Here is a 72,089-nt window from a genome sequence, read left to right on the forward strand (position 1 = left end):
ATCACTCAGCGTTTGCTTGTCTGTAAAGTATTTTATTTCTCCTTCACTTATGAAGCTTAGTTTGGCTGGATAGGAAATTCTGGGTTGAAAATTCTTTTCTTTAAGAATGTTGAATATCGGCCCCCACTCTCTTCTGGCTTGTAGAGTTTCTGCTGAGAGATCAGCTGTTAGTCTGATGGGCTTCCCTTTGTGGGTAACCCGACCTTTCTCTCTGGCTGCCCTTAACATTTTTTCCTTCATTTCAACTTTGGTGATTCTGACAATTATGTGTCTTGGAGTTGCTCTTCTCGAGGAGTATCTTTGTGGCGTTGTCTGTATTTCCTGAATCTGAATGTTGGCCTGCCTTGCTAGATTGGGGAAGTTCTCCTGGATAATATCTTGCAGAGTGTTTTCCAACTTGGTTCCATTCTCCCCGTCATTTTCAGGTACACCAATCAGACGTAGGTTTGGTCGTTTCACGTAGTCCCAAATTTCTTGGAGGCTTTGTTCATTTCTTTTTATTCTTTTTTCTCTAGACTTCCCTTCTCACTTCATTTCATTCATTTCATCTTCCATCTGCGATACCCTTTCTTCCAGTTGATCGCATCTGCTACTGAGGCTTCTGCAATCTTCACGTAGTTCTCGAAACTTGGCTTTCAGCTCCTCCATCTCTTTTAAGCCCTTCTCTCCATTGGTTATTCTAGTTATCCATTCTTCTAATTTTTTTTCAAAGTTTTTAACTTCTTTGCTATTGTTTTGAATTTCCTCCCGTAGCTCAGAGTAGTTTGATCGTCTGAAGCCTTCTTCTCTCAACTCGTCAAAGTCATCCTCCATCCAGCTTTGTTCCATTGCTGGTGAGGAACTGCGTTCCTTTGGAGGAGGAGAGGTGCTCTGCTTTTTAGAGTTTCCAGTTTTTCTGCTCTGTTTTTTCCCCATCTTTGCGGTTTTATCTACTTTTGGGCTTTGATGATGGTGATGTACAGATGGGTTTTTGGTGTGGATGTCCTTTCTGTTTGTTAGTTTTCCTTCTACCAGACAGGACCCTCAGCTGCAGGTCTGTTGGAGTTTACTAGAGGTCCACTCCAGACCCTGTTTGGCTGAGTGTCAGCAGCGGTGGCTGCAGAACAGCGGATTTTCGTGAGACCACCAATTCAGCTGTCTGATAGTTCCTCTGGAAGTTTTGTCTCAGAGGAGTACCTGGCCCAGTGAGGTGTCAGTCTTTCCCTTCTGGGGGGGTGCCTCCCAGTTAGGCTGCTCAGGGGTGAGGGACCCACTTTAGGAGGCAGTCTGTCCGTTCTCAGATCTCCAGCTGCATGCTGGGAGAACCACTACTCTCTTCAATGCTGTCAGTCAGACAGGGATGTTTAAGTCTCTGGAGATTCCTGCTGACTTTTTGTTTGTCTGTGCCCTGCCCCCAGAGGTGGAGCCTACAGAGGCAGACAGGCCTCCTTGAGCTGTGGTGGGCTCCACCCAGTTCGAGGTTCCTGGCTGCTTTGTTTACCTAAGCAAGCCTGGGTAATGGTGGGCGCCCCTCCCCCAGCCTTGCTGCCGCCTTGCAACTTGATCTCAGACTGCTGTGCTAGCAATCAGCGAGACTCCGTGGGCATAGGACCCTCCGAGCCAGGTGCGGGATACAATCTCCTAGTGTGCCGTTTTCCAGGCCCGTTGGGAAAGCGCAGTATGAGGGTGGGACTGACCCGATTTTCCAGGTGCCGTCTGTTACCCCTTTCTCTGACTAGGAAAGGGAACTCCCTGACCCCTTGCGCTTCCCGAGTGAGGCAGTGCCTCGCCCTGCTTCGGTTCGCGCACAGTGCTCTTCACCGACTGTCCTGCACCCACTGTTTGGCACTCCCTAGTGAGATGAAACCGGTACCTCAAGCAGAAATGCAGAAATCACCAGTCTTCTGTGTCGCTGGGGCTGGGAGCTGGAGACCGGAGCTGTTCCTATTCGGCCATCTTGGCTCCCCCCCCGAATTTTCTCCAGAGTGATAAATAATTCTTAAAAAGGACAAATATTCAAGTAAATAATGTAAATCATTTGAAATAAGAAACTGGGCTGAAAATTGGAATTATATATTATATTTTATATATAAATATTAAATATAAATATATGATTTGTGGAAGATTGCATTTAAATGGAATTTAGAATGTAATAGATTTTCAACCTAAAATCACATCATTATAGCATACAATGCAAAAACTGTCAAATCCACCAACAAGTATCAAGGTATTGAAGACCTTCTAGATATGTGCTATTTAATATGGTAACCACTAGCTGTGTGTGGTCATTTAAGTTTAAATTAATTAAAATGAAATTTGAAAAGTTAGTCTCTTACTCACACTAGCCACATCTCTCTTGCTCAGTAGTATGCATGACTCGTGGTTATCATATTGTACAGTACAGATGTAGAATATTGGTGTTATCATAGAAAATTCTATCAGACCACATTTATCTATATTATTGTGAAAGGGATTTGCTAGTTAAAATAGTAGAAAAGGCTATATTTTGTTTTGAAGTTATTCTTGTTAATGTCTTTTCAATGATTATAAGCATTTAGAGAATAGAACTTTTGTCTGACCAGAACCTCATACATGCTAGATGCTTAATACATACAAATACACTTTTTTTAATACCCCAATGCCAATAATGAAGACAACCACAGCAGAAATGGCAGCAATACCATCATATATTTTCATATACTTTACATTTTATAAAGTGCTTTCATGTAAATTTTCTCATTTGAGTTTAAAAGCAGTTTCAGAAAGTTGTCAGTCATTCTTCCATTTTGCAGTTGAGAAGTCTGAAATTCAGGGCGGTGAAAGGACTTTTCTAAAGGTTAACATGTGTCTACTTGGTAACGTGGTCCTAATTCTACTATCTTGAAGAAAAGAAAATTTAACAACTAGTACACATGTCAAATAATACAACAGAATATATTATACTGAATGCAGTTAACCTTGAGATACTGTGTACAGATGCCATCTTGATGGGACAAACCGAAGCTACTGATCAAAGGAACAAAAGACATGTACCACTATAGGGTCAGCCTTGCATTTGTTTGCAGCTGAAAACAATTATGAGTTTCTGCTATAATCGAGCAAACTCTGACAATATGCTGTCAGCCAAAGATATAGAAAATGCACAACTAAGCCAGTCTCAATTTGGCATCAATAAGGAATAAAGCTCCAACTGAAAACAGATGCCTATATAATCATGGGTAAGAACCTCCAGGTGTTTACATCATTTTAGGCCCAACATTTTGGAGACTGGATAATTTATGGGACTCCAACTTTGTGAGAAACGTGAGTGAGTTTTCTGATTCTCAGAGCTTAGGCAGAAATAGTGCTACCCAGATGGAGGGCTGATGCACAATTTGAAGTATTGTCACGTTTGGGTCAATGGCTAAAAGAGTTTCTGCAAGCAGTCAGAACATGTTGTTGCACATCAATCAGATAAAAAGTTGCTGAGTTTTAGCAAAATCCTGTTGGCCATGAAGGTGAAAACCATACTGTAAAAATTTTTGTCATCTACAGTACAAATGCTAAGCTTCTGTAGCACACTGTGTGTGTGTGTGATGTATATTGGTATAAGGAAAAAATCACAGAAGATAATGAGTCTGTGGGTATGTATGTATATTGTCTGGATTTATTCGGTTGCAAATGTCAGAAATTCAGTTCAAATCAGCTTAAACAAAGAAACACAAATTGGAATCAATTGGCTTATATAACTGGGATTTTTCAAGGGGTCAAGCTATTTTTAGAAATGGTTGGATTGTGAGGTTAGATTGATGTCATTAAGAATGTTTTTGTTTGTGTTGTGTTCTCCGTCTCTCAGAGCTGCACTCCTCTGTTGGACTCATTCTCAGCAAGATTCTTTTCTTTTCTTTTCTTTTCTTTTTTTTTTTTTGAGACGGAGTCTCACTCTGTCGCCCAAGCTGGAGTGCAGTGGCGCGATCTTGGCTCACTGCAAGCTCCGCCTCCTGGGTTCACGCCATTCTCCTGCCTCAGCCTCCCGAGTAGCTGGGACTACAGGCGCCCGCCAACACGCCCGGCTAATTTTTTTTTGTATTTTTAGTAGAGATGGGGTTTCACCGTGTTAGCCAGGATGGTCTCCATCTCCTGACCTCGTGAACCGCCCGCCTCGGCCTCCCAAAGTGCTGGGATTACAGGCATGAGCCACCGTGCCCGGCCAGAAAGGTTCTTTTCATAGGGCCACAAAGCTGTTCTTAACCGCATCCTCTTAGTGGGTCCTTAGCCTCTATAATCATAGAAGAGAAGCAATTTTTTTCCCCAGTAGTCACGGAAAAACTTCCAAGGAGGGCTCTGATTAGTATGACTTTGGTCACCTGGCCATTTGCGACCAGAAGGATGGACAATGATTGACCAGGCCCTGTCATGTGTCTTTCTCTGGAAGGAAAAGTAGAGGTCACCTCACTCAAACCAAGTAGTTTAAGAATAGGGGAGAAGTGGTTCCTGAAATGAAAAATGAGTTTCTGATGGCAACCAGAGAAACAGATGGTCACTACTCGAGTGTGTGTATGTATGTATGCGTGTGTGTGTTGTGTTAAGACCAAACCCTAGCCAATGTCCATCAGTGACATTAGCAAGACCCAATTCGAGTACTATTTATAACTCTGTTATAAGTCTTATGTTACTCTAGAAACTTTATGCTCAACCACAGCGTCCAGTGTAAAAAGTAAGTGACTGATCTTGGATTGATGCTGAGAAGTGCTAGATATGAAATTCAAATATCTTCATGAATTCACATGTAGCAAACATCAAAGTAAATTATCTTTAAGTTTTATATGCTAATGACTTATAATAAATAATTGAATTTGGTAAGATAAGGACTGGGTGGTCTAATAGATTTCAATAAATATTTGTTGACTTACAAATGAATATGTAAGCAAAATCCTAATTAATTTTTCCCTATTATTGTTTTAATACTCTTAATTTATTTTTCTTAATCTTCCAGATGTTTGCCAGCATAAAATAGAATTAAACCAATGAGTACTTGATAATAAATTTGACATTTTATGTGACTCTTATGGACTTTCAGTTATTGAACTCATGACAAGAAAGACTTTTTTTTTCCAAATGAGAATGGAGTTCTTGGCGGATAGAATTAGGAATTCACTTTAATAATAAAATCTGAGCAACTATAACTGCTAGTTATCTAAATGCCTAATTTTCTTTGATTCTGCAAAATAAGGATTATTTTGCAGACTTCTTCAAGCTAAATCCATAAAATGTAATGCTAATTATACTTGAGATGTGAAATTTGATGTGATTGTAGGAGCCACTACAGCTTTATTCTGTATCATACTTCTTTCAAATAGCAATCATAAAACCTTGGAAGATTTTCAATATCGAATACTATTTTAGAAATCAATAGCACCTGGAACCATGGGTCACTGGAGAAGAAAATTCATATCACATAATGATTTAGGCTACTAAGTTAAAAGGCAATAATGCTCACTCTTTAAAATACATAGTTTGTCATTAAAGAAAACAGCTAGTTTCAGGGCACACAGCCATAGAATTCTATGTTGTTTAAAAAGTCTTTGTAACTATTATCTCTCTTATTCCTATTAAAAGAACATACCACGATGACTTTTCATCACACTTCTTTCAGTTGTTTTAAATATTGTTCACTCAAAATTATCCTATGATCTGTAGTGAGACAAAGTTGTTAGTGTGAATTTTGTTATCCCAAGGGGTAGGTGAGCTTATAAGGCAGGGTGTCTTCTAGAATGTGGGACCATATTGTTTTCTTCAGGCAGCATTCCACAGAAGTACTACATGGCTGTTATTCAGGGACTCCTGAAAGCTGACAGCCACATCTCTTCCACTTGACTCTGAGCTATCATCACACATCTGTGTAGAAAATCTCTAACAAAGCTCAGGGCCCCACAGTTCCTTCTTACATGAGGAATGTTCTGGTATGTCTTCCTGGTTCCTGTCTCTTCTTTCTAACTGCTCTTTTTATGGGCTGACCTGGCCACTAACTTTCCACTTGTTTTTTACTTTCAGCCCTTAGGTCTGATTACACAGCTACCTCTGTGCTTCTATTCTTTTTACTCTTTTCAATGCCCCATGGCTTGTCACTAGAACTGTCCTTCTTGGTAGATATCAGCTTTTGTAATTCGTTAACAGCCTTTGAGTATTAACTATTTTCAGCTTAAAGCTATTCCAAGGCTAGTCAAAGGAAGAGCCAAGGATAGAATTTAGGGACACTAAAAGTTCAAGAAGAGAGCTGCTAAGAAATAAAAGGGCAATGGAAGGAAAGAAAGTTTTCCTCACTGAGTTTTATAATCAGAGAAGTCTATATTCTCTGCAGAGGCATGGACGGAATCTGAAAGGATAGTTCGATTAGGAAGCTATGTTGAAAACCAATGTCAAAGACTAGTCTTAAGAGAACAAATGTGGTAGAGATTCCATTGGAGTGGTGCTACAGGTCATTGGAGCAGGGATTGACTTGCTCAGAGAGTCAGCCAGGATAGTGCCAGAACTGGAATTTTCATCTCAGCTGTTTCTAAAATCCGAATTGCATCTATATGTGCTACCAACCTTTCCGCCCTCACTTCTCAAGAGGGTTCATAAGTCTTCATTGACGGTACAATAATTCAACCAGAAACGAATACATGTAGTTATACTGGGAACCAACTGATACTCCTCTGTGCTGTTCTCACAGATATCATGAGCGATAAAACATCGAATGCTGGCTAAACTCTACACAGACTATACCTTACATTCTCCTAATTTAGCCAATCTACTAACTGGTCAGGACAAACTGACCTGTTGTCCTAGTGAACTGGTGTTGGCCCCTAGTGATCTCTGTATTTTTATAGGTGACCACAATGATTGGTTTCATATTGTGGCGCTCTTCCTTAAATATTGGGATTACATTTTTTCCGTGTTCTATGTCCTGGCATCCTTTTCAGTTTTGTGACTCATCAAATATTAGTGACATTAGCTGGTTCTCTAATTTTGTATCCATCAATATGGTGTGCTTGGGCTATAAGACTTAGGGTGATATAATGTAGCTGATGTTTTCTTAGTATTTCTTGATTCGTTTTGATTTTATTCCTGTTAATTGGACAATGAAGGCAAATGGAACTCAGGAGCTAAGGAGTTCTGATTTTTTAAAATGTCGTCCAGCATGGTTATACCGTTGACCACAAGTAGTGAGTATATTACTTCATTTTTGTACTAAGAAAAAGCTGAGGAGAGAACCATATCTTTTGTCAAACTTGTCTATTTTTTTTCGGGTATCAGATCATTTGATGTTTAGTCTTCTAGGAATTAGTCTTGCTTATCTGAGCTGCTGCCTTAAAAATAAGTAACACTGTAAGTGGTGACTGAAAGTGACCAATATCTTAATTTCAAAGAGATTTTGCTGAACTCACATATAAGCCTCATTTCTGAAAAAAAGTGTGGTAAGCAACATAAAATGTCTACTAAATTTAAAAAATAAATAAACGAATAAATCATTACCTTTTGCTCTTTTGAATAATACAGGCTCACTATCCTCATCTCTTTCCATTATAAAGAACTAAGGTCCTATAAAATCAGAACCCTTGGCCATATCCCAAGCTATATTAATTTTTTTGTAGAGGCCCTAAGACCATGGTGAGTATTTCAAATATATTATTTATAATTTTTATTTCTTTTTTTTTCGTTTTTGAGACAGAGTCTTGCTCTGTCGCCCGGGCTGGAGTGCAATGATGCGATCTCAGCTCACTGCAACCTCTGCCTCCCAGGTTCCAACAATTCGTCTGCCTCAGTCTCCTGAGTAGCTGTGATTACAGGCGCCTACCACCATGCCTGGCTGATTTTTGTATTTTTTTAGTAGAGATGGGGGTTTCACCATGTTGGTCAGGCTGGTCTTGAACTCCTGACCTCAGGTGATCCATCCGCCACAGGCTCCCAAAGTGCTGGGATTACATGTGTGAGCCACCACGTCCATCCTGTGATTTTAATTTCTTAACCACAACTAGTTACTTGCCAAAAGTCAATCAAGACTACCTAATTTTTTCAGAAAACCTTCAACTAATTTGGATATCCCATTATGTCTACATGATGGGTTTAAAAATATTTTGGGAAAACATCTCTTTACAAAGTAGGTGATTGGGGTGGAAGTGCTAAAAGGGTTATCTTAAACAATTCTATATAAATTTAAAACAAATACTTAGCTGGCTCGAAAGTGCAGAGTCAGAACACTCTAGAAAATATAAAAACAAAACCCCTCATATTACTACGGACACTAAGGTCTATTTTCTATTAATAGGGTAAAATATTAGACAGAAAACAATATTACATGAAAAAGAAGGTTTATTTCCTGTTCATAGAGTACCAAATACCCAGATCATTCCAGAACACATTCCCCCAGCTGCCAGGAATGTTATGTGCTGATGGCTGGCAGGTGTTCCTCTCCAGCAGCTGCCTCAGTCAAATGGGGCCTTCTCTCCCAAGGTTATCCCTCCACAGTGGTAGCCCATTTCTAATAAAGGGTCAAGGTGGAGTTACGAGGATTGCCCCTTGCCTTAATTTCAGACAATGCTAAAGGGCCATTCTTTCTCCAGGGTTCCCTGTGGGATCAGCAAGGCCTCTGTTCTAACTGCATCACATATCATAGATCAACTTTGCCCTCTGCCCAATTCTCACAGTTGTCATTCATGAAATCACCCTCCAAGGGGTGATTCATGCAAATCTCTACTCTAGAGTATGTTTCCAGGGAGCCAAACCTATGACAGTTGGTACCAGAAATGGTTTTAGGGAGCCGAATCTATAGTGCAGTTTTGGAGCAGGAAAACCTCATCACCAACAGTAGGTAGAGTACATGGCCCCTGGCATGCTGTAATTCTGCAATTGCTAAAATTTTCATTGGGATTGTATAATATTGGAAAGGAACGCCTTGGTTGCTGCAATATCGCAGGCACTTGAGAGTTGTGTGGGAAACAAATTATGAGAATTATGGAATGGATCATGCTTCATAATACTGATGCATTGGATAAGACAATGAAAGGCTAAAGGTTAATCACCAGATGAAGATAAAATAAGTAAATCAGAGGGCCTCCTTAGCGGTGTATATAGAGATGTACCTCTTTTAGCTGAAAGAGCAGAAAAATCTGAGGCCCCAATCTTAAGAGTAGCTGAGTTCTTGAGAAATTCGAACTCTCTATTCCAACAAATCTTCTATGCCAAATTCAGAAGGACATGATTGGAAAGGTGTGGGACTCTGAGATATGGAATGAGCTATCTGTATCATTTTACTCCATAAATTTGAAACCTCAGATCCTATTGAACCCTCTGGGCCTACAGAAGTGACTAGCTCCTCCCTGTTAAATGCTGATGATCCCTCTGGCTTAATGACAATGTGGAGGTCTCTACCTTGAAGGTCAATACATGTCCCCATAAGGAGACATGTATTGTTTGCTTGCTCTGTAGATATCTTTCACTGGTGTCTTTTTGTCAATTTCTCAATATAATTCCGAGATATTTTCCTTTAAATATATTTTGAGGCAACATTATTTGGCACATGAAGTTTAATTATAGATACATCGTTTTCTCCTTATATCAGCAGCTTGGAGAGGTTGTGCCTGACCAGCATAGCTCTTCTTTATTTAGATAAGCAATAAAATCAGCTTTGTGCTTTTTTTATTTCACATATTAAGTCTTGACCTCATCCTTTCAAAATACTTACTTCATTAGGTTGTTTTGAAGGTTAAAGTCAAAGAACTAAACAAATAATAGCTGTTTTTGTTTTCCATCCTATTTTGTTTAGTACATAAATGTTCAACATGGCCTTTTAGCTTTTATCAATATAAAATGCTGTATTTTCCCCTTCAGGGCTTGAATTTTATTTTATTTCTTTTAATTTTTAAAGATTGTTTATTTGTTTATTTATTTTAGAGACAGGGTATTGCTCTGTTGTCCAGGCTGGCGCGGTGGTCTGATCATAGCTCACTCAAACTGCTGGGCTTATGTGATCCTCTTGCCCCAGCCTTTTGAGTAGCTGGGACTACAGGCTCATGCCACCACTTCTGGCTGTTTTTTTTAAACATTATTTTTTAAGAGATAAGGTCTCACTATGTTCACCAGGCTGGTTGCAAACAGTTTTGTTTTATATTAGCATTACAACTCTTCCCTTCCTGAAATTTCTTGAGAAATGTTTTGAGTTTTGCCAATTTGTTGGCCTTTAATTCCTTTGTGTTTATCATTTCTTGTCAGAGGACTCCTCAAGGCAGAGATTCCATTTCATCAGTAGTATCTTAAAAATATTTGTCATTACTAGAAATAATTATTTATTGTGTTCATGGCTAATTTCGGGTACTGCTAGGGTATTAATTCAGTTCACATCATTATTAAAAATCTTTTAAATCTCCAAAGCCCAGGACTTCAATATTTTAACTTAGATACTTACATAGGGAACAAAAATAGTGGGGTGAGAAGTTGGCATGTAGTGGCTGCAGTAGGAAGCAGTAAAGGGCTGGCGTAGACTCTATGTCTCTGAACTATGAGATTCTATAGACCTGGGACCTCACTGACCAGAGTTTTGGGTGTACCTACATGTGGCTTAAGACCAAACAGGACTACTTTGTATCTGAAAGCCAAAAAGACCATCTGCCCTATGATTTTTGCTACTCAGTAAGTGGGCCTTTTTCTCCTTGAAATAATCTGCATATGCAAGCAACAGAGGTTTGAGAATTACTTGGTAAGTATACAGACTCAGAAATGGGTTAGATGTGCATGTCAAGGCATGTCTAAACCTATAATCATGGTCCAGTTGGATATGAACCTTTTATTCAAACTGATACTGGTGATAAACTCCCAAAATATCCCCCTCGCCATTTTCAGTATTTAAAGATAACAAGTTAACCACTCTCTGCTTTTTTTTTTGTTTTCTGAGTCACACCAAACTACTTCCTAGTTCCTTAAGTGAGTTTGTATTTTATTTTGGACAGAAAGGATGATTTTTATTTTGTCTTACATATTCTGTAGTCCTTTTTATTAATAAGAAGATAGGCTAGAGTAGGGTTTCTCAACCTGGGCATTACTGACATTTTGGACCAGATAATTCTTTGTTATTGAAATTGTGGCTCCAACACGTTTATGGCAGGTGCGATGTTGCTTCTTTCTGGCACTTCCCCCAGTTTAGAAGAAAAGATAGCAGGCAGTAATTGTGTCATACCATAAAGTGCTAGAGAAGGTAGGAGGCTTCCCACTGTTTTGAGCCCTCAGGAAAAGTACAGGGGTCAAAAAGACAGTTACTAACCATTGGTTTTAACTCCAATTTCACTGTAGGACCTTGGATGAGTGCTGAGTCTCCTGGTATTTTCAGTTTGGTCATTTGTCATATGTTTGATCTCTAAAGTTACTTCTAGTAATGTGAATTATTCACCATTAAGTCCTCAGTAGCTCCCATATTGTCTGGTTTATGGGAGTCACTAGATAACATTTGTCAAATAAATGAATATTCTGGATGTTCTGTGAGTCTAAGATTGCACTTTCATTGGCATTCAAAATTATGTTTGTCTTATCCAACACTAAATCCCCAGAACCTACCACATTTAGAGGAACATTTTAAGGAGTTAGTAAACATTTATCTGATAAAAGCATGAACAAACATCACATGATTTTTTAGATTATAAGATCACTAACAACAAATACAAATTCCAAAGCTTTACCATATTACTTTTATTCAAAACTACTCTCAGTGTAGGATATAGGAATACTACAATAATGTATTCCAGCCCAAGTCATGGTATTTTAATATACATTTGTCCAAAAAGTGAGTGGTTCTTGCATTGAATTAGGACTTGTCCAGGCAAATTTTTACCTGTCATCCTCCTTTGAACAGCTGTGGTTTTTCAAAGACAGCTTTCTTGGCTTTGAGGAGCGCCTCAGTTAGAAACTGGCCAAATTTTGGTTCCCTTGAAGTCAAGATGACACAGAAAGATACAAAGAAAATAATTTCAGGCTTTGACATTAGGGGAACTTACGTTTCAGGTCCAGTTCTGCTGCCCACTTGCTATGTGTGTTTAGGGGAGTTTTATCCAGCATGAGCCTCAGTTTTTCCTTTCTTAACTAGGGATCAATAATACTTGCCTCATTTAATTGTCAAGATTAAATGAACACGCTCGATAGCTGTCAATATCCATCCCTTTAAAAATAATTTATAGTTTTACTTTGTGGTTCATAATGGATGTGTTCCCAAAATTTGTGTGTGCGCATGAACATATACACGTGCACCCACACATAAAATAGATTTTTAAAAATTATATTTAATTTGACATAAAACAGATGAATTTTCTTTATAAAGGAATCCTACTGTTGCTCTTTTTGAAATAGGAGTAGGATGTCCCTGGTTTGTTTTATTTGAAATTTTAGGGTTGGGTACAATTGGTTCTGCAGCATGAATTCTCAGTCTTCTGCATTATCAAATAATCACTTTATATTTGTATTCGCTTTAAACTGAAATAAATATAGCTTCTTGGTCTCCAGTGACTTCTGGTCCCCAGACCTTTTTGTTATACATATTAAAACAAGGCAGTGTATCATAGTGGTTAAGATTACTGGAAGCAGACTGCCTGGGCTCTTGGCTAGCTTGGTCTTTACCAACTATGTGGCTTTGGGAAACCCTTAACCTTTTTTACTTCCTTTTCTAATATGCAGAATGGGAACAATAATAGTACCTATCTTATGTTGTTTTTGTAAGAATTGAAAGACCTGATATCTGTAGGTGTCTTGCATGGGATTAGTGGTAAAGAAAATTTATTTATTTCCAAAACCTATCCTAGAGCTTATGCTTATAAGTTGTTAGAGGCAGAGCTAGTAGAGGGCATGCAGAAGCCTAGATTTTGACAGTTTCTACCCCTTTATTTTTTCAATTTACGCAGAACACTCTTCACAAAACAGTTGTTTAAAATGGGGCTTTCCTTAGTGTTTTTGAGATTCTCTAGTGTATATTTAATTCTATTGCTCTTCCTAAGTGCTTCCAATGCACTTAAATGGCTTCACAGTTGAATTTTTCTCTCATCTGTTGTGGAATTCACTAAAGATAGTGTACAGCTATAAATAAGCCTACCCATGCAACCGTAACCATGGCAACCACCAGCCTTCAAACAGGGAGAGTGGGGCTTACAAGCTGGTCTCAACTTTACAACAGCCCAATACATCCCCTTTCAAATTAGGCAGCTCAGGACTGTGCTTTGCACACAACACAGCCACTCGTTGCTTTCCACAAAGTCTCTATCATTTACTTCAATCGAATACAATTCATTTCTGACTTTCACACATTCTTTGAAAGCACTGTACTGGATTCTGTGGGGGATAATAAAAAATGACTTAAGCCAAGTCCTCCCACCAACATACAGTGGGGTCTTCCTAACATCTATGTTTCTCAGGTTACTCTTTTGCTGAAAACTCTTCAATGGCTCCCTGGTGGATATAGAATCCATCTCTTGCCTACTACATTTTCTTCTTTTGAGAGACAGGGTCTGGCTGTGTTACCCAGGCTGGAGTGCAGTAGTGCAATCATAGCTCACTCTTGCCTACTGTATTCCTCATTATCCTTCCTATGACAGCCTAAACTCTAGGCTTCCTCTGAAAAATGTATGTTCTCCAATGGTGTTCTCTGTCTCTCTCTCTCTTTCTCTCTCTCCCACTGAAGTTCTTTCCAGACTCCCTTATTTGCTTTGAAAGCTTATAATTTTTCTCCAGTCTGAACTCAAGTGCTTCACCCTGTTAACTTTTCTGTTATGGTGTGGTTTTAAGATGAGTTTAATTTGCATAGAAGCCAATCAATTTTTCCTTGTTCACATGAATTGTTCAATGGAATTAAGCACCTACCTCACTGGGTACTAGAAAATTAAAAACAAAAACAAAACAAAACAAAACAACAAGCAAAAATCCAAATCTCATTTATCAAAAAAGACTATGTAGAGACAGCAAATGGCACTTGGCTCATTATTCCTTGCATCAGTGTAAAAGATGCTCATGGTTGGATTTTTGTCTTTGAATGAAGAGGCCAGTGAGAGTTGTAAATGCAGGTATTTGGTAAAAAGTAGCTATTGATGTGGTAGACATTTATAAAGTAGAGTTTATAGAACTTGACTGATTATAAATAGGAGATAAAGGAAAGAGAGAAGCTGACTGTAAAGTCAAGATGACTGAGAGAGTAATGATGCCATCTGTTGAGACAGGAAACAGAGGGAAGTATTAATTTATCTGGAAGGTGGAGTTATGCTTGATTTTTGACACATTATATCTGATGTATCATTAGAACATACATGTCTAGTACACAGTTTGGAATTCCTGCTTAGACCTCAGAAACAACTCAGAACTAGAGAAGTCGAAGAGGAAATCATCAACATATAGATGGAAATATATAGTGATGGCATGAACAAAACTGCTCAAGGAGAGTGAGATTGAGGAGAGACATCCACATTCAATAAGGAAACTTCAGAGAAGGAGACTCAGGAGTCCGTGAGAGAGGGGCAATGGAAGTGCTACAGGCCCAGGCCAGGTGCAGAGACTGGCCTTGAGTAGGAGGATAGTCTCCCTTTGAACTGTATGAGATGGGGAGTGGGGTTACATGGGAATAGCACAGCCAGTGTCTTTTCTCCTCTCTGAACAAAGTAGGAGTCAAGGCATCTTTGGAGGTGACGGTTTGGAGGCAGGAATGCCACCTTGGTAAGAATATAGTTGGAAGTTCTGCTGTGGGAAGTGATTTAGGGAAGGGAGAACATAACTAGGACTGAGTTACAGCAGCTGAAGTTGGATAATTTATCTCAAGGTGGAGTCTATCACTGCATTTGTGTGATTTCCTTAAGTGGGATTTAATAGCTTGGAGTGGGAATAAAAATGAATAAAAAGGAAGAGATGACCTCCAATCCCATTACCTTTGCTCTTGCTTGCTCTACATTTTGCCCTCCTTCCTGTTCCTTGAATACAGCTGGAATACCAGATGTCCCACCTGCAGGAATTTTTCTGGAAAGCTAACTGCTTGATTTACTTCCTTTCTGTCATTGCTTGTATCTGACTTTCTCCATGAGGTCTACCCTGACCATCCTGTTTAATATTTTAACTTCAATTTTCTACATTTCTGATCTCCCATCTTCTCTACCCCTTCTTTTACCCATCACACTTACCTCCTAACATATTAAATAATTTACTCATTTATCATATTTACTGTTTATTCTCTATCTCTCTCCACTGGTATGGGAGCTCCATGAGGACAGGAATCTTTACTCTATGATGTGTCCTAAATGGTCAGAACAGTACCTGTCACATAATAGTAGTTCAATAAATATTTGTTGAATAAAATTAGGTTGACTGAAGAAATGTGGGTGTCAGTGAAGGCATATATTGATTATTAGTTTTGGTCAAACCAGAAACAGAAAATCCATATGAAACCTGAACTTTTTACTGTTATCTTTTTTATTTAATTTGTAACAAATTTCTTAGGTTATAAAATCTAAATTATCCCCTCTCCCTCTTCAGATACCCCCTCTCCTTCTCCCTCCGTATTCAGTTGTAGTTATAACCTACTCTGTTAGATCACTCACTCACATTTAAGAATAAAATCATCTCAATATGATTGTTTTTCATACAGGCATTTTGCCTTCTAAATTTCTCTCTCCCACTCTTTCCTTATCTATCTAGACCACTGTTAATTCCAGTGGTCTAGAAGTGTTTGGAAGTTGGAGGTATTTTGTTGTTGGTGGCAGTAGTGGGGAAGACCATGACCATGACATAGGAAGAACTTCTTCTTCTACCTTTACATGAAATGGCACTTTTTTTCTGCCACACTTCTTTATAGAGTGCTGATGTTTCCCTAGAAAAAGATTCCCGTTTTTGCCCGATGAATTCTAGATAATCAGGTAACTGCACTCAATTGCAAGATTCAATGAACTATTTTAATGTTTCATGGAGTTATTCTACACATTTACCTAAAAAGCAGTCTTGAGATTGCTAGATTTTTAATTTGTTTTTCCCTATATTTGAAGATCTGGTAAAAGTGATAAAACTAACTTTACAGCAGGTATGTTTTTCAACTTAAAAAGATTAGTGACTTTAAGTCAGATTGAGACCAGGTGGGGATGGCTCTTCTCAGAGGAACAAAGCAGGATTTCCTGCCCTCTCCCAACAGAGGAGGACTCTGCTTCTTACTCACACAGAGTCTGGGGCTTAGGAGGTCAGCTCTCATTTTCCTCTCAACCTCAAACTTAGGCAGGCCCTGCTTGTCTTTACTGTGGGGACAATTTTTTTCAAGTTTCCTCTCCTGCCCCTAATCTTTTTCACAAACATTCAATGGAAATTAGTAAAAAGATTTTGTGGATGGGTAAGAATCCCCCCTTGTCTGGGAACCCCAGTCATTCTAAACTGTTGTGCCAACCCAAACTCATCATTTAACATGTTGTTAAAGCCTCAGATGTTTTATTCTTGCCAACTTCTGTGGTGGCTACCTCCTACCTCCACTTCTTTGCTAAAGATGAAACAGCTGTGGGATTCATTTCTTCTCAGAGGGTGTTGCCATCGTTTTGGATTTTAGTGCAGTAGGTTACCTTGCAACCTCAATTCTCTGTGGAGACTAGACGTTTTTTGTAGGCTATCAGGCTTGTTCTTATTGTTAGGGTAGGAGTGACTTTCTCTGCTGACTTTTTGCATCCTAGGTGGAAGATAAAATATACTTTTAATATCTGGAAGAATTATATGGTTCTTTTCCCAATCTGTTTGGCTATTCCTAAATCTCTTGGTTTTCTGCTCACATTTTAAAGATTTTTAAACATTTCTTTAAACATGTAAGACATAGCTATTTTGTGTTCTGTGTCTAGGAATACCATTGTCTAGAATCTTTGCTGGTCCGACTTTGCTTGTTATTGTTTTGGATGCTTTCAGTGGTTGTTCTTTGGGTTCTTGTGTGTTTTGGGATTTTTGACTGTGAACTCATGTTCTTTGGAACTTTATCTATGGGAATTTTCTGAAGCCTAGATTGCAGTTACATTGTTTTAGAAATAATTTGTGTTTACTATTCCATGGAGCACAGTCAACTATTTTATATCAAATTATCTGCCTGAGGTTTTTCAGACCACACTGGTAGCACGAGTGGTAAGTTTTATCTATGAATTCTCAGGCAGGGATGGTATTTTTCTTCTCCACCCAGCACCAGGGCCAAGACAATTTGGTTTATGAATAATGTTATTTTGCAAGATGGATTTACTTCACATCTCCACCATTATATGTATGATGAAAATCTTAGATGTTCCAGCTTTATTTGGGGCCTTGTGGAGGAGGGATTTCCCTATTTTACACAGACCTGTGACTTTTTCTGTCTCCTCAGTGACCTGTACAGCCATCAAAAGAGATATAGTTCTTCACAAAAAAACTTAAGAAAAAATTACTTTTTTGCTTGGTTTCCTACCAAGATTCCTTTTACATCTTAATTTGACTTCTGTAGATTCTTTACATTTGTACCTGCTCTGTAATCAATTATTATTATTTTTAAAATTTAGTTTAATTTTAAGTTCTGGAATACATGTTCAGGACATGCAGGTTTGTTACATAGGTAAATATGTGTCATGGTGGTTTGCTGCACCTATCAACCCATCACCTAAGTATTAAGTCCCACATGCATTAGCTATTTATCCTGATGCTCTCCCTCCCCCATCCCCCCACCCAGACAGGCCCCAGTGTGTGTTGTTCCCCTTCCTATGTCCATGTGTTCTCATTGTTCAGCTCCTACTTATAAGTGAGAACATGCAGTGTTTGGTTTTCTGCTCCTGTGTTAGTTTGCTGAGGATAATGACTTAAAAAAATCAAGAAATCTCCTCCTTTAATAGACTCAAAAGAACAAAATAGATTTTCCTTTTATTTCTTAATTGATAAATAAAAATTATATATATTTATTGTGTACAACATGATGTTTTGAAATATGTTACATTGTGGAATGGATAAATTGAGCTGATTAGTGTATGCATTACTTCACATACTCATCTTTTTTTATTGTTATTAAGAACACTTAAAAACCTACTCTCTTATTGATTTTTTTGTTTGTTTGTTTGAGATGGGGGTTTCACTTCATCACCCAGGCTGGAGTGTAGTGGCGCAATGGTAACTTACTCTAACCTCAAATTCATGAGCTCAAGTGGTCCTCCTGCCTCAGCCTCCTGAATAGCTCTGATTACAGGCATGTGGCACCATGCCTGGCTAATTTTTATTTTTATTTTTTGTAGAGATAAGGTCTTACTATGTTGTCAAGGCTAGTCTTGAATTCCTGAGCTTAAGCTATCTTCCTGCCTCAGCTACCCAAAGTGTTGGGATTATAGGCGTGAGCCACCACACCTAGCCTCTTACTGATTTCTGAGAATACAATGCATTGTTATTAACTATAGTTACCATGTTGTATGTCTCTTGAACTTATTTCTCCTAACTAGTTGAAAGTTTGTATACTCTGCACGACATCTGTCTGCTACGACCCTCCTCCCCAGCCCCTGGTCACCACTATCAACTCTCTGCTCCTACAAGTCCAACTTTTTAAGATTCCACAATTAAGTGAAGCTTGGTGTTTGTCTTTCTGTGACTTCTTATTTCATTTAACGTAATGTCCTCCTGGTTCATCCATGTTGTTGCAAATGATAGGATTTCCTTCTTTTTAATCGCTGAATAGCATTCCATTGTGTATATATACCTCATTTTCTTTATCCATTTGTTGGTTGATGAACACTTAGGTGGGTTCCATAATGCAGCAATTGTGAATAGTGCTGCAGTAAACATAGTAAAAAATAGTGCTGCAAGCACTGCAGTGAGTGCGGACATTTCTTTGACAAACCGATTTCATTTCCCTTCAATATATACCCAGTAGTGGGATGGCTAAATCATATGGTAATTCTATTTTTAATTTTTTGAGGAACTTCATACTGTTTTCCATAATGGCTGTACTAGTTTAAGCTTCCACCAACAGTGTGCAGGAGTTCCCTTTTCTCCACGTCCTTGACAACGCTTATTATCTTTTGTCTTTTTGATACAGCCATTCTAACATGTGTGAGGTGATATCTCATTGTGATTTAATTTGCATTTCTCTAATGATTACCGATGTTGAAACTTTTTTTCCGTATGTCTGTTGGCCATTTGTATGTATTATGATGCGGTTTCTGAAAACTTCACAAGCATTAAAATCCTATAATATGGTGTCTTTAAAGAGGTTCATGAAAGGGTGGGAAGGGCCCTGAAAATCACTCTGGAATGTAGGTTTCTGATAACTTTAGAATCATATCATTTGGACTAGATAAGAATTCCTAGAACTTTAATAAAAAGACTGGTTTATAAAAGTGCTAACTCAAACAGAACAAAAATTAATTGAATACCAAGAAAATACTTTGCCAGATTTTCAGGCTAAGTCAGCCAATACTGAAATTGTTTAGATATACAATTTGAATGAACTCCATGGTCTAAGTGAAATTACCTATGGTAACCCATCAGTTGTCAGTGCTATGCACCTAAATTGGAGAAACAACTGGTATTCAAGAGGACGTAAGTCCAGTGTTAAGCATGGAGAACCAGGATGCCTGCCTTGCCCTTCCTGAGTCCTTAAGCCTTTTTTTTTTAAATTACAAGTTCTGCATTCATGACTCATCATGAGAAAGATAAAATGATCCAAATTAAATATTATATTGATGTGGTGACTTCTAAATTGCTAGAATAGTTTATGACCAATGTGTGGTTTTGTCAAACCCATATTCCTGAAAAGACAATCAAAACTTCAGGTACATTTCACTACCCGATGGGCCTTTTAAATATTTGTAGACAGATTTCATCCAATTGTCATTTTCCATGCATGTTTTCTGGTTGTATGAAGGCTTTCCCATGCAAGAGGGCTGATGTTATAACAGTAGCTCATTATGCCGCAGTGTATTTTCACCAGCTAAAGAAAGCTTTTCATGGTTCACTGACTGACTAAGGACAATCAATCTCTTTACAATCCAGAACCCAAAGATTAGATCTGAGAACATCAGAGAAAGAATGCTCTTGTCATCCACACTGCAGCAAAACTTCAGGACTTTGAATCTTGGGTTCATAATCTCACAACTCAGAAGGATGCCTCCACACTCTTGGAATGTATACCCATTGGAAACCTTAAGGTAAAGCTAACCAGGGAAATTTCTTCCCAGAAGAAGATAGCCTCCTTAATGGAAACAGCTTTTTCCCCCAAGATCACAGGTCAAGCTTTCTCTACTATCATGAGACTCTTTCACTTTTTTCCCCTTACTTATGCCTCTACAAACAATAGAAGTGTAAAGGGAGTCTGTTGTGTGTACTCATGGGGTATACTTTTACTTGTGAAGGATTTTGTAGCCCAACTTACACATTTGATAAACTTATGCCTTGATAGATGAAAGATGAAGGCTCAATGTAGGTGAGAAATTTTAATGGTACATACGTTGCCTCATAATCAGTCAGAAATAGAACATTGGTTCATTCCTCTTAACCCCCATCATAGGTTAAAGAGAACATTGCCAGGAGGTTTTTCCTCTTCTGGAAGGGCATCATCTGTTAGGTTCTTTTGCCATGGTTTGGAGTAAATGAGGCAATGATTAGAAATTTATCCCTCATGATAGGCTCTATAGCAGATTCTACCATAAAGGCTATGGTTACACAACAGACTTTAAATTCTCTTGTGAAAGTTATGCTAAATAATAGAATTGCTCTAGATTACTTACTGGCTAAACAGAGAAGTATCTGTGCAGCTGCTGGCACTTGTTGCCCATGGAGAAATACATCACATCAGGCATTACAGAGATTCAGTTGTAGGGGATTAATGAAGAGACTGCTTAGTTAAAGTGAGTAGACTCTTTATCTAGCTCATTTTTTTATGTATTTGATTTTAGGTGCTTTGGTTTATGGAGCCCTGGCTAAGGAGCATACTCCAAGCTCTTGGTGTTATCCTCCGGATAGTCATAATAGTAGTCTCCCTGGTGCACTGTATTCTCTCAAAAGTTTTAAAAGTTTGCATGCAGCCATCTATAGAATGTCAAGTGGTCTCTCTTCAACTGGAATGACAAGACCTGAAAGAAATGTGTGACCATGAGGGCACCATAATCTGTAAATGACGTGCTAAGACCAGAAACCCAAAACGATGGTAACTGAGAGAGGCGCTAGGGCCCTAAATTTTGGCCATACTCTCACCTAAGTGAGAACCTGACCAAAAGGGAGGAATTATTAAACAAAATTATGAGAGGCCATTGTTTTGGACTAAGCTCATGCAGTAGGCCCTAACAGACCAGACCAAACCAAAATGGAGTCACTTGTGCTAAATGTGACGTAATCAAACTAAGACTTTAAAGAAACACATAGATTCTAGAACAGACCAGGTTTTGTTTTTTCCTCCTGTAAACAGGACATTCTAGCATATAAGGAGGTACCTCGACTCTAACCCTCACAAAAAAAGTAACCTAAATTCCTTGTTCTCACCTTACAAAACCCATGTTCTGCTATTTCCCAGTGAGTTTAAACACCAAAGAAGTATATTTATGATGGTGATTGTGACATCAATGACTAAAGTTTCGGCCAATCTCTCAAAATTGAGAAGATGACCGAAAGGGGGGAATTGTTGGACCAATTTAGCCTAAATCTGCCTCCTTACATATTTTAAGTTTGGCCTAAAGGTTTCTCTGTACTTTGCGAACTATAACCTAAATAGAGTTATATACAAACTGTTGTCTACTCTTGTGTCAATCACTGAGTTTTGGCTGATCAAAGGTGGCCAACTGTTCAAACCATGTTCAAATAAGGAAAAGCCAAGCTGTAACCAATCCAGCTGTTTCTGTACATCATTTCTGTTTTCTGTATGTCACTTTCCTTTTCCATCCAAAAATCTTCTTCCACCACATGGCTGCACTGGAGTCTCTGAGCTTGGGAGACTGACTGAATTGTACTTTGCTCAATTAAACTCTTTTAAATTTAATTTGGCTAATGTTTTTCTTTTAGCACTATGTTCAGGAAATGTAGAATAATTTTAAAAAGTAAAATAGTCTTGATATATGTATTTCCCTAAATTCCAGTCTCATAATTATATGGATCTGGGATGGTTTATTTTTGAGATAAGAGTATTTTTGATATTCTTGCTCCCTCTTCTTTGAACAACCCATGATTTTTTCCATACATCTGATTTAGCACTTGGGTTCTACCAGAGAATTAAACCCACAGAAAATGATTTTAGTGACTACTTTCTCAATTTTCCCAAGGACAGTACAAGTTAGTACCATTTTAGATATATAAGGGGAGTTAATTTATTCTGTACAATGAGTACCTTAGGCTGGAATTGTAGTTAATTCTCTTATGGAGCGTCACATGAAAGCAGCTGCTAAGCACTATGCTACGTGTCATTCTTGAGGGGTCTTTTCAGCTGACTCCAGTCATAAAGGAAGCAGGAAGCCTGGCTTTTTAGAGAGATTACAGAGAAGATGAGAGAAGGCCTTCTACTGTAATTCATTGCAGTATTCCCATGCCTTCCACATCCCATTCCTAAATGGTAAGATGATTAAAAACATGCAATAGTTTGGTAAAGAAAACATGATTTATGAGATAGGCCATGGTTTTAGAAATGTCATTTGTTTTCATGGTTCAAGGAGAGTTTTCTTGATTGACAAAAAATATTTGAGTCTAATTTAAAAATGTGAGTTTTAATTCCTACTCTCACCTTTTTCTCTGTCTTCACTCCATGCAGGATGAAAACCTGACACCAAACAGAGGCTAGTGAGTCACTTTGGTTCTATTTATACCTAAATGATTATTAAATTTATTTTAAATCTCTCAAGTTCATGTACTCTTGGATAACAGCTGTGGTGTAAGAGTAGAGAATTAACTTTGAATTATATTATAAATATCAAAGAGTATGTCCACTTCCAGTAGGATGCAACAGAACAAATCACTGGTAAATGTGAATTCTTCAAATTATTTCAATATACCCTAAGTCATTTACTAAACTTTATTATACCTGTTACCCCAAAGAGCCATTTTTTTCTAAAATGTAGATCAGATTCTCTTTCACTCCCATATTTAAAAACATTTAAAAGCTCTCTGTTACACGATGAATAAAGTAAGAGGCTCTTATTGAGGAATTCAAGGCCTTTCAAAATCTGGTTTCAATTAACCTCTCTTGCCTTCTCCATCCCACAAAGCTCTTGGTTTGGATATGATGCATATCCTTTGTCCTAATATGCCATGCCTTTGCTCATGCTCCTCTTTCTACTGGAGTGCCCTTTTCTGCTTCTCCATAAGCTAAACTTTTATTAATCCCTCAAACGTCAACTCAGTATCTCTTAGCTTTTCTTTAAGAAGAGAATAATGGAGGGGTTCTCAAACTTGGTTGCACATGGGATCACTAGGTAACTTAAAAAAGAGAAATACCAATTCTGAGTCCTATACCCAGAGATTCTGATTTATTTGGTCTGAAGTAGGGCCTGAGTATCCATACATTTTTTAAGGTTCCCAGGCAAATCTAACATGCAGTCAAGTAGAACCCCTAGGAGTGTGGTTAAGAGCCCAGAATAGTCAGACTGTAGGTAAATCTTGATTTTACTACTGTGTATTTTGTTGCTTAACTTCTCTGTGACTCAGTCTTCTCATCTATAAAATTGAGAAAATACTCTACTTAATTCTTAGGGCTGTTGTAAACATTAGCTTAGATAATGCGGGTCGAGAACTTAGCCTAAAACCTCACATAATAAATGTTAGCCACTATCAATAGAAAAAATAGTTGTTACTTCTGGGTTCTGGTCTTTATAATTCCCTTTTAAACTCAAAAATTAACTCAGTTATAATCTTTACCACATTGTGTTTGTGTTTCTCCATCCCTAGCTTGTATCATACTTGAGAGCAGCAGCCTGGCCCTACTAGTTCCTGCCCTCGGCTCCCTATTCAATCAGAATTGTTTCCTTTTGACCTTTTCTCTTTAATAAAACATATTTGAAGACATCATTCTCTCTTTGGAGGAACACTGCAATAAGATCTTAACTAGTCTCCCTACCTGGGCTCTTCCCTGTTAACTGTATCATACATGAGTTTTTCACCTTCTCTGTGCTATTAAGGGCATTGTGAAAACTGTTCTATGGAACTCACAGTTCTTTATTTACAAGCTTGGCTTGATTTTCAACTATGAGCTCTTTGAGGGGCAAGGTCTGTATCTTGTGTCACTTGCACAACTGGCTTTTAGCAGTTTCTAGGAACATAGTGTGCTCGAATTGCAGGAAGGGAAAAAAAAGGAAAGAAGAATGAAAGAAAGAAATTTGGAGAGGGTTAGATAGTATTTCTGAGCCTAATTAAAAAATATAATTGAAAGAAGTCTCTAAAAATTATATTTCAATAATTGACATAGAACGGAGGGAAGATGTCAATATGAAGAAAATCTAAGGCAACATAAATTCATAAATCATTGCGTAGCGGTCACAGACTGTACTAGAAGTGTTCTAAAGATTCAACATTGATACTTTAATCATTTCTTAAGCTCTTCAATAGGAGTTTTCTAATTATCTGCCTATGCCTTCTTCTTCCCTACCCCTTCCATGTTGCTATCAATCTAAGCTACTTTTATGACATGTCTTAAGATTGGAACACCATAATTAGGTGAATTTCTTACATGCAGACTATTGGATCATAACGTCCCTTGCAAAAGAGAAAGCTGTAGAAGTAGATAAAGATGTTAAATTCCCTTTGCCAGAGTGCTGATGAAGAATGCTTCAAGAAATAGAATAATAATGCTGAAGATCATTAAAATAAATCTAAATTTAATCTGTATATTCTTTATGATTATGATTAAATGGAAAATTAAAATCAGCTTAATAGCCATGCTATTGAAATGTTTTGTGGTATGTTATCAGCATATTTCAAATTTTAGTACCAAACTCATTAGAAGATATTTCAAATGTCTACATTTTGCCTAACCAGAAGACTGTTAAAATGCACATTGTCTTTTTCCTGTGGGAATTATATGGCACATCTTATTTACTAGCCTTGGAGCATGTTTCAAAGTACTTAGTATTGCTATTTATGATCCAAAGTAGACAAAATGGAAATGAACTACAGTGTCTATTAAGTTGTAAAATGTTGTCAATATTATGTTTTTGTTTTTTTCTTCTTTTGTTTTCTTTAAAAAATAGCGTTTATCTTGTTTCTATTTACAGAGTGATTCAGTCTCATTATTTAACATTTTGAAGCAAATAAGAGTAAAATAAAGCAAAAAAACTCATAATGTCATGGCATTTTATTATTTTATGTTCTGTTTAAGCTTTTATTTCCTATGTGGAAATACATTAATTTAAAGAAACATCCTCCAGATATTGTTACATCCCTGCAATTTCAAATATTCAGAATATGTTTACAGCTTAATTTTTATGTTCATTGGTAGTTTCAATGGGATCAGGGAAAAGGGGTAAGACATTTATTATTCTAGCACATCTTATCATGAATTTTCTGCAACAGTTTTTGAATGAGTTGAGAATGAATTGAGAATGAGAAGGAACCAGAATCTAGTTGCTAAGTGAAAGCTAGGAATCTATGCCAGGGGGTCAAGTTTGCTAATCTCATCTCAGAAACAGCAGCATCAGAGCAGGAAGGAGAGAGAGACACAAAGGTGAAGCCCATAGGACAGAAGAGACAAACATGGAGAAATAGATCCCGGAAAGATGACAGAGTCTGAGGCGGGGTCTTACACCTTTTATCTTGTTGTATTTGACATTAACTGTAAAAGAGAACGCAGGAGACAAAGGGTCACTCTTCTTTTTCACTGTAAAGATTAAGGTACATGCATACAAACACAGCTCATCTATACAGTGTTTTTATTTCAGAAGGCAAATTTTCATTTTTTCTGACTCTGAAGGAAATCAGAGGATTTGGGCACTGAAGAGTGATACATACTTCAGGTCAGCATCATATACAGGTGTGTGCAACACTGGGGGGAGCTGATCATCAATGCCCTTGTAACTCTCAGGCAAACAATGGCCTATTTTGTGCTTTGTATAAATCTCTAATCTAGCAGACTAGAAAACCCATAAGAAAGCCCCATTTTACATCCAAGGAAGAGGCAGTTCATATAATTTAAATCATTTGTTCAAACCTACGTAATGAAGGAACTCAGACTTAAATTCAGGTCTATTGACTGAAGGATGGTGTATGATATAAAAAAATCTTTGAAATCATCAAGGTGAATTCCAGAATATTAAAATCATGGGAACTCTGTAAGCTTTAAGGGTATGAACTAAATACCCTTAATGGGAAGAACAACTTCACGTCAGATATGTGGAACTCATTTCCTCAAGATTTTGTGCCATGTGAGAAGATAAATCTGATCAAGAAAGATTCTCAGAAATTTGCCGTAGGGAAATTATCGGTGTGAGTGTTTTAATAGATTTTCAAATTCTATGGCTTTGTACTCTCACCATAAGCAAACTAACAAAAAACAACAAAAACCAGGCTTTGTCTTTTCATAACACAAAGTGAGGCAGCAAAGTAGTCCAGAAAAAATGTGCACTTTGGAGACAAATGTATTAAGGTCCAAAATTTCAGCAGCACCACTAATTAGGTGTAGGAATTGGGCAGACTATTTAATCTTTCTGAATCTGTTTGAATTTTGACATCTGTACAAGGGGGCAATAATTCCTTTCTCATAAACTTGCTATGCTGATTAAATGAGATTATGGATTATGAAAATCTGTCTAGAAATGTTGGCTGTTGTCAGACAACAATGATTTTTTTTTTTTTTTTTTACTATACAGTGAAAAAAACCATTCTTCCAAAAAATGCCAGATGTTTTTCTTGGTTGTGTTTCAAAGAGCACTAAATATGGTTGCATCCTCCAGGGTGGTTGCTTTGTAAGCCAGGTGCGAAAAGGAGGCTATTTCCCAGAGAGTTTCAACAGTGATATTAGCCAACTCATGTAATTCAAGACCATCTCAAGATGCCATGTGGACCTGGTATCCATCTGTTGTTTGAGTAAATAATAATTTAATTTCTATTTTCAGTTAAACAAAATAGACAAGAGCATCTACCATTGCTTGTTCATTGACAGTTTGTCTGCTCCCTGAATAATTATTGCATCTCAGTTGATTGTTTCTATATCTAAATTTGGAGTGTCCCAAAATGAATTTCTTTAACCTTGGGTAAATATTGAAGCAATCAGTAGAAAATGCGGATCCACTTTTACCTAGATAATCAATTAACCTTGAACAATGTCTGACTGACTTCCCCTTTCCTAAAAATATTCTTCACTCACAGAACAAAATCCAAATCCTTCAAATGTGTACACAAAGGTCTTCACAAGTTAATCTCTGCTTTTTCTGCCCTGTCTTCCTTCCATTCTTTCTAGTCACAAAAACCTCGAGTGGCTTCCCAGAGTCCTCCACTGCTTGCATCTTTGTCTTTCTTTGTCGTCACACCACCTGCCTCAGGTCATTCCTTCATTTTCAGACTTGGATGAACATCACTCCCTAGTGTATGATCTGCATTCCTGAGCAGCTGTCAAGGGGCCAGCTGACCCACCACTGGGAGAACCTAGATCGATGAGAAAGTTGACACTTTCTTTCTTCCTCTCCCTCGTAGACTACTTCCACATGTGGTGCTTCCAGAATTGTACTTAGCAAACAAGCTTGCAGAGTGGCAGGCTCTGTCTCTCTGCTTGTGAAGCTATAGCTGTTGTAATGCATTGTATCACCCTATATCACATCTTCCACCCCCCGACCACCCCACTCTATTTTCTGTTACTTTTGTGGTCCTGGGAATATACCTTGCAAATTAAGTGTTAGTGCCTTAAGACTTACTTCAGGTTCCGCTTTCTAGGGGACCTCGGCTAAAACACCATCATTCCTCAACTCACCAATCTTTTGCATTATTTTTAGATATTCTACTTGGAATGTGCCTCCACTCTCCATTATTAATAAAGATCCATTTGAATTGCTGATATCTCTGTGCTCTCATGGTACCTGGCACCTCTACTGTTACTAAAGCACACGACATGCTATTTTGTATATATGTAGTGGTGGGCAAATCTCCCCTGACAGGCTGTAACCTCCTTGAAGACAGGAAAATTGTCATTTATTCCTATGTTGTTAGCATGTAGAATGGTCGTGTCACTGATATACTGCTCTCTAAAATGGTTTAAGGAATGAACAGGACCAAACAGATTTATGTGCTTTCTTTGGTTTATCTTGAGCATAATGGTCTAATGCTGAGGTATTTTATCATCATTTATCACTGGAAATGTGTTATATTTTTATCTTTATGTGTGAAATAAAGGGAACTCCTTTGACCTGGAACCAAGAGGAGAAAGTCATTTGAATGACTGTAATATCAGAACTTCTGACCTGATCACTTCTTCTTACTGATATATGTATGACACATGCTTCTACAACACATATTGTAATCTGTCTTTTTTTTGGACAAATTGGCAAATGATTGGTACATCTCTAGATGGTGTTACTCTAAAATTATTTGTGATATGTACAGTTTTCTAGAATGACTTACTAATTGTGATTCCACAGCTAACTTGGGGACAACACATAGTCAAATAGGCTTATGTGATGGGTCAGAAGGATAGAAATTTAGGAAGTCCTCAAAGGGGATTGAGGTAGTGTTTTGTATTACCTAGATAAGTGTTATGAATTTGGAATTATAGCAGCTCTAGGATTAGATATTTGGCCTACCATCTTGAATTTCTCCAGTACAGTGTCCCCAAATGATACCTTTTCTTTCTTTAGCTTTCCTCAGGTTGATATGTAGGATCTATATAATCTGTGCATTTTCCTGTTGACCCACAGATGGATCAACCTGCTCTAGTAAATGACTTAATTAACAGATGCTAAAGACAAAATACCAAGAGAGAATAGAAAAATATGGGAGCAAATCTCCTAGGGCAATGGACAAAGAGTGCATTTTCTCTCTTAAATATATTACCTCTATGGTGTCTTCTTCAGTGCCTCTTTCTGCAACCTTCTGCTTGATCCTCATGTTGTCTTGGGAAGATTTAGTCGCAAAATCCATGTGTAAGTATTTTTCTTTGCATTAAGCTAGTACAGAGACATTTCTTAATGTCCACAGTGTAAGGTACAGCAGGTGCCAAAAAACGTAATATTTTGCCAGTGAAATATTGTTGACCATTTATACTGATCTTATGACACCCCTCCAAAGGGGGCATAAATGCATAAATGCGGAGAAAAGTGGATTCTGGTAGTACTTGGACCATAGTTAGAGAACGAGCTCATGACTGAGAACTGAGAGACAGATACTAACATGTATTGAATGCCTAAGCACTATTCTAAGGTGTTTTATTCATATAATTTTTCAATAACAGTAATGTGAACTAGGCATTTTATCTTCATTTTACATCTGAGGAAATTGATAACCCAGCTGGTTTAAGTAACTTGTCCAGGACTACACAACCAGGTAGAGGCTGAACAATATGGCTGTCAACAATACCATGGATATTATACCTTTCTGATGTGGCATGGTGAGGATTCTCCGAGAAGAAAACACTTTGGGTGACTTCTCACCTTTGTTACCATCTGTTTTCATGCTTGGTGAAATATTCATTATACATCACACTATTCCAGGCACCACTTCCTGCAAAGGCAGCCATTTCTCAAGTAACTCTTCTGGGCGACTAAGGCTATTTATAGTGGTAATTGAGACTGGCAGTTCAATAGTTAATGCCTGGTGGCATAAAGCATCCCACGGAATGGAACAATTGAGTGAGAATTTCAGCATATTGGACTTTGGCAGACACAGGGTGAAGCAAATGAGCCTCCTGACATAGGTAGGTATCCCATTCCATTTGACATCAATTGAAAAGCTTAAAGAATGTTCTAAACCTTCCCAATCTCTTCTCCTGCAGGGATAATATCACATGATTTCTGAGGCGAACAGAAAGTTTATTTTGTGCACTTTGAAAATTTAAGACTCAGGTATAAGTTCTTCTAATTTGAACAGTTCAACAGAATATTCAGATAAAAGGTTGTGAAAGCTTTTTCCTTCCTGCTGTCTCTTTCAGTTATAATGATTGAGAAGCCACTTTAAGTGAAAGACCTTTCTTTCCTCTTTTCAATATAAAGGCTCAAGCCCTAAGCATCTGCCAAAATAAGCTATTTCACATAACAATTTATTCGGAAAAGAAGCACATGTGAAAATTTCTTAATTGTTCACAAAGCTCTCCTACTTTCATATGTAAAGGAAGTATGAAAATGTAATAATAATAAGTTGGAGCCTAATAAATTGTGATTGTTGAGAGAAAAACAAAAACAGAGGCTTACTTAAGGTGAGTTCCATTTCTTTTTAATTACACCATTTTATTTATTATGTCTACTCTCATGTATTCATAAGAAGCTTTGTCATCTTACGTATGGCTGCCATGTCTTGCTTTCTTTTTAAATCTAAAATGACTGAAATTGAATGCATTCACCTCTTCTGAAAGCCCACTTTCACTCTTGGCCCTGTGACCCCACCAGTTTTTAAAGGCATGGTACTATCCTTACCTTCTCCAGTTCATGGGACCATTTTAAAGTCCCCTCTCTGTTGGTTGCCTCTCCAAATAGTCACCCTTCTCTTAATTGACTTCCTCTCATCTGCTCCAAACTGCATTCCTTCCCAAGCCTTGCAGTATGAGATTCAAAACTCCAATTTTTATTAGCCAATCCCACTGCCTATGGAACTTCATGATCCTTTATTTCTGGCCAGGCAGTTCTGGTCATGGTCCTTCTAAAGCATGATGACATTCCAGAAACTATTCTGCATATCATCGAATTTAGTCTTCATCATGGTGTAGTGAACATGAGTGCTGGCTGGTTGAGAATTGAACCCAGGCAGGTAATGGACTTTATTGTGGGAATTTGGCAGGTAATGTAACTACTCCATGTGTTTGTCTCCTTATTTGTAAAATGAGGATAATTCTGGCATCTACCTCATTGGGTTATTGTGAGGATTTAATACAGGCATGTATTAACAGTTTCTAACCCATAGGGTGTGCTCGGTAGATGTTGGCTGTTGGTATCAAATCATATAGAAGGAGACCCAGGCACAGACAGATTAGGCAATTGCCAAGGTGCTGTAAAGTTAGTGAAGTTGCAGTTTGAATCATGTCTGACTTCAGTATCCACTTAAATATTATGCTATGTGGCTTCTCTTCACAGCATTTATACCTGCAGTCTCTTCTCAATTTCTTTACTTCAAGTAACAGCTTAGATCTCTGGACTATTAGTACTGCACTCCCCACCTCCTACCTCTGAGATGCCATGCAAACCATACACAGGTAGCAGGTGGCCTCATTTTGTGCCTCTAGCCACAAGCCAGGAGGCTGTGATAGCCTGCTGCTGACTCCTCCTGGGCTCTGAACACCTTGAGTGAAACACCTGATTTAGGCAGGGGCAGGATACCTGGATTGAGGCCCTCAATGAGGTAAGCTGATCAGTGCATTCTTTTTACATCACAAAAGACTTCTAGAGAGGCACAACCTGTATATTAGGATGCCAGAGGTGACAGAGAGACCCAGGGTCTACCTAGGGGTCACACTCTGGTGAAAGTCAATTTTCAGTGCAGGGATCATGGCTTGAAGATTCCTGTTATACTCCTGACAACTTCCAAACAACTTCCAAACAAGTCAACTTCCAAACAAGAAAAAGCTGTTGAGATTCATGATTACTAGCACAGGACTAGGTTAAATAGTTTAGGCAGAGAAAAGTGTCTAGAATGCTGAAAGAAAGAAAAGAAAGGATAAAACTGATGTTTATTATGTGAAGATCTTTTCTGTGCCAGGCACTGTTTCAGATATTATCATATATTCATTAATTTGGTCCATAAAAATTTAATGAGCACTTTTTATGTTCCAGGATAGCCTCTGATAGGTCCTAAGGCACTGGGACTAATACAGCAGGCATTCTCTTTGCCTTTACAGAGATTAGATTCTTGCACAGGGAAAGATGTAGAGCAAACATTTATATATCCTTTTTTTCAACTTCTGAGAGGAAGGAATGTATTTCCATTTATGAATGTGGAAACTGAGTCCCAGAGAAGTGAGCTACCTTGCTTAATATCACAGGTCTGTTAAGAAGCTGGGTTTTATATCCAGTTATTTCTAGACATTAATTTTGATATTCTTCCATTTATCACAGAATCTCTTCTGCCATTAACTTTATGGTTAGCTTTGTAGCTAACATTAGATTAAACAATAAATTTGAGAGGCAAGCTAGTGAGATTTTGACATATATTGGATTGTTCTTCAAGAAACAATCCAGATGCTTTTATTCAGCTTCCTAAAAATTTTCAATATCAAGGTTCTTAATAGTGACTCCTGCTTGAGCATCAGGTATATTAGGCACAATTATTTCTGAGTAGCTCAATAACAATAATTTTTTTTTCTACCAAATCCCTTAAAAGGTATGCATTGATTCAAAATAAAATTAGTTCCAAGTTTAACTGTCTGCCTCTTAGCCCCGGGAAGTAGATTCCCACCGAATCTACTTGCCTGAAAAGATATTGTCTGCCTCTCAGCCCCAGGAAGTAGATTCCCACAGAATCTACTTGCCTGAAAAGATATTAAAAAAAAAAAGAATGTTTTTTATCTACACTAAAAAATAGAGGCTGGGCTTGGTCATTCACACCTGTAATCCCAGAACTTTGGGAGGCTGAGGTGGGCAGATCATCTGAGGTTAGGAGTTCAAGACCAGCCTGGCCAACATGGCAAAACCCCATCTCAACTAAACATACAAAAATTAGCTGGGCATGGTGGTGCACACCCATACTCCCAACTGCTCAGGAGGCTGAGCCATGAGAATCACTTGAACCGGGAGGCAGAGGTTGCAGTGAGCCAAGATTGTGCCTCTGCACTCCAGCCTGGGCAACAGAGCGAGACTCCATCAAAAAAAAAAAAAAAGCCACCCTTTTTCAGGCTGGGTGCAGTAGCTTACACCTGTAATCCCAGCACTTTGGGAGGCTGAGGTGGGTGGATCACCTGAGGTCAAGAGTTTGAGACCAGCCTGGCCAACATGGTAAAACCCCATCTCTACTAAAAATACAAAAATGAGCCAGGTGTGGTGGCATGTGCCTATAATCCTAGCTATTTGGGAGGCTAAGGCAGGAGAATCGCTTGAACTCAGGAGGTGGAGGTTGCAGTGAGCTGGGATCCTGCCACTGCACTCCAGCATGGACGACAGAGCAAGACTCCATCTCAAAAAAAAAAAAAAGAAGAAGAAAAGAAAATAGGAAAGGATGTATGTTAATCAGAATAGGCTTGAGAAGGCTTCACTAACAACCTCAAATCTTAATCTGTGCATTTGTCACACAAGGGTTTATTCCTCTCTACTCTTTTATGTCTTTGTTAGGATATCACCATTCTAGCAAAATCTTATCTGCAAAACTTTCTAGTCCTCTTCCTCTAATGCTACATTTTTTAATTCTCTGTTTTATTTTTCTTTATAGCGTTTTTAAAACAATAGATCTGATTTGCCATAAATTTATTATTCATTTATTGTTAGTTTCCCTGTTTCACACTACTAGAATGTAACTCTATGAAGGAAGAGGCTTTTTTTCTTTCATTTTTTGTTGCTATATCTTTATTGCCTAAAACAAGTTCTGGGGCATGGTACGCACTCAACCAAGATTTCCTGAGTGAATGAATTAATTTAATGATGAGGAAACTGAGGCTAGAGAGCACTATACATCTCATTCTGCCTCATTTTATATTTATCATTATGTTTTTGAGATCTTTCCATGTTGGTATACATAGATCTAGCTAATTCCTCTTAACACAATATTATATAATTTGAATATGTCAATTTTTTTTTTCTATTTCACCATAGATAAGCACTTAGGCTGTTTTCAATGTAAGACTTTGGTGTTAAGTGTGGAGTAGGATGTTTTCAGTTGGTTCAGAAATGCAGAAATCAGTTAAGGTCTAAAGCTAAGGGCAAAAATGCCTCACATTCTCTTCATTGGACCATCATCCACAGGTACCATCTGCCTCTCTTCAGGCTTGCCCTCTCCCAACTGGGTATAATAAGGGGCCTGGAAGAGAGAAGGAGATATCCTCTTGGGGAGTACTGTATTCACACAAGGAAGTTTTCTCCTTACCTACCTTGTGCTCTGTCTTTCTCTCTCTCTCTCTCTGTCTCTCTGTGTGTGTGTATCGGGGGAGGGGTGAGGGGAGAGGATAGCACATATCCCCTTCCTGAATCCTAGGAAAAGAGTCCACAAAAAATCATTTATGAAGTGCTGGGGTGCCAAGATTAACTCCCCTATACTACATTTTGAGTCAGGGAAATTCTCTCCTGCAAGTTGCTGATGTCTGAGATGTTGGAGAAAAAGGAAGAGAATAGAGGATAGATCTGAGGGAAGGAGCACCTGGAAAGCTCCCAGAATCTTCTCTACTTGGCATGGCAAGGCAATGCTCTTTTTCTGCCTTTTAGGTGAAGAGTACATTTCTTTGGCACTCTCATTTAAAGGTTTGAGTTGAAATATTGTACATCCTGTGTTGGTCTTTCATCTTTCATCATTTACTTAAAAGTTGTTTTCTTTCTTTTTACTCTAACCATGTTCTTCTAAAGGCCCAACGTTTCAAGTAAAAGGACCAATATAAACGATTTCATGTGTGGTTGTGGAATCCTTACTAGGAGGACACAATGTCTTTAAAATATGAAATGAGGGAAACGATGCTGTATTCCTCATGCCTATGGGAACTCCTGCCATTTAGGAGCTCTAGTGGGACAAAAACAATTTTTGATCATTTATAACAAAATAGTTCTACTTGAGAGCTTTAAGTTAGATAACTTTTAGATACATTAAAAACAGTTTCCAAGCTGCCTTTAAACTTTCCTGAGTATGATTTATTTTTTAATTAAAAATCACACTCAAAATATATTTAAAGTGATTAAAAGTATCAGATCATAATGCAATATGAAGACATCATTTATATATAATTAGTTAATAAGATATTTCCGATTAAATCTCATTATTTACATTGATCATGCCATTTCTGGATTGTTCATATCTTCTACCAGACTCCCTACATATAAAATGTTTTATAATTATTATGTTTTCCACAAGTGTTGGGACAGTTAATGCTTGTGAATGTTTCTTAAAAGACTTACGTAAGAGTTTTTATTGAAGTTATAGTGGATGTAAATCATGCACTTAAGTTTCGGAATATTCACCCTGTGATTTCCTCTGACTCTTTTCCAGATCGCCTTATTGCATATTGTACTTGAATGGACTCTCATTGCCAAAGTTTTGATTAAGTAAATGTCATAACTGGAAATTAAATTATAAGCACTTATCAAATTGCAGTCAAGTGATATTGATCTTTAAATGTAACCTATATATTCAATGCAACATGTAAGGTGTGGGCTTGCTATCTATGAAATGAGCTGTAGTAATAAATTGGGTACACTACATTCTTCATCATGCTTTTAGTGTCCATTAAACCAATTACTAAAAAGTAGGAGGAGGGTGGATGAAGAAAGCCCTTTTGAATGCTGGAGATTTTTAAATGTATAGTGTTACCATATGGAGAGGGCACTGCACTATTCACTTCTTTATAGTTTCTCCTTAGGAATTCTCTCTTTTTTTTTTTGAGACGGAGTCTCACACTGTTGCCTGGGTGGGAGTGCAGTGGCATGATCTCGGCTCACTGCAGCCTCCGCCTCCGCTTCAAGGTGTTCTCCTGCCTTAGCCTCCCAAGTAGCTGGGATTACAGGTGCCCACCACCAAGCCCAGCTAATTTTTTTTTGTATTTTTAGTAGAGACGGGGTTTCACTATGTTGGTCAGGCTGGTCTCAAACTCCTGACCTCATGATCTGCCCGCCTCGGCCTCCCAAAGTGCTGGGATTACAGGCGTGAGCCACCGCCAGGAATTCTTTTCTAAAGGAGTTTCTCTACTGCCCATCATCAGATTCTACTGGGTGTCTCTAACTTACCGCATCTCAAGCTGGTTCTTCTCTGGAAAAGTGCTACTGTGGGCAGAATTTCCTTTACATTATGGCTTCTTGTGAGTTTTTGTCCAATCACAAGACATTAGAGGAGCTGCTGCCAATATTTCTTCACCAGCCCCTTGCCCATCACCTTCAGTTAGGGAGAACAGGTGTCCCACCAGACAGCTGTAACTGCTGAGGGGGCATCTGCAGCTGCCAGGATAGTACCAAGGCTCCGAAAATGAATGGCCAGATTTCTGCCTGAAGGCACCAAGGTTTAGAATTTCTCGTACAGGGACAATTACCTCCAACTCAGAAGGTGAAAAAGAACTTCCATGGAGGCTACCTCCCAATGGGAACTCCTGCCAGCACACAGTGAAGCCCCGAGTTAATTGCATGTCAGCACTGACTTTCCTGTCAGGAGGACTGTGACAACTGGGTCATGCTTATTTTATTCCCAGCTGAGGAAATTGGGGGATTAAAATAATCGCCTGGATATTTCTAGGTCAAACTGGAGCAGAAACCGAAGTTCACAGATAAGGCTTCTATCCTGGCTAAATTTCATCTTATTCTCACTTTATTCTTTCTCTGTCCTCCTCCCCATCTCCTGTTCCACTCCTGCACTTCCCCCTGAAATACTGGATGGTAGTGAAAAGAGCCTTGGAGTTAAAAAGATTGGCCTCACAACCTCAATTTTCCACTTTTTTGCCAGCATCACTTTTGGCAAATAACTTTATTTGTTGAGCCTCCATTTTTTCATCTATCAAATGTATTGTTGTGAGAATTAATGAGTTAAATTATGTGAACAGTCTTGAGCTTGGTACATCCTCAGTACATCATTAAAGACTAATACTAATCTTTCTCAATATTATTTCTCCATTTTATCCATACTAGGTCTTCACAGCTCCAGTCTACAAACTTTCAAAGCTTGTCCCGATACTCTGAGACCGTAAAGGATTATTCAAACAATAAACCACATCTAGCACTGTTCAGCTACAGATAAATTTAATGCCGTAGCTATTATCTCACTCATTGGCTAACATTAATTGGTTGATGTATTCATTCATTGAAAAATTGTTTCATAAGCAACACTATTCTGGATGCTAGCTGTATCAGGAGCTGGGGAAGAGGACATCTTTTTAAGGAGATAAACAAGAGTTGAGTCTGGGATGGTAGAAAAATTTCTCCAAGGAAAACAGAAATGTGTTAACATGTATGGTACTTTATACAAGATCAACTTTTTGTACAAGACCAGACATTAAATCCTGCCCCAAATGATTTGTTTGGTGGCTTTATATTTTCATCTCTTTGGCTTTCTCAAGGCAGGTATTTCACGCTTTAGGCGGCAGAGTATAGAGATATGTACACAGATATTAGAGTCTAGTTTACAACTACACTTTCTGGTTTTATAATTTAGTTTGATATTTTAGTTACCCTCTCTGTGCTCAGTTTCCTCATTTGTAAAATGAGGCCTATAAAAGATAATCACTTGACAGAATTGTTGTGACACCTCAGAACAGTGCTGGGCACAAAGCACTAAAGTATCAATAGTTTGCCCCAGAGTATTAGTAGTTAGTACTGTAAATTAGTGTCTTTATGCTGGCATTGCATATTCTCTGGATTCTCACTAGTCCAAAAGATTTTGCCCAGATTTGCTTTCTTTAATTTGTATTATAAAACAAGAGTATAAACAATCCTTCCTTCTAAACAACACATATGACCTGAAGATTCCTATAAACTTTCTCTTTCCCTCTCTCTAGTTCTCCTCCTTTAAGGAATTGCAGAAAGAAATAAGTCAATAGAAAATAAAATGTTGAGTATTTGGTGGGCTGTGGAGGGTGGTTAGTGATATATCTAAAAGCCGAAATTATGAAATAAAAAAGGCTGAATTGTTCCTGTAAGACCTTTGCTAGCACTAATGAAATGCAGTGGTCCCTTTCCCCCTGCAGAATACATCTGGTGCAATTTTCCCTTTGGCCATAAATTTATGCATCCACAGACAGCTGAGCAATAAATTCTTTAATTTCTCATCGTTCCCTGTTGAGAAGGGGTCTCTTCATATGATTAGACTTGATATGAAAGAAAATGACAAGATTCTTATTCAGTTTTAATCATTATTTCCCTCTGTGTTATATATAATGTTTGGGTTATTTTAATATACCTAAGCAAAATGGGATAATTAAATAGAGTTCTAATTGGTTTAATTGTCCCCATCTTTATAAAATGTGTTTATTTTAGTAGTATTGACTTTGAGAAAATGAAGGCGTATATTTTATGTAATTATTTATTTTTGTGATTCATACTCATGATGTTAGGTAGCCTAGCTCCAAGATAGACTATACATATTCACTCATTGCATTTTCAGGTGCAGTGTTGCTCGGGGGAAGGATTTTTTTTTTTTACTTTTATTTTAAGTTCAGGGGTACAAGTGCAGTTTTATTACATAGGTAAACTTGTGTCATGAAGGTTTGTTATACAGATTGTTTCATCACCCAGGTAGTAAGCCTAGTACACATTATTTATTTTTCCTCATCCTCTCCCTCCTCTCACCCTCATCCCTCTGAAAGGCCCCAATGTGTGTTGTTTCCCTATGTGTGTCCATGTGTTCTCATCATTTAGATCCCACTTATAAGTGAGAACATGTGGTATTTTAACTGCTGTGTCTTAGGCTATCATGTGCTGTCGTGGAAGACAGTCTGAAGCAACAGGTTGGAACTGATGGAGGTAAGTGCTATTCTTCCAGCTTCCTGTCTTCGTTTACATGGAATTGAAAACTCCTACTATAATCATTCATCAGTTTTGTTTTGTTTTAATCACTTGGATCTACAATGTTTTAATTTTCACAATTTCCAAGTTTTATTTAGAACTTTAACAGTAAGCTCAATAGAATGCTGTGTTGGTATATGGATTTCCAAGGGGAAAATGCCTTGGTTTGTAGCACATGTCACCATGAAACCATGATGTAAATTGTATCGAAATCATGGCTGATTTCAAACTGCCAATATAACATCACTGAATGTGGAGTTGAAAATGTACATTCAGCACTCGAGAGCCAATGAAGTTGCTCTAGTATGCCACTGCCTCTGTTGTTAACAGAATATATATATAATATATATAAAATATCATTTCAATGTGTAATCAAAATCTTAAAGTTAGTAATGAAATAATACATCCTTTTTTCATATTAAGTCTGTGTGTATATATTTCTTAAACAATGTTTTATTGATGCATAATAGATGTACATAGTTTCAGGGTAAATGGGATAATTTAATACAGTCATATAAAGATGAAATCAGTGTTCCTGGGATATCTATCACCTTAAATATTTTGACTAAGAAAACTTTAGTCAGTATTTCAAAATTATTCTACACGATTTGAAAAATATTTTATGTGTGTATTATGTATATATATATTTATGTACGCACACACATATACCTACACACACGCACACAGATCTCCTTTTCTTTTTTTTTTTTTTCTTTTTTTTGAGACGGAGTCTTGCTCTGTTGCCCAGGCTGGAGTGCAGTGGCGCAGTCTCGGCTCACTGCAAGCTCCGCCTCCCGGGTTCACGCCATTCTCCTGCCTCAGCCTCTCCGAGTAGCTGGGACTACAGGCGCCCGCCACCACGCCCGGCTAATTTTTTTTTTTGTATTTTTAGTAGAGACGGGGTTTCACCCTGATCTCAATCTCCTGACCTCGTGATCCGCCCGCCTCGGCCTCCCAAAGTGCTGGGATTACAAGCGTGAGTTACTGCGCCCGGCCTCCTTTTCTTTTGTAGCTAGAATTTTAGGCATATTCATATCCTTGACAACTGAGTGTCATGTGATTGCAAGTGAAATCCAGTATAACAGCTTTACTTCTTTGGATAAAATCTAAATGAATAAAGAGATTAGGCATAAAACCTCTCCACAATTGGAGAGATGCCTTCTTCTCTTCTCAGATTGCTTTTCTAACAAGCCAGGTGTTCTTGGACTAAAAAGAAAAAAAACAGAGCATTGTTCTGTTAACCCGGTTTTTAGTACTGCATTTAAATGAATAAAAGGTCTAATTGAACAGGCATCACTTTTCACACTTCCTGAAAGCAGATTCAGATTGCTGTGAATTGTGATTTTGTAAGTTTTTTTTTTTTTTTTTTGGATCATTCAAGTACCACTCTCTAGGGAACAGCCTAAGCTTAGGTTGATTGAGGTTAGTCACAGCTAGCCACAGCTGTGGGGAAACTCGCAGTGCCTTGACAATTCTGTCTTTATTATTCTGAACAGTGCTGATGTTTGGCAAAGAAGCTGCGTATGGTGCCTGGCGATGTTCAGCTGAGTGTGGGTATGTGTCTGTCCATGTTCTCCCAGTGTACCAGTGCCCTCTGGACTTCTGAAATCTTGTAGTTTACCAGGTGCGTGCAGCCATGCACCAATGGCAGGAAGAAAAAAACTGGCTTTGCTGCGGCTGAAAACCTAGTGTTTATGGAACAATTGAGGCTGATTCTTGTTGTTAAAAGGGATTATAATGTCAACAGGACTGGCTACAGAGATTATGGGGCCTAAAGTAAAATGAAAATTTGGGGCCCCTTGTGAAAACATTATCAATGTTTTCAAGGCAGGGATGACAGAGCATTAAGCCAAGCACGGGGTCTTTGCCTTTCTTTCTTTTTCTTTTTTCTTTCTTTTTTGTTTCTTTGTTTCTTTCTTCTTCTTCTTCATTTTTTTTTTTTTTTTGAGATGGAGTCTCGCTCTGTTACCAGGCTGGATGCAGTGCAGTGCTGCAATCTTGGCTCACTGCAACATCCACCTCCCTGGTTCAAATGATTTTTCTGCCTCAGCCTCCCGAGTAGCTGGGACTACAGGCATGTGCCACCATGCCCAGCTGATTTCTGTATTTTTAGTAGAGACAGGGTTTCACCATGTTGGCCAGGATGGTCTCGATCTCTTGACCTCGTGATCTGCCCACCTTGGCCTCCCAAAGTGCTGGGGTTACAGGCGTGAGCCATTGCGCCCTGCTGGTCTTTGCCTTTCTAAGTGCAGGGCCTTGAGTGAATGCACAGGTCATACACCCATGAAGCTGAGCCTGAATGTCATCATAGGTCCTCTGCATCTCCTTGCCATGCCATGGTGTTACCATGACAATGGAGCTAGGAAGCTTCAATAGGGACAAAATGCACTGGGGAGCCCTTCACCATCACAGACAGAAAAGTGTCCAGTCCTTAAAAGGAAAAAGAGGCAGCATCTCCTTCCAGAAGATAACTTGGGCAGATAATTACAACATGCGGCAGCAGAATGATTAGTCAGAAGAATTCCAATAAAAATAAATTCACGTGCTTTCAAAGTCCGGAAGGCCAAACCTGGGGCTTCCCTGGCCAAAAGGAGTCCGAAATCTTAACTTGAAAAAGTTCAATGAGAACAATCTGTCAAGTCTGCCCTGTAAGCAAAGATGAATAAGGAAAAATAACAGAATGTATTTTCTGCCAGGATTCCTACAAAGACATCATTAAAACAAAAGACTGTAAAGTCTATGAAACCGTCTGCTCTCTGACTTGGTGGAAAATGCTTAATTAGCAACATGTAGAGGTTAAAATACAGTTTACACTCTGTTTTATAAAAATGTCAGCATCTTTCTATGACCAATGTATTACACAGACCTATTACAAATGATTATTCTTACTATAAAACGATTCTCTACAGCAGAATCATACCCAAAGTCCCGCTGTCACTTAAAAACCTAAAGAGTTGACAGCCCTTATTCTTCTATCTTTGTATGAATGACAACTGGGGGCAACACTAGAAATTGTAGAGACAGGAAATGGTAGCTGGGTGAGGGAGGGTCTGGATATCAGAAGAGAAAGGGCGGGGAAGCTTGAGTGTGGTGAAGTTTGGTGTCTGGAATTGAATAGAACGTTAAGAAACAATCAGCTCCATTGCAGGTCTTGGTCCTTGAACTGTCTTTCTCACACTACACACCACAGGCAATAGTTTTCCCATCCGTGGCTTCAGCAAGATCTTTGAGGATGAGGACTTGCAAGGCTCTGGCTCTAGGCTGTGGCTCTTTTTCTGAGTTGCAGACTCAAACTTCATCTCCCACCACACTCCTATTCATGACGAGCTACCTGCAGGACTTAGAACACGCAATGCCTTTCCCCTTGCTGGTTCCCCTGCCTAGAATCCCATCTCTAATGGTAACCACTAACACCCCCACATCACTGCCTTTCCAACTTGCTAACTCCTCCAGATTCTTTTATACTCAGTTCCAATGAAGCTCTTCCTGGAAGCTTTCCCCATGTGTCTTTCTGATTTGTATGCTTTCCTTCTGGCATCCTTTGCCACTTCCTTCTCTCCCACAATACTTATCATAGTATACTATAATTGTGCATTAACTTATTTGTCTCTTTCCCCAAAACAAGAGCTCCTTGAGGGCTGGGGCTGAATGAGGTCCTGTTCTTGTTACATTTTCAGTTCCTAGCTGAGGCATAGCATGTACTCAATAGTTACACGTTGTTATATGGTAAACACACGTGACAGCAGTAACTTAAGCATCCCTGAGAATAATCCCTTATGGCAGACACACCTGGAGCAATAACTTAAGCATAGCCTATATGGCAGACACACCTGACAGTAACGACATAAGAAGTGAGAGTTGCCACGTGGAGGTTGCTGGGAGGATGGCGACAAGTGATAGTGGTATATAAACTGCAAGGTGTTTACAAGTGGTTGTGATTCTCCTGTTTAGCCTGCTGCCACTGGACTATCCTGTAAGTTCCCCCCAAATAAACCCTACGTTTGTTCACTGGCCTTGCGTCTCTTCTTCATCCTCTTGAACCTGGTGCCCTTCCTATTGAGGTTAACACGGGTCCACCAGACAATGGGCAAGCTAGCTGGGATGTTGGAGAAAAATCCCATGAATGCCAAGAAGATGGGATTGGGGAAGGGGAAATCCATGGGGGAAATTCCAGGCTGGCCATCCACATTTATGTGGGGCCCAGTAGCCCCTGTCTTTGGTGGATGAGGCCCAACATGTGAATACAGGCATACCCTAAAACGTTGAAGGGTCTGGGAGAGCTGTTGTAGGGGGTGGATCCAACTACGTGAAAGTGCCCAGACTGTGGCAGCTGTGGTTGGCTGGTTGCTCCTGACTACACTGTGAACAGCCGAGGAAGCTGAGCTTGCAGCACAGGTGAGGGCTTATGAGTTGTAGGATGAGCTATGATTAGAAAGAGGTGCCAGGTTAGTTCAGGCTGAAATGTCGGAGACCTTGCTGTCCCACCTGTGAACACAGGGTGACAAAATGGAGACCTTGGCTTATCAGGTAGCCTGTTTGAAGGGTCACTGGCTGCCACATCAATGAGTCACGGCTATCATGACTAAATTGTCCTGGGACTCCATAGAGAGCTCTAGTGAGGAGGAGAGTGAGGACTGAGATCAGCCCATAGAGGTTCCTGTACCCTCTGCACATCCAGTGGTCACCACCAAGATAAAAGTGAGCCAACTGGGCCTGCAGGGAGTAGGCCCCCAAGAGTTGCCCCTAATTGAAAGGCAGCAGCATGCCACAATGTAGGACTATACTGCTGTGTAATTGGTGGAGCTGGGAAAGAGGTTCAGGCAGAAGGGGAGAGAGTTGATCATGGGGTGATTTCTCCATCTATGGGACATGGGGCAAAGGGTGTCGTACTCTCTGGACTCAAGATGAGTGGAATGGCACCCATTGCAAGCCACGCAGCCCTAAGGCAGCACCTCTACGGCTTCAATAGTGAACATCGGGCCATTCCTATTCTTAGCTGAGTGGTTGCAGGCTGCAAGGCAGCCTGGCCAAATGAGGGAGACATCCCTATGTCTCCTCTGCAATGATAGACTATGGAGGAATTTCAGGATATCCTTCTGGAATTAGGGACAAAGCATGCTACCTATGCTTAACATTACCGAGGTCCTGACAATGAGATTTTCACTGCTGCCATGAAAGACACCATTTTACAGTTGGCACCTATCTAATGGTATGGCATGCCAGTGTCTATCCTGAGCCCCTTGGTAGGACAACCAGTGTCTTGGGCAGCCCAAGTGGCTGCCAGCTTTGGGGAAATGGAGAAACGGTGTAGGTGTGGGGTGCACACTGATCAAGGTAACCTGCTATTGCCCTTGCCATGGAACCTGCCCACTGGGGAGCACATCATTATGTGGCCTTGGAAATGGCAAACCAGGCCCCAGTGGTTTTGTTTTTCCCCTCTATTGGGAAAGGCCTGGAGGGAGATATTGGGTCACACCGTGTTGCTCCCTACTCCCCCTCATATTTCTTTCTGGAATGGTGAGTCCTGATCTGCCCTTGCACAGGGGGGATGCTCATCTTCGCACTGTGGAATGTTGTGGTGCCCCTGATGTCTTGCACTGGCCTCATGTGCAACATGGTGGGGAGGAGGAGGGGAAATCCATTTAGTACTGCAAACTTGTCCTTTCTCGTACCCACTAAACATCTCACCTTCTGCCCATAGACAGTGTGCAGCAAACGTCTTCATTGACTAGGCACAGACAGTGGCTTCTCTCCAGAACACAACAGATGGTTGGGTCTGTGGAGAGCTGCCCTTCTCCTCCACCATGGGCCTGCTGTGGCACATCCAAGATCAACTCCCAAGCACTTAGAAAAACTTTATGATTGTTATTATATTCACTATTCTTTTTTGTTGTAGTTTGTATTCCTGCTGCTGTGTCTGGCCGCAATGCGCCTCTGCACACCTGGCCCCAGGGGAATTGTGGGAGAATGGTATGCTAAGAATGTGGGGGCCATTAAAGGGGATGCTGGGGTTGACACATCTGAAAGCAGTAACTTAACTTAGGCATTCCGGGAGGATGACCCTGCATGGCAGATGCACCTGACAGCAAGAAAGTAAGAAGTGATTACAGTGGCTCACACCTGTAATCCTAGCACTCTGGGAGCTGAGGTGGGAAGATCACTAGAGCCCAGGAGTTTGACAGTTTGAGATCAGCCTGGGCAACAAAGTGAGACCCTGTCTCTCAGAAAACAAAAAAAACAAAAAACTGGACATGGTAGTTCATGCCTGTGGTTCCAGCTACTCAGGAGGCTAAGGTGGGAGGATCACTTGAGCCCATGAGGTTGAGGCTGCAGTGAGCTATGATTGCACCACTGCACTCCAGCCTGGGTGATAGAGCAAGACCCTATCTCAAAAAAACAAAACAAAACAAAAAACCCACACCAAAAAAACAAAAAACAAAAAAATAAATTAGGGTTGCCATATAGAGGCTGATGGGGTGGAGGGTGATAAATGAAAGTGCTGTATAAACAGCATGTTTCTTACAAGTGGCCACACCCACTGCCACTGGACTACCCTGTAAGCTCCCCTAAATAAACCTATGTTTTAGTTTGCTAGTGTCAGGTGTCTTCTTCAGCATCTTGAACCTGGTGCTATACCTAATGAAGTTGATAGGAGTCCAGCATAGCAGTTGGATGGATGAATAAATCAATAATTAAGTGAATGTTAATTCTGTAGGGACGAGTGGAGAAGTTGTTGTCCACATGCCTTGTTCTCCCTCTAAGAACAATTGGAATGTGTGATGGTTAATATTAAGTATCAACTTGATTGGATTGAAGGATGCAAAGGATTGTTCCTGGGTGTGTCTGTGAGGGTGTTACCAAAGGAAATTAACATTTGAGTCTGTGGACTAGGATAGGCACACCCACCTTCAATGTGGGTGGGCACCATCTAATCAGCTGCCAGCAGGCAGGAGAAGGTGGGAGGAACAGACTTGCTGAGTCTTCCGGCCTTCATCTTTCTCCCATGCCAGATGTTTTCTGCCCTCAAATATTGGACTCCAAGTTCTTTGACTTTTGGACTCTTGGACTTACACTAGTGATTTGCCAGGGGCTCTCGGGCCTCCAGCCACAGACTGAAGGCTGCACTGTCAGCTTCCCTACTTTTGAGGTTTTGGGACTTGGACTGATCCACTACTGGCTTCCTTGCTCCTCAACTTGCATATGGCCTACTGTGGGACTTTACCTTGTGATCATGTGAGTCAATGCTCCTTAATAAACTCCCTTTCGTATATACATGTATCCATATACCCTAGAGAACCCCGACTAATACAGAGTGGTTAATGGAGGAGTAGAAAGAGCATTATTTACGTGTAGCCTATCTAGTTAGCGGCTGTTGAGAACGTGTTCAGATGGAGTACACCTGCAGCTTGTTTCCTCACTGTCACAGTAAACGGTCATGTGAAGAATTGTTTCACGTTCCTGTGTCAGCTGTGCATTGATATGGCCTTTAATCAGTGACTCTCCATTCTGGCCAAGAGTTCAGGGTACTCATACCTGGGTCTTCTCATTCATTGACTCCCTCACTCCTTCAACAGTTCTTCTTTCAGCATCACTTTTGGCTGCATTCGGGAAATTGCCCTGATGGGTTGAAGTGAGAGAATGGGCTCCCACTGTGTGTGTTCTCACTCCTCCCAGGGCTGTGTCTGGGACTCTGGGAAGCAGGGTGGCTGATGATTGGATGGCTGCTGCCTGCTCTCCTCTCCCCTTTCCTGATTGTCACTGACTTTGGCCTCACATTGCTTGGTGACAGCCAAGTCCTACGTGCTGGGTTTACTCTGCTGAAAAAGCCTCAGAAAATGGGACAGCCGCCTGCAGTTGCCCTTTCAGGTGAGACTAGGAAGCCAAGTGGTGGATAAATGAGAAAGTAATGGAGTGAGTTTATCTAAATGATCTATGAAAGGTCTCCTCCGGTGGTAACTCCTGCCTCTTGACTTCAGATCCTGCTCAGGAATCTGGACGGTGGACATACAGGCAATTGGACAGGCATGTATTTCTACTTTTCTTACGTTCTGGCGACAGTGTGTCAAGTAGAATTTACTTAAGTGGAATTTAAAATTTGTAAATCCCACAAGTTCTTGAAGAGGTAACACAAAAGTTACCTACAAGGTAGGAACTTTTAGAACTTTGTAGAACCTTGTAGAACCACTGACGATAAATACCAAGGACTGTGAGGATGGGAAGGAAATTTGAAGAAATCCAATCCTTTGATTTTTTTGATAATTATAATAATTAGCATTAATTGAGAACCCAACTATGTGCCAGCATATGTATCACCTCTCTATTATGTCATTTAATCCTTAAAATAACAGGGCTTTAGGTCTTATTATTTGTATTTTACTTATTTAATTTTTGGAGTCAAAATTTTTCTTCTTTTCTTCAAGTTACACATGGAATTCTCATTTTAGAGATAAGGAAATCAGTGATCGGAGAAGTGAAAACAACTGCTTGGTCATTTCACTAGTGGGAGGTGGAGCCAGAGTTAGAACCCACAGATCCTTTTATTTTACATCTATAATCATATCTACTATTTGTTTAGAGCCTACCAGATACTGGGACGAGTCCTTCACATGCACTGAATCATGAGACCTCTGAGGTCTGAGATATAAATATGGTTATCTCCATTTGACAGGTTGGGAAACTGAGATTCAGAAAGGTTAAAGGGCCTGCCTATTCAAGGTCAAGTGGTAGAATTGAACTAGAAATCCAGTTTTCTGGAAGGCAAGTGTTTCTTTCATGCTTTCAGGTTGTGTCAGTGTTGTAAGGTCTTAGAAGGTATTTTTGATGGTATTATTTTCAGATCCTGGAAGGAAAGTTTGGAGACAGTGAAGGTGCTGAATTGCCTGTTGGTATCTTGCACTTTTTCTGCCCACCTGAGTTCTCTCCTCAGTGTCCTAGAGGCAGGAAACCTGCGCACTTCATTTTTCAGAATTCTTTGCCAGCAGGCTCCTACTGCAGATGCCACAGATGACAGGGATTCATAGAAGATTTGGGAGAGGAAGAGAAAAAAAGTAATTGTCCACCCCTCCACTCAACTCCTACTACTCTCTGCATATTCTCACCACTCCAGCCCTCCTCTCAACCTCGTTGATGTTGAGATAACAGTAATGAGGATACTACCCCATAAGGGTTTTTGACTCAATTATCCTTCTACCTGGATTGTTTTTTTCTAGATACTCCCGTGACTGTCTCCCTCAATTCTCTAGAGTCTTTGTTCAAACGTCCCCTACTTCCTGAAATCTTCCCTGAGCACCTTACTTAAAATACAGAAACCATCTTGGCAAGTTTCCATTGCCCCATTCCCTGCTTCATTTTTCCTCATAGCATTTATCAGCATCTGATATATATTTTACTTGTTAATTTATTTATGCCAGTCTATTTCCACTAGAATATGAGCTTCACAAAGGCAATTATTTGTGTCTGTTCATTACTGATTCCCTGTTCCAAGAACAGTATCTGGCTCAAGTTGAGCACTCAATAAATATTTGTTGAATAAATGAGAATGCACACTGCCCCTGACAGGTGAGCATGGGTGGTCACTCTGTGCATGCCGCACTGGTGCACTCCTGGAAGTCAATCATAAGAGTCTCATTTGCTTTGATCCTGAGCCTGCCATTACCTTTGCTGTTCCTCCTACTCTTTCTTGCTACTCTGATCTGTGGGGGCATCTGTTGGGTAAGGATCCAATTTCCCATAAAAAGTACAGATGGAGTTATCAAGAAGGCTATGCACAGCAGAGAGTCTAGCTCTGCCAACCATTTGTAAAATCTTTGTCATAGCAGTCAGTGATGTACCAAAGGGGAGGCGGTAAAGGCTGTCTGCCCTGATGGGGAGGAGTTGCCTTGACATTGTTTAGAATTGCCAGTACATGGTGATAACAGAAATCAGACTTTAAGGTGGCTTTATTTATAATATTTAAATTTTCCCCAGAATATGCACCCACTTATTGCTCTCACACTAAATATGAGCACTCCCACTGCCCTGCCCTGGGTACACTACAGGCAGCAGCAGAGAGTTGGCTGAGGGTCTAAAGCTGACCTCTAACAGGCATGCCCACAGTGTTTGGGAGCTCATTGTAGTAATGCTTCCACCACTGAGAATAGCACTGCATCACAAGGAAGGTTAGCATGGGTACTGATGCAGAACTTAAATTTGTTCAATGTATCCACTGCATCCTGATGACCCAGCCTTATTGCCAAGTCCTGAAATTCCATGTTAGGAGAGATTTCTGGGTATATTATTTGCTTTGTAAAAAATTATTCTAAACTTGGCTTAAAACAGTATCTCAGTTTGAGTGCTAAGAATCTGGGCATCTTAACTGGGACTTTTTTTTTTAGGGTCTCTCATAGGCTGCAGTCAAGGTATAGGCTGGGGTTGTAGTCTCATCTCAAGGTTCACCTGGGGAAGCACCCACTTCCAAGCTCATTCATGTGATTGTTGGAAGGCCTCAGTTTCTCACTGGCTGCTGGTCAGAGGTTACACTTAGTTCTTTGCCACATGGGTCCCTCCACAGAGCATCTCACAACATGGCAGAGTGAGCAAGGTAGAGGGCAAGAAAGAGCACTTGCGGGAGAGAGAGGACTAGTGAAAGGGAAGTCACAGTCTTTTATAACCTAATCTAAAATATGATATGCCATCATTCTTGCTGTATTCTGTTAGAAGCAAGTCACTAGGTTCAGCACACATGCGTGTACACTGGGAAGGAATTACACAAAAGTATGAATACCAAAGGCAGAGATAACTGGGAGTCACTTGGGAAGCTGCCCCACATTAGATCTCTTCTTAATAATTACTTTAAATATGCATGCATTGAACCTTGGGATGCTCAGTAAATTTTTCAGCCAGATCTTATTTTTCCTATACCTTGTAGAAATTGCTGTACCTTGAAGCTTCTGGATGATGGATGAAGTTATTTTCTGAGTTATGCTGAGGATGAACATTTTTTTCTTGCTTTGAAGTTTCATAGGGAATTTGGGAGGGAAGAGAGTTAAATAAGTAGGATTAAATGTTATTTTTGCATGAAAATCTTCAAGTATTTTTTAAAAGGTATGGTGCATGGGCCGTACAGTTTTTGAGGTCTTGCATATGTAAATGTCTGGCTATTGTATTTTCCTATAAAAGAGTTGGTTGGATATCAAGTTACTGATACATATTCTTTTCTTTTCGAAATTTTGCTGACATTAATTCACTGCCTTCTAGCATTTTTTGTTGTGGTGGTTGTACAAACGAAGCTTTGGTTAGCTAGGTTCTTGATCATTGTACACAGATGCTTTCAGTACTCTCCCACATAACCTAAATATTCACCTTTTTAGCATGTGGCAACAGTGTCCTACTACAAGCATCTGACTTTGTACTGAGAACTTCTGTCAGCACACGGGCTGGCCTGAAGTAACAGGATTTAAGATCCCTTCATCACCTTTTAGCCAGAGTTGCATAGTAGTTCAGGATAAATATCTCAGCTTCCTCGTCCCTTAAGTGGGATAATGCTTTATATTCCTAGATTTCTCCATTACAGTTGAGCTTCAGTTGCCTACAGCTGTAACAATCTCAATAAAGGTGACTTTAATTATTACTGACTCTTCCTTATTTCATGTACCCACTCCTCTACAAGTTCCTCCTGGGATCAGAAAACTCTTGTCTCAGAATCTTCTTTGGGGGAACCCACTGGAAGACAATTCTTTAGAGGTAAGTTTATTCAGGTATCGGTAATCTTGTCCAGATGTTTACAAGATTTCAAAAAATTCATTTATGTTGATTGCTCAAAATTTTGTCAGGTTTGCCAAGAGGTTGTGTTTTATTTTTAAAATATTTTAACTTTTAGGTTTGGTGGTACATGTGCAGGTTTGTTATATAGGTCAATTCATGACTTGGGGGTTTTGTGTACAGATTATTTCATTACCTAAGTACTAAGTATAGTACCTGACAGTTTTTCATTTGTTTGTTTGTTTTTTGAGACAGAGCCTTGCTCCATTGCCCAGGCTGGAGTGCAATGGCGTGACCTCGGCTCAATGCAACCTCCACCTCTCTGGTTCAAGCAATTCTCCTGCCTCAGCCTCCTGAGTAGCTGGGATTACAGGCACGTGCCACCACACCCAGCTATTTTTTTTTTTTGTATTTTTACAAAATACAAAATACAAAATACATGAGGTTTCACCATGTTGGCCAGCCTAGTCTCGAACTCGTGACCTCAGGTGATCCATCCACCTCGGGCTCCCAAAGTGCTGGGATTACAGACGTGAGCCATTATGTCTGGCTGACAATTTTTTTTTTTTTTTCTGAACCTCTCCCTTTTCCCATCCTCCTTTCTCAATAGTCCACCAGTGTCTGTTGTTTCCAACTAGGTGTCCATGTGTTCTCATAATTTAGCTCCCACTTATAAATGAGAACATAGAGTATTTGGCTTTATGTTCCTGCCCTAGTTTGCTAGGAATAATGGCCACTAGTTCTGTCCATGTTCCTGCAAAGAACAAGATATTGTTATTTTTTATGGCTGCATAGTATCCCATGGTATGTATGTACCATATTTTCTTTATCCAGTCTACTGTTGATGGGCTTTTAGGTTGATTCCATGTTTTTGCTATTGTATTGCAGCACTATATTGAATAGTGCTGCAGTGAATGTACATGTGAATGTGTCTTTATGGTAGAATGATTTATATTCCTTTGGTTATATGCCCAGTAGTAGAATTGCTGGGTCAAATGGTAGTTCTGTTTTTAGTTCATTGAGGAATTGCCACACTTTTTTCCACAATGGTTGAACTAATTTATACTTTCACCAGCAGCGTGTAAGTGCTCCCTTTTCTCTGCACCTTGCCAGTATCTGTTATTTCTTGATTTTTTTAGTAATAGCCATTTTGACTGGTGTGAGATGATATCTCATCGTGGTTTTGATTTGCATTTATCTAATGATTAGTGATATTGAGCATTTTTTAATGCTTCTTGGCCGCATGTAAGGTATTCGAAAAAATTGAGGAGGAGGGACTCATCCCTAACTCATTCTATGATGCCAGCATCATCTGCTACCAAAACCTGGCAGAGATACAACAAAAAAAGAAAACTTCAGGCCAATATCCTTGATGAACATCAATGCAAAAATCCTCAACGAAATACTAGTAAACTGAATCCAGCAGCATATCAAAAAGCTAATCCACCACGATCAAGTAGGCTTTATCCCTGGGATGCAAGGTTGGTTCAACATATGTAAATCAATAAATGTGATTCATCACATACACAGAACTAAAGACAAAACCCACATGATTATCTCAATAGATGCAGAAAAGGCTTTTGATAAATTCAAGATTCCTTCATGTTAAAAAAACTCCCAATAAACTAGGCATTGAAGGAACATACCTCAAAATAATAGCTATCTATGACAAACCCACAGCCAACATCATATTGAATGGGCAAAAGGCAGAAGCATTCCTCTTGAAAACCAGAACAAGATGTGGATGCCCTCTCTCACACTGCTATTCAATATAGTACTAGAAGCCCTGGCCAGAGCAATCAGGCAAAAGAAAGAAAAGGCATCCAAATAGGTAGTGGTTGTGTATCTTTAGCAGATTTTTCTTAGACGTATGGAACCCTTTAAGAAATGTATGCAGTTATTTTTCCTAAGCTCAAGGATTTTGTTAAACTATAGCTTTGATCATTTTTTCTTTTAAAATTTATTCTGATTCCTTTGTAATGTTCAATTTGCTCTGGTCTCTCCTCTAATATCACTAAACATCACTAAAAATTGGAATATTTGTTCTCTTTTCTTTCTTCCATATCTATAATGGTATCTTTCAATAGTTATATATGGTTGTTTTTAGTCCCCACATTTGACATGGTTTGGCTCTGTGTCCCCACCCAAATCTCATCTTGAATTGTAATAATCCCCACATGTCAAGGGTGGGACCAAGTAGAGATAATTGAATCATGGGGGCAGTTTCCCCCATGCTGTCCTCATGATAAGTGAGTAAGTTCTCACGAGATCTGATGGTTTTATAAAGGGCTTCCCCCTTCCCTGGGCACTTATTCTTTCTCCTGACATCCTGTGAAGAGGTGCCTTCTACCATGATTGTAAGTTTCCTGAGGCCTCCTCAGCCATGTAGAACTGTGAGTCAGTTAAACCTCTTTTCTTTATAAATTACCCAGTGTTGGGTATTTTTTCATAGCAGCCTGAGAATGGACTAATACAGTAAATTGATTCTGGGAGAGTGGGGTGCTACTATAAGGATACCCAAAAATGTGGAAGTGACTTTGGAACTGGGTAACAGGCAAAGGTTGGAACAGTTTGGAGAGCTCAGAAGAAGACAGGAAGACTGTAGGAAAATTTGGAACTTCCTAGAAACTTGTTGAATGGCTTTGACCAAAATGCTGATTGTGATGTGGACAATTAAGTCCAGGCTGGGGTGGTTTCAGAAAGAGATGAGGAACTTGTTGGGACCTGGAATAAAGGTGCTTCTTGATATGCTTAAGCAAAGAGATTGGTGGCATTTTGCCCCTGTCCTAGAGATCTGTGCAACTTTGAACTTGAGAGAGATGATTTAGGGTATCTGGTGGAAGAAGTTTTTAAGCAGCAAATCGTTCAAGAGGAAGCAGAGCATAAAAGTTTGGAAAATTTGCAGCCTGATAATGCAGTAAAAAAGGAAAACCCATTTGCTGGGGAAGAATTCAAGCCCACTGCAGAAATTTGCATAAGTAATGAGGAACCAAATATTAATCACCAAGACAATGGAGAAAATGTCTCTAGGGCACGTCAGACACCTTCAAGGCCGTCCCTCCCATCATAGGTCCAAAGGCTTAGGAGGGAAAAATGGTTTCTTGGGCTGGGCCCAGGGCTCCCCCTGCTCTGTGCAGCTTCAGGACATGGTGCCCTGAGTTCCAGCTGCTTCAGCTCCAGCCATGGCTAAAAGGGGCCAAGGTACAGCTCACGCCATTGCTTCAGAGGTTGCAAGCCCCAAGCCTTGGTGGCTTCCATGTGGTATTGAGCCTGTAAGTACACAGAAGATGAGAATTGAGGTTTGGGAACCTCCATCTAGATTTCAGAGGTTGTATGGAAATGCCTGGATGTCCAGGCAGAAGTCTGCTGCAGGGGGGGCTCTCTCGTGGAGAACCTCTGCTAGGCAGTGTGGAAGAGAAATGTGGGGTTGGAGCCCCTTCACGGAGTCCCCACTGGGGCACTTCCTGGTGGAGCTGTGAGAAGAGGGCTACCGTCCTCCAAACCCTGGAATGGTAGATTCAGCAACAGCTTGCACTGTGTGCCTGGCAAAGCTGCAGACACTCAATGCCAGCCCATGAAAGCAGCCAGGAGGGAGGCTGTACCCTGCAAGGCCACAGGGGTGAAGCTGCCCAAGGCCATGGGAGTCCACCTCTTGCATCAGTGTGCTCTGGATGTAAGACATGGAGTCAAAGGAGGTCATTTTGGAACTTTAAGGTTTAATGACTGCCCTATTGGATTCTGGACTTGCATGGGGCCTGTAGCCCCTTTGCTTTGGCCAATTTCTCCCATTCAGAATGGGTGTATTTATCCAAAACCTGTATCCCCGTTGTATCTAGGAAGCAACTAACTTGCTTTTAGTTTTACAGGCTCATAGCAGGGGCTTGCCTTATCTCAGATAAGACTTTGGGCTTGGACTTTTGAGTTAATGCTACAATGAGTTAAGACTTTGGGGACTGTTGGAAGTCCATGATTGTGTTTCGAAATGTGAGGACATCGGGAGGGGCCAGGGGTGGAATGATATAGTTTGGCTTTGTGTCACCTTGAATTCTAATAATCCCCACGTGTCAAGGGCAGGACCAGGTGAGATAATTGAATCATGGGGGCAGTTTCCCCCATGCTGTCCTTGTGACAGAGAGTGAGTTCCCTCGAGATCTGATGGTTTTATAAGGGCCTTATCCGTTCGCTCAGTACTGATCTCTTTCCTGCCACTCTGTGAGGAGGTGCTTTCCACCATTATTGTAAGTTTCCTGAGGCCTCCCCAGCCCTATAGAACTTTGAGTCAATTAAACCTCTTTTCTTTCTAAATTACCCAATGTTGGGTATTTCTTCGTAGCAGTGTGAGAACAGACTAATCCAGCATTCTAAGAAGGCTTTTCAATAACTTCTTCCATTTTCTGTGGCATTGATTTTGTTCTTTATCCTCTCAATGTGGTCTTAAATTCTGCTATTGGGTTTTTTCAATTCCTTGTTATCTCATCCATTTCCCCCTTTCATCCCATCTCGGCTTTTAAAGGAACTTATTGCTTTTTAAAATATATAACATATCTTTTACACTTTATTGATATTTTCTGGAATTTTTTTTATACCTGGCAATTGACAGTATTATAAAGGTATGCTTTTCTCTGAGTCTCCAGGATGTTGCCTTTTCCTATTATGCAGTTTTATATTTTGTTTTGTTCCATATTTACATTTCTTTTTTACTCATCCTTGGTAAAGGTAACAGCTATATAGACTACATTAGTCAGGATTCCCCAGAGAAGCAGAACCAATAAAAGATATCTATCTATAGCTATAGCTATATATATCATATACCATATATATGTATATGAGATTTATTATGAGGTGCTGGCTCACATGATTATGAAGGCTGAGGAGTCCCACGATCTGTCACAATCTGCTCTCTGCAAGCTGGAGGCCCAACAAAGCTGGTGGTGTAGTTCTAGTCCAAGCCTGAAGGCCTGAGAACCAGGAGAGCCAACGTCTGAGGGCAGGAGAAAGATGTATGTGCCAGCTCAAGCAGAAAGAGCAAATTCATCTTTCTTTTGCCTTTTTGTTCTGTTCAGGCCCTCAATGAATTGGATGATGCCCACCTGCATTGGCAAGGACGGATCTTTTTTACTCAGCCTGTCGATTCTAACACACTCAGAAATAATGTTTTGCCAGCTATGTGGGCATCTTTTAGTCCAGTCGAGTTAACATAAAAAAAAAAACTATCACATAGACTTAGTGTTTATCAACAAATAGGGTGATTAATTTGGCCTATGTACTTCTTCCTATTTGCACAGAGGTCAAATCTCTTTCTTTGCTTTCTTGTTGGAAGAAGGAAGGTTCATGTACACAGGTCTTAAATTCCCATTTCTTAGCAGCCATGACCACAGTGAGGGCGGCTTCTCCGTCATTGCCTAATTTTCTAGGATATTAAAAACTATGAATAAATTTGCTAGGATGCCCCATGTCATTTGTAATTGTGCCTCTCTTAAACCTCTACTTCCATTTCCTGCCCAGTTATTTTTCTAGGATTTACAGACTCTAAGAGGATGTAGAGGAATGCCTATGGAAATGGGAAAAAGTGGTTTCATGAGTTCAGAGGTCTTCATGTTCCACTAAAATTCTAAGAGTTATACAATGATGATTCCTGGGAGCAGCTCCTCTATGTTGGTTTAAGAAACACTTTATGTTGCAAGGATTATATTAGATTTTTCCTACCTTATTTTTCATGGTTCTTTTATTTCCACAAAGCAAAGATTGTTAATGCCATGAGCTGATTCTTTGGTCAATTTTCTAAATTCATGTTATCTTTCTTACAGTTATTATTAGTTTCTCCCAGATTTTGGCATTAGGTGGTGTGACAGCCTTAATATCTAGTGGCTTTGTGAATTGTGTTTTAAAAAATATATTATCATTAATATTTCTTTGAAAGATTGAGAAACACTGCATAAGTAAATGCTAACAAGACACTCCTTTGAATGAGAAATCTCATCTTTACATATATTACAATAAATGCATACTAGAGTTTGTCTTATTAGTTGAACACAATGTATAGCAGTAGGGATTTGTGATTTCATGTGTTTTAAACTTCACTCATAAGTAATATTATTTTCTATTATGTGATTAAAATATCTGTGACAAATAACTATAAGCTTGCTTTGTACATGTTATAAATATCTAGCTTAAAATTATTTTTGAAGCACCACCTCAACTTTATATGCCAATCTTGAAGAATATTGCTGCCAAAAATTATGACGAAGTAACTCAAAGCATACATATTCATGGCCATTGCTTCATATCTCTCCTCAGAATTCATGATTACATCCAATGTAGTGACAGAAACTCAGGGGAAGATATCCAAGAAAGCAAAACCTAAGCCGCAGAGAATAGATCCCCATCTTTAACAGGTATTAAAAACATAAGCATGAGAATGATTGACATGCAGGTGGATATTATAAAAGTGCAAGAATTTGGAGGCTTTTTCTGATATGCTGAAAATGAAAAAGGAAATCCAGACTTTAAAATTCATATGCTTATTCTTCTGAAGTTTAAATTTTGGCCTTGCCACCTGTGATTAAGATTAACAGTAGATTGGGAGGCCGAGGCGGGTGTATCACAAGGTCAGGAGATTGAGACCATCTTGGCTAACATGGTGAAATCTCGTCTCTACTAAAAATACAAAAAATTAGCTGGGTGTGGTGGCATGCACCTGTAATCCCAGCTACTTGGGAGGCTGAGGCAGGGGAATTTCTTGAACCCAGGAAGCGGAGGTTGCAGTGAGCTGAGATCACGCCATTGCACTCCAGTCAGGGTGACAGAGAGAGACTCCATTCTTTTGTTTTTGTTTTTTAAAAAAAGATTAACAGAACAACTAAACTTTTCATAATATAAATAAATACATATCTAGATCAAATATCAAATGTTGCTGAGTTATTGATGAGTAGAAAAATCTGTACCTTTAGTTATTTGTGAGGGTGTGCTAGTGTGACTTTCATGGGAACCAGAGACGAATTGTGTGCATCTCTTCCAAATTCTCTGCTCAGTGATACAACACTGACAGCTTGAAACACAGCACGTTTGGAGCATTTATGTCATGGAAATCAGCAGATGCTACAGTTAGGGTTCCCTCCACCGGAATGCCAGTTGTTAAACATTTATCAGCACACTGCAATTATTAGGGCCCTTTTTATACTTTCTTTCCCAAGTTTATATGATTATATTTAGTTTATTTATATAAAACTCCCAGCCTTCATCATTGTGATTGGTTGAGTCAGCCAATGATATTGGATTTAAATTTTCATACATTTGATTTTACACCAGAGCAGGAAACCATGCTCAAGCAATGACTTCCTCCCTTGTTTTTCGTAAGGAGTTGTTGGTTGGTGGCTAATAACTACAAAAATGCAATGGCTATAAACTAGATCCTTTTTTGATTGTTTTTAAATCAATCATCCCATGCTAAAAGATGCACTTCTATTCTATTTTTTTAAAAAAGTAAACTTTAATATCAATTAGAGGATGTATGCCTCCAGTTATGTAATAATGGAATTAATTTCATTTGCTCTAGAAAGTATCTCATAAATGAGTGTCCCTGGCATAGGGTCATGTTTTAAGCTCTGCTCTGTCATCCTAAAGTGTGGAGGACTTGCTCAGGGTGGGTGTGGGAGACAGATTGTCTGACAGGAGTACCCTGAGAAGTTAAGGAAGCAGGGATTCTAAGAAACAGCTGGCTTCCTCCATTTCTCTCACCCTCCTTGATATTTCTTCCTTACTCTTTCCAATTCTTTCATCATGATCTAATTCACCATTTATTGTGCTAATTAGGTTGCATTTACATCTCAGACTTTGATTTTTAAAAAGAAACAGTTGATGAGAAAGATGACTATAGAGAATCATGTAGGTGACCTAGATAAGAAAGCAATTTGTCAGCTTTTTAAATTGGCATCTTAAAAATTCATGTTCAATATTTATTTGAGGAAGAGAGAATGTCAGTACCTGTTAGGAATCCTTTGTCATTTCACCTTGAAAGCACTACTCCTGTCTATTTCACAGGACCAATTTACATGTAACTAACTGTGAATGAAACCAAAGGGCACAGGGCTGAGTTAACTGGCACCGCGTTTTTGATTTAGTTCAATAGTATCTAATATTCCTTAGAGAAGTGCTTCTCAACTTTTCATGTGCATATCTATCACCTGGAAATTATGTTAAAAGCAGATCCAGCAATTCTCATTCAGTAGGCCTGGGGCAGGGCTGGAGATCAAAATTGTTGCTTAGAACATGAGATATGGAAGCCTTGATAGACCTGTACTTGTAACTGTTTTAAAAGTAATAAGATTTCGGTCTACTAAGTGAGAATATTTGTTAAAAGATGTTCTTTTAAAAGACGTAATGAAGAGTATTGAAACCAGAAACATTAAGCGCACAGTAATGAAGTAAAGATTTAACGTGGACACCACTAGATAACTGGACAGTCGTATTACTGTAACAATTGTTGTCATGATAACCATATAAGTTTACTTCTTCATGTACTAGGACATTCTGATTTATGAATATGTGATTACAAAGTTGCCGTTACATAATGTAGATTCCCCACCCCTCGTGGAGTTTTCAACTGTACAATTCTGAGCAAGCCACAAGCTGCCTATGATGTGTTTTTGCCAGGCACCCTCTAGATGCTCAGTGAATACTTGTTAGCTGAATTGAATCCAAAGAAAACTCACATACATGCCTACACAATTTAAACAATGCTTGCCACATGAACATGCTTTCAGAAATGATTATTTCTATTCTAATCTCTTCAGACCTAGATGATAAGCACTGTCTGTTTTTAGGCTTTATGACCAAGTGCACACTTCTGTCCACAAAACAACCCCTTGACCATTTTAGCCACTATTGAGCTCTGCTCTTTCCAAACACCTATAGTATTTATCCTATCTTGTACATCTGCCATTTGTATTAGAAAAAATTGCATCTCTAAAGACACTGCAAAATTTTCAAAAACAAAGCCAATGTCATCTTCTTTTTTGGGATCCCATTTCACTTAGCACAGAGTTAGACACAGAGCAGTTATTCAACAGAAAATTATTAAATTGATTTACCCCTTTGATACTTTATTGTCAATTATCCTTTATTTATTAAATATCTTAGATAGTTCAGACAAGGCCCAATGCTTCCATAATCAAACAAAATATATCATTGCTTTAAGAAATTTTCTTATGACTCAGCCTTTCAAACACCCTTAGAATAAGATATCTTTTGATTTTTTTTTTTTTAAAAGGCTTAGGTATATTTCTACATGGCTCAGCTAGGCATGATTATTGGTTTGTTTCCTCAAGGTACAGTTGAAAATGTCTTTTATTAAATTTCCATCAGGACTACTGGTTGATGTTTTCTGTAAGTTTACCAAAGGGTCAGCTGGACATAATTTTTGGTTTGATTACTTCAACCAGTCAATACACTGAGAAGAGCAAACCCAGCTGAAACACACGAAAAAACTAATGCATGTTGAAGCATATAACTACCATTATTGAAATATTAGGGTAGATTATATCTGATTCTAGGTGCTTTCATTTAAGAGTTTATTTAATCTTATAGCACAATGAGGTCAGTAATAATATAACCCACATGTATAATTAGAGACTGAGGCTCGGAGAATTAAAGGTACTTTCCCAATTTCATGGTGCCAAGAAAATGCAGAGCTTGGACTTGAATGCAGAGTATCTGTCTCTAAAGCTGTGCTATCTAATATATTAGCCACTAGCTTCATATAGTATTAAAATTTATTAAAATTAAAAGATCAGTTCCTCAGACACACTAACCACATTTCAAGTGCTCAGTAGGCACCTGTGGCTAGTGGTTAATCTGCTGGACAGCACAGGTATGGGACATTTTCATCATCACGGAAGTTTCCATTGAACAGTGCTTCTCCAGAGTCTGCACCTGCTGGAGACCTGCCAGCTGTGTTACCTTTTGCGAACTTCACTGTGAAAAGGCCTGAAAATTGGAGAGGGCAACTTTATGGGAATGAAGAACTAGGAGGGTAAGGAAGGGGAAGAAAAGAAAAGGAAGAGCCCACTTGGGATCTACACTGGGGACTTCATTTAGGGACTAGTCTCTAGAAAAACAGAATAAATCTGCACATTAGTAACCACCTGCCTCCAAACAGGCTATAAAGGCCTTAGGGTCCACTCTCCCTGGAGAAGCAAGATTTCACCCTGGTCTTGCTTTTGGAGAAGTATGAAAGCTCAGCACCAACCTCACCAGCCTCCGCTGACTGCCCACCCTAGGCCCCCTGGGGCTTGGGTGGCCTGACCACTCTACATCCACTGTCTATTCCTGATTTCCTGACCAAATTTAAGGACTGGCATTCCAATTTGCTTTATATACACTGAGAAGTCAGCATCTCAGTACAGACTCACCACCTCAGACACATTGACCACTCCAAATACACACTGAAATAAAAAATAACAATTATAGCTTATGATTAATATATTCCAGGTACCATGTCTAGGTACTTGTAAGGTAAGAAGCAGAAACTGTAGTTATTACTATTTTTACTTACATCTATTTATTTTGTTTATATAGGTTTGAATTTTCACAACTCTATGAAATATGTATATATTATTATCATTCTCATTTTACATGTAAGGAAACTTAGGCTCAGAGACTTGATCACACAGCTATGAGTCAGTAGAGTGATAGGTGAGCCCCATCCCACCCTCCCACTCTAGTAGTTCCCAGTGTCTGTTGTTCTCATCTTCGTATCCATGTGTACTCAATGTTTAGCTGCCATTTATAAGTGAGAATATGCAGTATTTGGGTTTCTCTTCTTGTGTTAATTTGCTTAGGATAATGACCTCCAGTTGCATCCATGTAGCTGAAAATACACGAGTTCATTCTTTTTTCTGGCTGCATAATATTCCATGGTGAACAGGCCCTTAGTTTCTGTTCTTTTTTTTTTAAATAAAAGTTTTTTCTTCTTTTTTTTTTTTAAAGAGCTAGAGTCTTGCTCTGTCACCCAAGCTAGAGTGCAGTGGCACAATCATAGCTCACTGCAGCCTTGAACTCCTGAGCTGAAGCAATCCTCCTGCCTCAGCCTTTCAAGTAGTTAGGACTATAGGTGTGAACCACCATGTCTGGCTAATTTTTGTTTTTTTTTCATAGAGACAGAGTTTTGCTGTATTGCCCAAGCTGGTCTTGAACTACTGGCCTCAAGCAATCCTCCTGCCTCAGCCTATAAAACACTGGGATTATAGGCATGAGCCAACTGTGCCCAGCCCTGTTAGTTCACTTTTTTAAAGCTTTAGTTTTGAATTTTATTAAGGCACATTTCAAACATTCAAAAGGCAAAGAATAGTTTAACAAAGCCCTAAGAGTTTCATGAAGTACACATTTTCCAGCTATGGTAATCTTTATTATTTTTATTATTTTTTTCTACTTTTTTTGGGTTCGGGGCACATGTGTAGGCTTGTTACACGGGTAAACTGTGTGTCTCTGAGGCATGGTGTACAAATGATCCCATCACCCAGGTAGTGAGCATAGTACCCAATAAGTAGTTTTTCGGCACCTGCCCCCTTCTTCCCTCCCCACTCTAGTAGTCCCTAGTGTCTATTGTTCCCATTTTTATGTCTGTGTGTACCCAATATTTAGCTCTTACTTATAAGTAAGGACACATGGTATTTGGTTTTCTGTTCCTGCATTAGCTTTCCTAGGATTATGGCCTGTGGCTGCATCCATATTGCTGCAAAGGACATGAGTTCATTCTTTTTTATGGCTGTTTAGTATTCCATGGTATATATATACCACATTTTCTTTATCCAGTTCATCATTGATGGCATCTAGGTTGCTATTGTGAATAGTGCTGCAATGAACATGTGAGTTCATGTGTCTTTGTGATAGAATGACTTATTTTCCTTTGATGGAATGATTTATTTTTGATAGGAAGATTTATTTTTTGGGGGGGGGTTGTACTCACTCATGGTATTGCTGGGTCAAATGGAAGTTCTCTTTTAAGTTCTTTGAGACATCTCCAAACTGCTTTCCACAGTGGCTGAACTAATTCACATTCTCACCAACAATGTATAAGTGTTCCCTTTTCTCCATAGTCTTACCAGCATCTGTTGTTCTGGGACCTTTTAATAGCCATTCTGACTGGAATGTGATGTTATCTCATTGTGGTTTTGAGTGATTAATCATGTTGAGAATTCTTTCATATAATTGTTGGCCACATGTATGTTTTCTTTTGAGAAGTGTCTCTTCATGTGCTTTTCTCATTTTTTTAATAGAACTATTTGAGTTTTGCTTGTTGAAACTTACAGATTTTGGATATAAGACCTTTGCTGTATACATAGTTTGTGAATATTTTCTCCCATTCTGTTTGTTTACTCTGTTTCATTAGGTCCCATTTGTCAATATTTTTTTTTGTCGCAGTTGCTTTTGGGGACTTAGTCGTAGATTCTTTGCCAAGGCTGATATCTAGAATGATATTTCCTAGATTTTCTTCTAGAATTTTTATAGTTTTAGGTCTTACATGTAAGTCTTTAATCCAACTTGAGTTAATTTTTGCATATGGTGAAAGGTGGGGGGTGGGGGATCCAGTTTCATTCTTCTGCATATGGTAGCCGGTTATCCCAGCACCATTTATTTAAGAGGTAGTCCTTTCCCCACTGTTTGTTATCGTCGACTTTGTTGAAGATCAGATAGTTGTAGGTATGGCTTTATTTCTGGGTTCTCTATTCCATTTCCTTGGTCTACGTGTCAGTTTTTTTGTACCAATAGCAAGCTATTTTGGTTACTGTAGCCTCATAATGTAGTTTGAAGTTGGATAATGTGATGCCTCTGGCTTTGTTCTTTTAGCTTAGGATTTCTTTGGCTATTTGGACTCCTTTTTTGGTTTCCATATGAATTTTAGAATATTTTTTTCTAATCCTTTGAAAAATTATGTTGGTAGTTTGATAGAAATAGTATTGAATCTATAGATTGCTTTGGGAATTGTAGCCATTTTAATGATACTGAGTCTTTTGATCCATAAACATGGGATGTTTTTCTTTTTGTTTCTTTCATCATCTATGATTTCTTTCAGCAGAGTTTTGTAATTCTCCTTGTAGAAAACTTTCACCTCCTTGGTTAGATGTATTTTTAGGTATTTTATTTTCTTTATGGCTATTGTAAATGGGATTGTGTCCTCGATTTGGCTCTCAGCTTGAATATTATTGGTGTATAGAAATGCTACTGATTTTTGTACATTGTATCCTGAAATTTTACTAAAGTTGTTTACCAGCTCTAGGAGCCTTTTGGCAGAACCTTTAGGGTTTTCTATATATAGAATCATATCATCAGTGAAGAGAGATAATTTGACTTCTTCTTTTCCTATTTCCTGCAACGTCTGCTCCTGGGTTCAAGTGATTCTCCTGCCTCAGCCTCCCAAGTCGGAGCGATTACAGGCACCTGCCACCACATCCAGCTAATTTTTGTATTTTTAGTAGAGACAGGGTTTCACCATGTTGACCAGTATTAAATCCTTGATCGACATTTCCTTTTTTTGAGAATGCTAAATATAGACCCCCAATCTCTTCTGCCTTATAGAATTTCTGTAGAGAAGTGTGCTGTTAAACCTGATGTGGCTCCCTTTGTGTATGATCTGACTTTTTTCCCTAGTTGCCACTAAGATTTTTTCTTTAGCATTGACCTTAGATAGTCTACTGACCATATGCCTTGCTGATGTTTACTTTGTATAGTATCAGGCAGGTGTTCTTTGGGTTTCCTATACTCAGCAAGATTAGAGAAATTTTCTTAAACTACTATCTTAAATATGTTTTCCAGGATAATATGGTTTGGCTCCGTGTCCCAACCCAAATCTCATGTCAAATTGTAATTCCCAATGTTGGGGGAGGGACCTGGTGGAAGGTGATTGGATCATGGGGGCAGATTTCCCCCTTCCTGTTCTCATGATAGTGAGTGAGCTCTCATGACATCTGATGGTTTATAAGTGTGTGGCACTTCTCCCTTCGCTCTGTCTCTCTCCCACTGCCATGTGAAAATGTGCTTGCTTCCTTTGGGTATATACCCAGTAATGGGATGGCTGGGTCAAATGGTATTTCTAGCTCGAGATCCCTGAGGAATCGCCACACTGACTTCCACAATGGTTGAACTAGTTTACAGTCCCACCAACAGTGTAAAAGTGTTCCTATTTCTCCACATCCTCTCCAGCACCTGTTGTTTCCTGATTTTTTAATGATGGCCATTCTAACTGGTGTGAGATGGTATCTCACTGTGGTTTTGATTTGCATTTCTCTGATGGCCAGTGATGATGAGCATTTCTTCATGTGTTTTCTGGCTGCATAAATGTCTTCTTTTGAGAAGTGTCTGTTCATGTCCTTTGCCCACTTTTTGATGGGGTTGTTTGTTTTTTTCTTGTAAATTGGTTTGAGTTCATTGTAGATTCTGGATATTAGCCCTTTGTCAGATGAGTAGGTTGCAAAAATTTTCTCCCATTCTGTAGGTTGCCTGTTCACTCTGATGGTAGTTTCTTTTGCTGTGCAGAAGCTCTTTAGTTTAATGAGATCCCATTTGTCAATTTTGGCTTTTGTTGCCATTGCTTTTGGTGTTTTAGACATGAAGTCCTTGCCCACGCCTATGGCCTGAATAGTATTGCCTAGGTTTTCTTGTAGGATTTTAATGGTTTTAGGTCTAACATTTAAGTCTTTAATCCATCTTGAATTAATTTTTGTATAAGGTGTAAGGAAGGGATCCAGTTTCAGCTTTCTACATATGGCTAGCCAGTTTTCCCAGCACCATTTATTAAATAGGGAATCCTTTCCCCATTTCTTGTTTTTGTCAGGTTTGTCAAAGATCAAATAGTTGTAGATATGCGGCATCATTTCTGAGGGCTCTGTTCTGTTCCATTGATCTATATCTCTGTTGTGGTACCAGTACCATGCTGTTTTGGTTACTGTAGTCTTGTAGTATAGTTTGAAGTCAGGTAGCGTGATGCCTCCAGCTTTGTTCTTTTGGCTTAGGATTGACTTGGCAATGCGGGCTCTTTTTTGGTTCCATATGAACTTTAAAGTATTTTTTTCCAATTCTGTGAAGAAAGTCATTGGTAGCTTGCTATAAAGACACATGCACACGTATGTTTATTGTGGCACTATTCACAATAGCAAAGACTTGGAACCAACCCAAATGTCCAACAACAATAGACTGGATTAAGAAAATGTGGCACATATACACCATGGAATACTATGCAGCCATAAAAAATGATGAGTTCGTGTCCTTTGTAGGGACATGGATGAAACTGGAAAACATCATTCTCAGTAAACTATCGCAAGGACAAAAAACCAAACACCGCATGTTCTCACTCATAGGTGGGAATTGAACAATGAGAACTCATGGACACAGGAAGGGGAACATCACATTCCGGGTACTGTTGTGGGGTGGGGGGTGGGGGGGGGCGGGGACAGCATTAGGAGATATACCTAATGCTAAATGATGAGCTAATGGGTGCAGGAAATCAACATGGCACATGGATACATATGTAACAAACCTGCACATTGTGCACATGTACCCTAAAACCTAAAGTATAATAAAAAAAAAAAAAAAAAGAAAATGTGCTTGCTTCCTCTTTGCCTTTCCACCTTGATTGTAAGTTTTCTGAGGCTCCTCCAGCCATGCTTTCTGCACAGCCTGTGGAACTGTGAGCCAATTAAACCTCTTTTCTGTATAAATCACTCAGTCTCAGGTAGTTCTTTATAGCAGTATGAGAATGGACTAATACACAGATTGTTTACTTTTTCTTCTCTTTTGGGAATGCCAATAATTCATAGGTTTGATTGCTTTACATGATCCTATATTGTTCATCTTTTAAATTTAAAACATTTTTTTTTCTGATTGGGTTAGTTAGACCAGTCTTCAAGCTCTGAAATTCTTCTTTCTGCTTGATCTGGTTTATTGATACAGCTTTCAATTGTATTCTGAAATTCCTTAAGTGAGTTTTTCAGTTCCAGTATCTCTAATTGATTTATTTTTAAGATATTTACCTCTTTTGTTATTTCCTGAGTTGCTTTAGAGGTTGATTTTTGTTCATTTTCAACCTTGTCTTGTATATTGTTGAGTTTCTCTGCAATCCATGCTTGAGGTCTCCATCTGTTATCTCTGTGCCTCCGTTTTTGCTAGAGATCATTGCAGGAGAGCTAGAGTGAACCTTTGGTGGTATCACAGCATTCAGATATTTTATGGTGGCAGAATTATTATGTTGGTTCTTTCTCATCTGAAAAAGATTGTATTGGGTAGGGCTTTTTGGCTTTGCTTCTGTAGTCCTATGCACTTCTCTTGGCATGTTTTTTATTGGGCTATATGGCTCAACCTGAAGGCTGGTAGATGGAATGTGCAGGTAAGAGCCAGATGCTTCACAAGTTGGTGGGTGTGAACCTGATTTTTGTTCACTGTGAGGTGCTGTCTGTTGTTTTGGGTGAAGGACTGGACATTGGGGTGCCCAGTGTCCTGAGCTTCCTGTTGTACAGAGGTGGCAGGACACAGCTGAGCAGAGCTGGAGCCCCTCCCTGGCTTCCCACCAATATCCCAATAGTGACAGAAGGCACCAGCCTTGATGAGGGTGGCTGGGGGGAGTTCCTGGTAAGATGTGCTGAAGTTTTGGCAGAGGGTGTTGTGCAGAGGGGGGTGGAGTGGTTGAATTGGCCCCCTCTTTTAAGTAGGCAGGAATATGGTCTGTTTCCCTGTCATATTCCTGTTCCAGGGCTTGTGACTCCTAGTTCAGACACACACTGTCATCTGTCTCTGGACTGTAGTGTAGCTGGGAGGTATGGGCAATGCTTGTTTTGTGACTCTCCATGGGAGTGGTTTCAGGGCATAACCTTGTCACTCAACCTGACACAGATAGCTTTTAGACTTGCCTGTTCTCCAATGTAGCAATGCTACTGCTTCTCTTAAAGGAGGGGTGGAGGGGTGCTCCACCTTTGGGCCAGTGTGAGTAGGTGTTGGTTGTGGTGTCAGCTGCTTGAGTCAGCTCAGCCTTAGTTTCTGGGGAAAGTAGTCAGGTTCTAGGGAACTTGAACTGGGTTAGTTCCCAGGCCTCTCTATATGGTCCATTAAACAGCAGGTATGAGTCCTGAAAGGGCTTGATCAGGATCCAGCTAACCCAGAGTTGACGTGGTGGCTATTATGGGGGCAGGCAGGCTGGTCCCCTGGTAACTTGTCGAACTCTCAGGCAGGGGCTGGTGGAACATTTAGGTGGTGGGAGCCTGAAGGAAGATCACAGGCCTGTGGGGACTGGGTTTTCAGGGGCTCTGGGCTGTAGGTGAAATGACCAGGTGGGGGCAGGACAGCTGTGCTGTGGGCCTGTCACTAGGGATGGCAGGACCCCTTAGCTGGGGCAATGGAGACTGGTGGCTGTAGGTAACATGGCACGCTCATACTTCCCTCCCATCCAAGCGATGCTAAACTTTACTATTGGGGGCACATAAAGGTGCCAAGCATTTTCTGCTATTTCTGGGAGTTTTGCCCTAGAGGAACACAGAGCTGTCACTGACCGTAATGTTCAGGTGGGGCTGCTACACTGGAAGCCCAAGCTGGCAAGCCTTGCCTTGCTAGGAGCAGTGGGCATGAGAAGTGGATGGTCTGCTGTCCAGGTGGTTCCTGGGTGAGTGCAGAGTTCAGGCAGAGGTGGGGTTGCTGTGCTGGAAGCGCAAGCTGAGCCATTCCTGGAGAGGAGGAGTGGGGCAGTCTGACTACTCTTCAGCATCATGACTTTGACCTCTACTGGGGCTATGGCAGTTGGTGCTTGGCTGCTTAGGGATCCAGGGTCTATGGGGTTTCCAGAGCAGTGCCTCTGGAAAAACTCCAGGCAGCTCTCTGTGTGGTCTAGACAGGGGCTGTGGCGGTTGGTGCTTCTGTGTTCAGGATTGCAAAAGTCCATGTGGCAAGTGTGGATCCCTGGGACTCTCACTCATTCACCCTTTCTCTGCATTAGGGAGCTTCCCCTTGCTCCAGGCTGGTCCTGGATAGGCAGCTTCCTGGCTTCACTCCTCTCTATTCTCTGTGGGTCCCCTTGCTTCCTTGGTGAATCCTGATGTGGTCTCTTTAATGATCCACTTGAAGAGCTAGTGTTTACTCACCATTCGGTTTCCTCTCCATGAGAGCAGCAAACACTAGCTGCTTCTAGTCAGCCATCTTGAATTTAATTCTACAGTAATCTTCACATTCTTAACAACTACACTAGATGGCTCTGCTTGTCCAGCATGATGTCAATTTTCTCTGTTCTTGATGTATGTAAACACTCACTTGTGTGTCCAATTGGGCATAGTTTTCATATGATTGCTCGAGCCATAGTGTTGACAAGCATCCATTGAGCTTCTAGAACCTGCTCATTTTGATTGGTAAATACCAACGATGGTGACAAGCATGTAGTAACTGATTGGAAGAATTTTCATCTTTTTTACGTCAAACTTAGAATTTCTACCGTGTCCAGTGATATTTGTTACTTATTTTGTATTGCATAAAATAATTTAAGTATGTACTTATAAGTATGTACACTTTTGAGTTTGTCTTAGGGACAAGGGTTTGACTTCAATTGCTTATCCCTCTTGAAACCTGTTTTAATCACAAAGTTGGGTGTTGCTCTCTTAAGAGCAAAGTCATTAAGTTTAGGAAGGATGATTTGAGAATAATAAAAGTGGTAATTATACAAACAAATAAATGCAACAATTAATATTTCATTAATTATTATTAGTGTATGCCAAGCTAGTACTGCTAATATAAAACACAAAGGGCTAACTTTTAGAAAATTGGTAGTGTCATGGACATAAATAAACTGTAAAAACAAAATCAAAGTCCCAGAGGCTGTTCATAAGTCTTATGTAGACTGGCTGAGACAGCAGAAAGCTCCCAGTTCATTCTGCTACATAAGTAACACTCTTGTTGGCAATGGCTGGAGGACCAAAGAATTTGGAATGTGATTAAAAATTGAAGAATGGCCTCTGACCATATAATGGATATGGTATCCAACTCAACACTAAACACAAATATGTCCAATAGGGGAATTTATTATGTCCTACATAGTTGGGAAACCTATATCAACTACAAGATGTCACAGTGGGAGTACTTGAGTTGTTTCCTAAACCTAAATATGAAACTAAAACTAAAATTACTTCTGGGGAATGCTTCTTAGGACTGCAGTGATGAAGCATAATTGAACTAGCCATGTGTGGAGATGACATCAGAGGATAAACCAGCTTGTCCTGGCTGAACTCAAATGGGGTTAGCTCAAGAGCAAGGATAGGAAAGAAACATGATCATTCCAAAAGATAGTTTCCAGCAAGGTAATTTTGGGTAAATATGACTGGGGGAATTAAAAAGACAGAGGGAAGACTTTGAAAACTGCACCAGTGGTCACACAACAAAAAGTCATCAGCAGTGGTACTGAATCACATGTAATAGCCACACCCAAGTGTGCCCTCAGCATCATTCCTCAAAGAGGGTGAGATGAATGAAAGTCATACAAAGTTTTGTTTCTTCCCGAGAACATGTAACGCCTAAGGAATCTGATGGGGATTGTACCTTCAGAACGTTAGTGCTTAGAGATGTCTTTAAAATCTTGAGAAACATAAATACCTTGTAGGTTGGTTGGTTTGGTGTGTGTTTGTTAAGTATCTGAAGAGGCTTAAAACAGGAATATAAATAATATTTACATAAATATAAATAATGGTAAAATTTAAATAAAGAATTAGGTAGGCCATAGAAGGATAGATATAGGTACGCTTGGAAAGACAACAGTGTGGTTTTATGTAGGCTGGGATCTTTTTGTCCCTGTAGCGCCCATATAGTTCAGGGCCCTGCACAGTAAAATCTATTTGACAGTGACAAAGAGTGATTGAAATGAGCATGGCATGTGAATTATGACATTTGACTTGAGAGTCCAGACATTTAAACACTGCCACTCACAGCTTCCAAACCTTGAGCGGCCATGTATTTATTTCTTCATTTAATAGACATATTTACTATATAGTATAGAGAAGTCTAAAGAGGTATATGTGCTCATGTGACTGAATTTATACATGGGAGGAAGAGTGACCCTTTGAGCCAAAATTTATCAGATACTAACTAGATAAGGACTATAGATTTTAATTAAAATCCTCACAATTAAAAATCAAATCAGTTTCTGTTTTATTGGTCAAATCCTCAATCCAATTATCTTTTAGCTTCAAAAAGTAATTAAAAATCCCACAGACAATAATCCCTTAAACCCAGGGAGTCAATGATTTTTTTAAGTGGAGGCCTTTGAAATCCAATCAAAGCTTGTATAAATGAAGAAAAGATGGAAAATTTATTTTTCCTTTCCTTTTTCTTTTAAAATATAAATTCATTTATTCTACAGTCACTACTAATTTGTAAGGAAACATAAGAAAATAATTTGTAAATTAGTCTACCTACTTCCTTGAAATCTCTTAGGGGAACCTTGCCCTGGATTTCCCACTAGCAGCTACATTGGCTGATGGTGTTTTCACAAGGATACAGCCAGCTGGATAATGACTGTTATCAAGGAAGAGGGACTTTGATGGACATAAAAGATAGAAGTTGAAAAATAAAATTACATAAGAAATAGTCAATTTGTATTTTGCAATAACTTCAACTCATGGATTTAATTTTGTTTACTTTGAGGTCTTTATTTACAGTACTTAGTTTTAAAGAAATGAAGGTCCTCATTTCCAAATTATAGCTATAGAAATCAAATCGAGTAATGGTTACATTACTCAGCCTTTTAGAAAATGGTGACTGGTATCATTTATATTGTTCTTCAAGTAGAAAATAAAATAACAATTGAATTCTTTCCTTAATCACTCCCTCCTTTCTTCCCTCCCTTTTATACTACCTTCTCCCTTTTCATTTCTTATTTTAAAAATTGAATTAGTTTCCTTAGTATGTTTTTATTTGTTTAAATGGACAGGTAAAGCTGTATGTATTTATCATGTTTGACATGATGTTTTGAAATCTTTACATTAAAGAAATACTAAATTGAGCTAATTAACATATGCATCATTTCACAAAGTTATTTTAGTGACGACAACACTTAAAATCTACTCTCTTAGCCTTTCTCAGTAATATAATAAATGGTCATTTAACTATAGTCACTTTACACTAGATATCCTTGAATATATGACTTCTATATAACTGTAATTCTATATTGTTTGACCACCCTCTCCTCATCCTCCTTTCCCCCTCTGGGTACCACTATTATACTCTCTACTTCTAGGAGATCAATTTTATATTCCAGATACAGGTGAGATTACTTGGTATTTGTCTTTCTGTGCCTGGCTTATTTCACTTAATATATTGTCCTCCAGGTTCATCAGTGTTGTTGCAAATGACAGCGTTTTTGTCTTTTTAATGGATGAATACTATTCCATTGTGTATATATATCACATTTTCTTTATCTGTTCATTTGTTGATTGACACTTAGGTTGATTCCATATCTTGGCTATTGTAAATAATGCTGCAGTGAAAATGGAAGTGCAGATATCTCTTTGACAAACTGATTTCATTTCCTTTGGATGTATACCCAGTGGTGGTATTGCTGGGTCATATGGCAATTCTATTTTTTTATATTTGAGGAAACTTCACAGTGTTTTCCATAATGGCTGTACTAATTTGCATTCCCAC

This window comes from Hylobates moloch, unplaced genomic scaffold (assembly GCF_009828535.3).
Source record: "Hylobates moloch isolate HMO894 unplaced genomic scaffold, HMol_V3 SCAFFOLD_10, whole genome shotgun sequence".
In the NCBI taxonomy this organism is placed as follows: domain Eukaryota; kingdom Metazoa; phylum Chordata; class Mammalia; order Primates; family Hylobatidae; genus Hylobates; species Hylobates moloch.